Source organism: Tachysurus fulvidraco, chromosome 8, assembly GCF_022655615.1.
Source record: "Tachysurus fulvidraco isolate hzauxx_2018 chromosome 8, HZAU_PFXX_2.0, whole genome shotgun sequence".
NCBI classification, from domain to species: domain Eukaryota; kingdom Metazoa; phylum Chordata; class Actinopteri; order Siluriformes; family Bagridae; genus Tachysurus; species Tachysurus fulvidraco.
The window spans coordinates 5315177-5387265 of NC_062525.1; the positions used below are offsets into that span (position 1 = coordinate 5315177).

The 72089-nt window shown below is 39.0% G+C and overlaps 1 protein-coding gene across 4 annotated transcripts; it reads left to right on the forward strand.

The window, feature by feature from the left end:
• The first annotated feature begins 3984 nt into the window (after window positions 1–3984).
• map2k6 (mitogen-activated protein kinase kinase 6) lies at window positions 3985–38663 on the forward strand. Of its 4 annotated transcripts, none has more exons than XM_027160441.2 (12): window positions 3985–4526; window positions 21375–21441; window positions 21705–21753; window positions 24104–24217; window positions 24828–24947; window positions 26087–26203; window positions 29282–29333; window positions 31715–31842; window positions 33010–33087; window positions 34265–34404; window positions 36733–36778; window positions 36978–38663. In XM_027160441.2, the coding sequence occupies exons 1-12, from the start codon at window positions 4433–4435 to the stop codon at window positions 37053–37055; spliced, it is 1083 nt and encodes a 360-aa protein (XP_027016242.1). In that variant the 5' UTR covers window positions 3985–4432; the 3' UTR covers window positions 37056–38663. The 4 variants fall into 4 exon arrangements, with proteins under 4 accessions (XP_027016242.1, XP_027016243.1, XP_047673010.1 ...); XM_027160442.2 differs by lacking the exon at window positions 3985–4526 and adding an exon at window positions 4617–4725; XM_047817054.1 differs by lacking the exon at window positions 3985–4526 and adding an exon at window positions 8302–8377.
• The last annotated feature ends 33426 nt before the right edge of the window (window positions 38664–72089 follow it).

A 72089-nucleotide genomic window follows, 5' to 3' on the forward strand; every position in this document is an offset into this window, starting at 1 on the left:
TAAGCTAGTTGTCATGCATAGTCCTACAATGATTTTGATTTGTATTGTTTTCTATGACAAAACAAAGACTTCATGATTTCTTGTCCAGAGAGAACTGCCAAAAAAAACTGAATGATGAAACCGCACATCTACTGAAATCCCAAACATTATGTCACATTAATATTATAATGTGATGAATTAATAAAGGAATTATTTGGGGAGAACTAGAGGGATGGATAGATGGATGAAGGACACAATAGATGTTTAATAGTCGAATAGTTGGATAGACAGACAGACAGACAGAAAGATAGATAGATAGATAGATAGATAGATAGATAGATAGATAGATAGATAGATAGATAGATAGATAGATAGATAGATAGATAGATGATTGGGTTTTAACTGGTTGCTTCACAGATATTGTACACTCTGTCGTCATGTATTCCTCTTGTGAAGGTAGTGGTTATTTACCACATAAATTGATGGATGATCATTTGATGTCTAAAAGTACACAAACATACTCTGATTGATGGATTGATATGGATGGTTGAAATACTAGATGGTTTGATGAAAGGATGTACAAATGCATGGCTGAATAAATCAGTGAGTGGATGGATGGATGGATGGATGGAGGGATGGATGGATAAATGAATGGATGATTAGGTGGCCCATCATTTGATGATTTACCAACAGATTATATATTGTACACTTTCGGGTCATGGACTCTTCTCATGAAAGTTATGGTTCTTTACTACATGTGTAGATGGATGGATGGTCGCTGATCATTTGTCTGAAAGTATATTTTGTACACATATATGTTCTGTCTGATCACGTGAAAGTGAAAAAGTGACGTGACATACGGCTAAGTACGGTGACCCATACTCAGAATTCGTTCTCTGCATTTAACCCATCCAAAGTGCACACACACAGCAGTGAACACACACACTGTGAACACACACCCGGAGCAGTGGGCAGCCATTTATGCTGCGGCGCCAGGGGAGCAGTTGGGGGGTTTGGTGCCTTGCTCAAGGGCACCTCAGTTGTGGTCGGCCCGAGACTACCACCCACAACCTTAGGATTATGAGTCAGACTCTCTAACCATTAGACCATGACTTGCCCCCATCATGGCCTCTTCTTTAGAAAATAGGTGGTTTTTGACCACATTTATGTGGTAAAAAATGTCAACTTTTGGATTGATGGATTGATATGGTTGGAAGAAACACTGGATTGCTAGATGAAAGGATAGACAAATGGATGGATGAATAACACACTGAGTAGATGGATGGATGGATGGATGGATGATTAGGTGGCTCATCCTTAAATGCTTCACCTACAGATTGACTGAAACTATACCTTGAACAGTTGGGCTCTCTGGTCATGGCCACGTCTTGTGAAAGTAATCCATCCATCTGTCCTTCTGTCCATTTTTGTTAGGGACATTGTATAAGATGGTCTCAGGTAACTGATTCTGATAGGCTTTCATCCCAGCCCCATTGACGTTTCTGCAAGCACTGGAAACTATCTGTAAGGGCACCCCACATGGCCCCACACCATTTAACTTGAAGTGGAAAAAAACACAGACACATATCCATATTTGTCGTGAAACAGGAATCTGTTTAGTCAGTGGTATAGTATTAACAAGCCAATATGTTTATATGCTGGCTGATCTAAAGCAATTACTTAAACATCATTCATTTTCAAGTAAAAAAGCTGTTTACTCCTTATGCTATGAGCAGCCATGTTGAATCGATGTAACAGAGGAACTTGCACTTGAGAAGAACTACTTGAGAAGTTGAGTAGGAATTTTGTTTTAAATTTTCTTTTCCTGGTTGGACGTTGGGAATTACATGTTATGACCTCTAGTCAAAAGCATTGTATATACAGGATATTGCTTTGAATTTTTACACAACTCTTGACGCTGCCATTTCCTCTGCTGGTCTGCTTGAACTTTTCAATTCAATCACATTGAGCATTAGGAAATTGCCAAAGTTGTGGAGTTTTGGAGCTTTTTGCCTGGCATAATGTCAGTGTCTGTTCAGCTTTGAGCTGCAATTTGGAAAGTGCTGTAAACGGATGGAGTAACAATGGAATTCTTTGGCTACAATCACCAATGTAAGTGTATGTTTGGAGAAAATAAAAAGGAACAGCATTTGATTAAAAGAACACTGTGCCAAGAGTTAAGCATGGGAGTGGATCTGTTATGTTTGGGGTTATGTGACAGCTAGTAGCCACAGGAAACATGCAGTATAACAGTATATATCAATACTTTGTATATATATCGACACAATGGGACACTGGCACAGTGCAATGATCCAAAACATATACCCGAAAATCCATCTTGTACTACTTCAAGAAATGGAAACAGAGGCTTTAAATGGCACTCAAAGTCCCCTGACTTGAGCTTTCTTGATCTTAAACATGTTGTGCATGCAAAATGTCCCAAGAATATCTCACAATACAGTAGATAGACTCCATGTTTGATTTAAAGAGCATTTGCAAGGTGTACCGAAGTGGTTGTTAGTAAGTCCTGAATGTGCGGCATCCAAACTTTTGTACATTTTTGTACCATGTGTGGTTTATGTTCACTATATGGCCATAAGGATGTGGACACCTGAGCATCACAGCATCACTGGTGTTTGTTAAACTTCACTCTGGAAAGGCTTTTCACTAGATGTTGGAGCATGACTGTTGGGATTTGTGATCCTTCAGCTCCAAAAGCATTAGTGAGATCAGGCACTGATGTCAGCTGTGGAGGTCTGGTGTGCAGTTGTTGTTTCAGTTCATCTCAATGGTGTTCAATGTGTTTGAGTCAGAATCGAGGGCTCTGTGCAGGACACCCTAGGTCTTCTACTGCATACTTGGCAAGAAAAATGTTTTCATGGAGCTTGGAGAATTATCCTGCTGGAACAGGTTTGGATATTGAAAAGGCGAGTGAAGAGAAATTTTAACAGTATGGCATTTTAAGACATTCTTTGTGGCAATAGGGGAAGAAGAACTTATACTGTAGGTGGGTGGGATGGTCGGGTGTCCACATATATGTAATGTGGTCAGGGGTGGCAAAACTTTTGTAGGTAACATGGTAAAATGCACAGTTAATTTTGATGTGGAAAGAAAGAAAGAAAGAAAGAAAGAAAGAAAGAAAGAAAGAAAGAAAGAAAGAAGGAAAGAAAGAAAGAAGCACAGAGACAGACACAACGAAAGAAGAAAGACAGACAGAAAGAAGCACAGACAGACAGAAAGAAGCACAGCCAGATAGAAAGACATACAGACAGAAAAAAGCACAGACAGACAGAAAGAAGCACAGACAGACAGACAGAAAGAAGCACAGACAGACAGACTGACAGACAGAAAGAAGCAGACAGACAGAAAGAAGCACAGCCAGATAGAAAGACAGACAGACAGAAAAAAGCACAGACAGACAGACAGAAAGAAGCACAGACAGACAGACAGACAGACAGAAAGAAGCACAGACAGACAGACAGACAGACAGAAGCACAGCCAGATAGAAAGACATACAGACAGAAAAAAAGCACAGACAGACAGAAAGAAGCACAGACAAACAGACAGAAAGAAGCACAGACAGACAGACAGAAAGAAGCAGACAGACAGAAAGAAGCACAGCCAGATAGAAAGACAGACAGACAGAAAAAAAGCACAGACAGACAGACAGACAGACAGAAAGAAGCACAGACAGACAGACAGACACACAGACAGACAGAAGACCATATATATATTCTGCAGTATTTGTAAGCTATAGAAAGGGTTTAGTTAAGCTAACCCGACTGTCACATTAAGCACACTACAGAAGTTCTATATGAGGAGATTACACAGGTATTTGGAGCTCAGCCATTAAGGGCGTGGTCATTTTTCAACGGCCATATGGCTTTAACTACAACTCCCATGACACCTTGCGTGATTTTACCGGAAAAAGAGTTCGCCTTGTTCGGCGTTACATGAATAAAACTACTGTTCCCGTGAAGCCTTGCGTCGTTTTAAAACCGGAAGAACGCGTTCTCACAAGTGGGGGCTCACACTAGATCCAAGTTAGGAGCTGTGAGCTCAGCTGCTGCTAGCTAGCTTTAGGCCCATCATGTAGCCCAGCGCTGCCGAGCCCATAACCCCCCTTTTTTTCTGCAAAACGGTTAGAGAAATTCACCGGTGCCGCTGAGAACTGCAGCTCGTGCACTGAGCCTCGCGCTCGCGGGACTGACACGAGCCGACTTCAGGCCGAAAGCGCATGAGTGCATGAGGATCAAGGCTTATATTGCTGCACCTTTTATTGCAAAGAAAAGAGAGAGAGAGAGAGAGAGAGAGAGAGAGTAAGTAAGTCCTCCAGACCGCCGAAGAAGAAGCACGAGCGCGGGGGGGGAGAGAGAGAGAGAGAGAGAGAAAGAGAGAGAGACACACACACAGAGAAGGGAGAGGGAGAGAGATAGAGAGCAGAGAGAGAGAGATGGAGGGAGGGAGCGAGAACGAACGCAAAGTCTTTTGTGCTTCCCCTCCCCCCCACCGGAGCAAAGGGGAAATGTCCGTGTCCAAAGGAGGAGGTGAGTGGCTTTAAAAAGCGAACCGTGCAAACAAGAAAAGCATAAAAAACCTCGCGATTGCACTCACTTTTGCATGTTTTGCGCCGTGCACGCTTTGTGTTCCTGATGCATTGCAAACTTGGGAGTGTTTTTTTTAAAAAAGGGTCAGTTGCGTTTCCTGTTTTAAGATCTGCCTTTTTTTTGTCTGCAGAGTTTCCTGGTAAGACAAAAAACGCTCTCCTGGGTTCAGTAACCTGCCTGTGCGTTGTTTTTGTTCCACGGTTCATTTTCTGCTTTGCACTGCAGTGACGCCGCGAGTTACTTATGCGTGTGTGTATGTGTGTGTGTATATGTGCATCTATATATCTGTAAACATGTTCCGTCTGCAGTAGCTGCGTGCAGGAGGACGTGCACGACGAAATGCGTAAGATTGCGTGCAAAGTGCATGAAATAAAACGTAAATAAACTTCTATTTCTTCCTGCAAAACACGCACAGGGTGGAGGGGGTAGATGGGTGGGATGAGGAGGTGGGGGGCCACCCAGACTGTAATATCTGTGTAAAATAGTTGAATGGCACAACCGGGTAAGGTAAAGCAAGCAGAGGTGGAAAAAAAAAAAAAAATGACGCACGCAGGAGTTTAGACGATTTTATGAGTTGCCAGTTTGTTGTGACTGTGCGTAATGGAAAATGATTGGGACGCCCTGAGCTTTGGCCCAGTAGCAGGCTGTTGCATAGGCAGACCTTGCACAAAAAAGAATCCTAAATATAGTTTTGTTACTGAGAACCTATTGAAAAAGAAATGCAAACAAAAGTGTTGAGCTTTTTTCCAAGGAACAAGTTCTTAAATCTCTGTTGCCCAATTTCTACAACCGGATCGTGACCCGAAGGCTCGCTCTTTGCACCTCGATTCTCTTTTTGCATGCTCTATTCTCCTCTTAATCTAAAAAAGCTCGTACGGATCTTAATCACGGCCTCCGACATACGTCTGATCCTGCAGCAGCAAGGCTTAAAAGATTGCAGCCCCAGACCAGGAGGCAGTGTTCACATAGTAGAAGGCGTTGTGCAAGAATGTGGGGCCCTGCCATGATGTTTTCCATGTCGGAAGAGGGGTGGATGTGTTAATGCGTAACTGGGACACACCTGGCTCCACGGTTTTAAGATTCGGTTTGAGTCGTGGCCCCGGCAACACGCACGCAAACATGGACGACTCCTACCTGCGTAGGGACAGTTTGGGAGTGTCCAGGAAATGGATTGTGAGAAGGCAGGGCTGTAATGCTTCGTTCAAGTGTTCCTTAGAAGCTTCTGTTTGCCAGTTGCTGTGTCATCGTCATTGTATAAGCACTTTCAGAAACCACGGTCGGTAATCGTCAGGTTACGTATGTGTGATTCGTGAGCGGAAACAATGTGTATATACATGTATACGTGTGTATGTGTGTGTATAATATATATTACACACAACCTGGTGACACACAATGCAGATCCATTTAGTAACCAGGTTAAAAAAAAAAAAAAGTCAAGCATGGTTGCCATTTTGGTGCACACCTGAAGGTTGTGCGATTTTATTTATTTGTTTGTTTGTTTATGTATGTGTTTATTTATTTATAAAGATGTTTGTTTTTTCATGGTTAAAACCCATAAACTAACTAAGTGTTACTACATACTGACAATCCTGCAAGCATTTCTGAGAAACCTGCATTCACACAGAATTTCTAACCATTGTTCAATGAGTAAAGTTTCCTCGTCGGAAAATCCCATCTGCAATCAGTCAGAGCCGACATGGTGCGAGGAGCGGCCGATTACCTTGCAACGCAGGATTTTTGTTCAGAAACTGGAGCCAGCTTGAATATTTATAGGTGTGACTCTTAAAGCAAAGTGGATTTTTTATTATTATTATTATTATTATTATTATTATTATAATTTTTTTTTTTTTTACGAAACAAAAAAAAAAATCCAACTGATGCAATTTTCAACCTAAAGCATGTGGTGCATTTCAGCTTAATTGGTTAACATCGAGTTTTTAGATTTAACCTTGTACTTAGTGGAGATCACATGTTTTTTTTTTTTTTAAAGCCACATAGACGTTTGAGTGTCATTTATTTATTTATTTAATTTTTTTTCTTTGCTGTTTTTTTTTTGACCCTAAACATTTAACACAAAGTTCTTTCCAGTTTCAGTTTCATGTGTTTCAAATCCCTCTCCAAGAGCCACTCGGTGACGTTTTGTTCTGCGTTACGGTGTGTGATGTTCGGACATGTTTTGTCTCAAGTGGCAGGAAGTTACGCAAACGTGAAGAAAATCTCTTCCAAGATGGATTGTGTCATATGCAGAGAAACGTACGCTATTTAAAATGCATGCATTTTAATCTGAGAATCCGAGAGCGACTTAAAAAAGGCGTTTTGAATATCGTCGATATGCACGTAGCTGGAGAGAAATGAGCCGATTTGCATCGCAGTCTTGTGTCCGGGTTTTAGGTGACTGCCTGTGTGTGTAAAGTTGCTTGTCTTTGCAAGAGCATTGATTTAAAGGACTTATTTGTGCAAATCTTTGTGTTGACTGTTGTGTTTTTCATCATGTGTCACCATGTCTTGTTCTTCTGGCCACTGCTTTTACATGCAGTTGCAACATTGCATCAGCCTGTCTGTCCACAATGGTGCACCGTGCTGTAGCCCCAGCAACCCCGCCGTGTCTCGCCCCTGCAGCCGGCCTTAACGTGTCGGCGCACAATTGTTAGATTTGTCATGCAAATGGATCCTGTGGGTTTTAGCTGCCGAACTACTAAATCTGCCATTTTTTTTTTTTTTTTTTTTTTTTGGACAGGCTGATTTTCAGAAAGCTGCAATGACCCTGCTGTGTTTTATGCAACAGGAACAATCGTATCGTGTTCCTGCATTGTGCAGCCGTGACATTAAGCACTACGCCTTTTGACCGCGGCCTCGGACAGGGCGAAACGTCCAGCTGCAAATCCGCAAACGTCTGGCGTACGCGCAGGGCTTTCGGCAAATCGATCGTCGATCCAGGATCTCGTTACTCACAAACGTCACTGATCGTGCAGCGCACACGCATGCAAAGGGGTGGCATGCTGAAAATAAGACCAGCATAAATAGTGTCTCCCTGGTGTTGAATCTCTTGGGAGTAGTCAGCTTGTTCGGTATGCAGGCGCTCTGACTGAGAGGCCCTGCCTAGAGGGGGCAAAGCATACACTCTATCTCCTCTCTGTTCTTCCTTTCTCACTCTCTCTTACTCACTCCGTGAAGGATGTGAGCTATGCACAGTTGCGCAAGCTGTGTTCTGACATTGATCTGTCTTTTTTTCTCTCTCTTTTTTTTCTACTTTTTTTTTTTGCAGACTTCTGAATAATTGACTTAAGGAAAAAATATGTCCCCTCTCCTCTCTCCGTACTAGTCTAGTGTCTCTTTACGATCGTACTCGCATCCAATCACATAGACTATTACCAAGCCGCAAGGGTCTGTTTTTAATCTGCACCACTAATGCGGTTAAATAAGAAGAAACTAGGCCCCGCTATGTTCCTGAAATCGTACGAAAAGTCCGACGGGCGCGTCGTGCCATTTGACCTTCTTGTCAGCTGTTTTGGAGGCAACAAATATCCTCTCGTCGTCATCGAGCGGCGGCGCAATCTGGTTGATATTAAAGTGGCACAGAGAGTTATCTTCTCCGTGCAAAACAAGACACCAATTCATTTTGCTTACAGGGAGCTCTTGTGTAATTCAGGTTAAACATAACGACTATGAAGACTTCACGTCACGTCAAGAAAACTCAAAACGTTGCTATTTATTTAAAGGATGATGCCGGATGTCGAGTCGCGAGATGGTACGATTAGGCAAGCTTCGAGGTGAAACGATCGGAGCAAGAGGTGAATGTCTAATCAGCACTAAGTGAAAGTTCTGTCTTGTCGCACGGTCTTTACGGGTTGTCGCGTACGGTAAGTCTACTTATCGTCACGGCATGGGCTTAAAAGAGAAGCGTGAGCGGGCAGTTCTGATATACGATCCTGTGATCCACTTATTTGTTTTTTTCACCACCGTTCCCTCACACAACCTTTTTAAGTTTCCTGTCGAAGACGGCTAACTGTGGATCTTTGGCAACGCCGCTAGCCTTGTAAGCAGTCGGTTCTTTACACATGCGAGAACTTTCTGGCATGTGTAAATCTTAAGCCTGACTCGGGGGGAAAAAAACAAGGATTGGTTTTGTGGGAAGATGTTATGCAGGATAATGGTAGAGGCGTTGGCCTGGACATGAGGGTTCTGTAGAAAGACCTGCAGAGGAAGCAGGCAGACAGGAGCCAGTGACGACACACAAACTACTGGCCCCGGCGGCTCGTAAGCTACATGGTCTGCCATCTTTGGAAGTGTGTTCTGTCTTACAGACTGCCAGAGCGGTCTGGGGGGGGGGCAAACAGCCGGCAGCTTAAGAGAGGTTATTTTCATCTCTCTCTCTCTGTCTCTCTCTCACACACAGACTTGGGGAAATTGCCCACAGAGAATGGTTTGTCCATTCCCTCTCTCTTGCTCTCTCTTCCTCTTGCTCTGTGATTCATCTTTCCTCCTCCGGGTCCTTGAAATTCCACAGCCAAACTCATGGGATTGTTGGAATTCCGGGCAGAGTGCGTTAGCGGGATTGTGAGGGTTGACAACAAGTTGCCTCGTCCTCACTCAGGAACTCGAGGCATGCCGAGGCCACGCTAGTCGCCGTTCAGCAGCTCCCAAACCACACAAGTTAAACCAGCAACGGCCGTTCAGAAACGTACCAAATAACAGTAGGAACAAACTTACGTGTCGCATTTCTTTATTATACTCCGTCCGCTAGTTAGAGACTACTACTGGGAAGATTTAATTAGAGGTCATTCGAACGTAAATGTCATGTACAGTCGGAGCTTGGCTTTCGCGACCCCAGCCGACCTACTGTGTCTTGGCAACGTTTGCTTCGGATTGTACGGACTTTCGGCGCATATCCAGAGACTCTTCGGAGTACAGGGAGTTCAACGGTTGACACATGAATGAGCCAGCACAAAGCGCTCAACATGGTTGCCCTTCGATTAAAAAACAAACAAACAGAAAAAAAACGCCACTTGCCTTGTTGGTAAAAGGAATATTGGGGGTCCATGAGCTTGTATGGAGTTTTGCAGGAAGTGTGTGAAACCCTCCCAACAGACTCACCATGCATTAGTTTTCTATTTATACCAAAAGCAGCAGGCAAACTGCTAAATGACAAACCGCAATATTTAGATCCTTCACATGAGAACCTGAAAAATCAGCACTCTGTGAATAAGACCTTGTGTTCAGACTTATGGTGTGTAAAAGTGAATAAATTAACCCGAGCCACATGCTTTATCCTTCTTATGTGCATTTTTTACCTCAGAGACTTTGTCTGACACGTTATGGAGAACCGCACAGTTGTAGAACAGCGTATCGATGACGATATTGTGATGCTTACATTACATTTACGGTGCAGGTTTTTATCAGATGCCGTTCTCCAGAATGCCTTACATTTTTATTTTTCAATTTATTTAACTGGGGGTCACAAGGTCGGGGGTTCGATTCCCGCCTCCGCCTTTGTGTGTGTGTGTGGAGTTTGCATGTTCTCCCCGTGCCTCTCCGGTTTCCTCCCCCGGTCCAAAGACATGCATGGTAGGTTGATTGGCATCTCTGGAAAATTGTCCGTAGTGTGTGTGTGTGTGAGTGAATGAGAGTGTGTGTGTGCCCTGCGATGGGTTGGCATTCCGTCCAGGGTGTATCCTGCCTCGATGCCCGATGACGCCTGAGATGACCCGAGAACTTCGGGTTAAGCGGTAGAAAATGAAGGAATGAATGAATTTATATAACTGAGCAATTGAGGGTTAATGGCCTTGCACAGGGGCCCAACAATGGCATTCGAACTTATAACCTTCCTATCAAAACGTGCAACACATTGACCATTGAACTACCAGGGATGTGGTAGTCTAGTGGGTAAGGTGTTGGGCTACCAATCGGAAGGTTGTGAGTTCGATTCCTACGTCCACCAGGTTCCCGCTGCTGGGCCCCTGAGCAAGGCCCTTAACCCTCAATTGCTCAGTTGTATAAAAATGTAAGTGGATAAGTGCGTCTGCTAAATGCTGTAAACTACCACATCCCAACTTCCAACCATGCTTAATGTCTATAACGGAAAAATGAATCCGACATCTTAACTGACACAACGAGCGTATATGAAGACTTTTCAGTTCTCTTAAGACTTTTTTTTTTTTTTTTTTAAATGGTTGATCTACGGTTGTATGCCATTTATAAGACCTTTACGTTATCACGACCCAAACATGATTCTGAACAAAACAAACTGTAACTGGTTGCTTTACTGTACACGTCAGTCAAACACTCTCGGTAGACCTTCTATGGAGTCCAGGTTTTCTGCTGTCAGTCTAAAGGTCTGGCTATGTGAGACGTAGAAATGTGGACCGAGTGCTTTGTGAGGTGTTTCGAAAGTTTAGTATAACCATTCATAACAACACTTATTCTCATTTTCCTTTTGTTCAATACACGCTAGCCATTGATTCTTTACCAAGTGTACATCATCATAATCCATCGTCCATATGTCTTTCATGGCCCGTATATGTAGACAAGTCCTGAGAGCATATGACCGAGGTGGTCTTGCTGTGATTCAGAGTTATATACTTTATATGATTGCGGTAAGACAGCAAATTCATACAGATGCAAGAAGCCAAGAAGACGGCGTGTATTTTAGGTGCTGGTTTGCGAACAGCCCAGGCTATGTTTTAGGAACTTTTTTTTTTTTAAAGCGTATGTCAACAAACGACAATCACCACTAGGTGAAGGCTGAGTGCCGTTGGCTTGTTCTTGGTTCACCATGACCTGATTAGGTGGAGTGTTACGTTGAAGGCAACTTGGCATGAATGCCAGTCTAGCTGTGCGTGGGTACTGCCTTGAATGCAAGGTGTGGCTGTACAGCATGGTGAGTCGCTGCTTCCTGAATCACTCAAAAGACTGCATTGTAGTAATTGCAGCATTTCTGTGCCTTTGGATAGATCCAAGATCCAGTTCATAACTTTCTGTAATAAGAAGCATGTAAGATGACCTTCCTTTACGCCACCCGTGCCAGTCCCATGCTGAAACCGTATTGGCGGTAAAGTGACTTTGTACAAGTTTCGATCGGTAGATTATTCATAGGTGTGATGAAGGTCCATTTGTTTTTTTTTAAAGGACAAGTCGTGTCCTGTATCTGTGTACAAGACCTGTCTTGTTGGTCATTATAATAAGTTTGTGACCTCAAATACGTCGGTGTCAAAAACGATATTGCTGACTCAAATCTGTGTAACAATAGCAGCATTGTATCTCGGACGTTAATTGAGTAGCTTAATATTCTGCACAATACTTAACAATCGTCCCTTCTTCAGTCTTCCCAGAGTTAGTTTTTCAAATCTTGGCTCTGGAAGTGGTTGCATAAATGAAATCAGGATGGAACTGTGAGTCTCTTTTCATCGCTTTAAGTAGCATCTGTGCAACCAGGTTGGGTTCCTTCCCATGTTTAGATGGAGCTGTTGAGTTTCTGCAGATCACAGAGCGTCTGTGCGAGTCTTGTGTGTTTCTGATTTGTGTTTGCGAACCCGTGGGTGGGTGAATCGGTAATTTGCATGGCTGGCTGGGGGCAGATGAAAGCTGTCCTCTACTCTGTAGAGCGTGTCGCTGCCTGTCCCAGCGTCTCATCTCTCCATCTCTCTGTCTGGCTGAGAAGAGGAGAGCATGGAAAACCGGACGCGTAGCCAGAACACGGCGACAGCTGAGTAGCGTTTGACACGGCACAACACCGCCTGTTATATCTGGAGGCTTTGGACTGGCTTCGCTAATGCTTACGTAACCGTTTTTTCAGCTCGCTACTAGTAGCAGAATGCCTGAATATACTGAATATACTTACTGGATGATGTACTCACTTTTTCTCTCTCCTTCTTCTGTGATTACAGTTTGCAGCAGCTTATTAGGCGTCAAATCGTGACGGGTTATAATTGTGAGGATTAAGGACTTGCCTGTAGTTTGAGTAGATAACTAGGTGGTCATGTTGTCATGTTTTTACCTTCTGGCGTAAAGAAACATGGCGTAAAGTAGAAAAGCGCACGTCACTTCGACGGACAGAGCGAATTTCACCCTTGCCTCGTGTCGGCGTATTGGGTGTTTCACATGTGCAGGGTTTAGTCTGGTTAATTTAGGGCTCTGGTTTGTTTCCCACTCGGTGTAGTTCTTTTAGGCCAGCAGACCAAAGTTAACAAGTACGAGCGCATGTGACTGAGGTATTCTTGCTGTTTATGAGTGAATTCATACAGCTGTAAGAAGACAAAAAGATTGCGTGTATTTGTTTTTTTTTCTTTCTCTTGCACTTGCAAGCTGCCAAACTGAACCGTTAGATTTAACCCGAGCTAGGGCTGGGCGATAATACGATAACGATATGTATTGCGATAGACACGTGATTGATATCAATAAAAAGTGTGTCTGATTAAAACGTTCGAAGAAAACTGAGGTTGCGAAGCGAGTTTTGTTGCATTCACAAAGGCACTCACTCTCTTTATTTTATTCCACTTTATTAAGCATTTCTTACATTTTCTTTCATTTTGCACCTTAAATGTTAAGAGATAATTAAGTGTTCATTGTGACTTTAGACTTATGTTTACATTTCAATTATTTGTGTTTTCCTGGTTCTTGACATTTCTGTCTGGATTATGATCAGAGGAAGGTTAAGTTTAAAATAAAAATATTTTAAATGTAATATCCTGGTCCTTATTTTAAATGGGTCATAAATATCAATAATTATCGATATCGACCGATATGAAACACTGATATCGTGATACAGTTTTCAGCCATATCGCCCAGCCCTAACTCGAGCCAAAGAATAGACTATAGCTCTGTATCAATAAATGCCATGTGCCATGCCACTGATTGGAGGAAGAGAAAATAAATCCTGGATGTGATGCAGAAAATCTTTCTTCATATAATTAGCAAATCATTTATTTAGCACTGGCTTCCTTACAAAGATTTCTTTACCCTTGTTATGTTTGCTGTTTTGCTGTCAGTTAATCACAGATTTAACTTAGATAAGTTATTCAACTTGGTCAACCTGTTTCTTCTCGTTCTGCATTTGTTTAATATTGTACAAGGTGATACAAAAGTCCAAAAGTATTAATGTTACTTTAATTCAGACTAAAAAACAGACCAGTTTTTTAGCTACGTGGTTTTTATTTGTTTGTTTGTTTGTTTGTTTGTTTGTTTACTCACTTACTTACTTACTTATTTAAAATAATGTCCTCAAGGTAATATTACATCCAAAAGGGACAGATTGGACCTCATTTTGATTGGTGTATCCATAGGAAATGGTAAAACAAAAACTAAAAGAAAAAAACTCACTAAGACCAATACAGTGTTGAGGGTGGGGGTGGGGGTTTAAACAGAAAAGCATCGAAGTAATTAACATTAAAGTAGTTTTAGCCGGAGTCGTCGGCTCTCGGTGCCGGTGCACCTGCGTGTCTATCTCGGGGCGTTTTTGTGTATGGTGATGGTTGTGAGGGTAGTTCAGTGTCAGTTTTCTGCCATTATTGTTGTGTGTAAATGTGGGTGGGAGGAGATCCCTCTGCAACAAAGCTGCACTGAAAATAAGAGGAGCACAACCATGAGCGGGGGTGTGAGGTGGAGGTGGGAATGAAAGGGCAGGAACACACTGCACCGGATGGGCAAAAACACACTCTTCCTGATGTCCTGTGCCTACACTTCCTTCATGTTAAGTCAAAGAGTGATATGGTCTCAGCCACATGCAAATGAGCTACTATGGACACGTATATAAGGAACATACGCTGTATAAAATGTTTGTAAATCTGGCAGATAAGTTTAGTTTTGGGTTGAGCAAACAATTACGTCTCATTTTACTTGCTGGTCGAATTATAGTTCAGCGGCAGAAGTTTTCAGTTAAACTTGTTTTGAATTAATTATCGACGCCATGTCTGTTAATACGCTAACAGCTGGAAATGCTAATGCTATTTTTTTTCCATCTCTTTTCTCATATATATATATATATATATATATATATATATATATATATATATATATATATATATATATATATATATATATATATATATATATATATATATGTTCATAGTATGTATGTATGACATTTTTGCTATTTAAGTAGTTTGCAGCAGTCCTGGCTAACATGCTGAATGTACATGATTTACACAGCACTTTATTAGGAACACTAAAGGCCTTACTTTTCAAAACAACAATTCTTCATGCCATGGATTTCCCAATATGTTGGAAACATTGCTTTGAGATTCTAAACTCATTTCAATGTCCTTGTGACCGATTTGAGGCAACGTTTGTTGGCTCGTGCTGGATGTCATTAGAAGATGAAAATTGTTGCCATGAAGTGGGATGCACACGCTCCGCCACAATGCTTAAATACATTGTACATTGTCATTTAAGCCATGATTGATTAGTATTAACAGGCTTAACGTGTGCCAAGATAACACCATTTTAAACACCACCTCTACCAACCTGGACTGTTGACACAAGGCAGGTTGGGTCGATGGATTCGTGCTGCCAAATTCTTAACCTAACTTCTGTGTGACTCAGTGGAAAATCGAGATTATGTTTTTCCAGTCTACATCTGTCCAGCTTTGGAGGGTTTGTGTCCTCTGCAGCTTCAGCTTTCTGTTTTTGGCTGACAAGTGGAACACGATATGGTTTGTTGTTGTGGTGATGTGCGTTCTGAGACGCTTTTCTGTTGGCCGCAGTTCTACAAAGCGGTTATCCGAGTTACCGTTGCCTTTTTCAGACCAAACCAGTTTGGACATTCTCTTTGAACAAGAAGCTATTTCTGCTTGCTGAACTGGCGGTTTTTTTTTTTTTTATTGCATCATTCGTAGTAAAATCTGTGCATGAAAATCTTAAGAATCTTAAATTCTTAATCCAGCCCATCTGACACTAACAATCATGCCATGAAATGATCAAAACACCACCCCACCCCCTTCTGACGGTGCGCCGATCGGCATGACTGTATGCATTACACTGCTGTTACCAAATTGCCTGATTAGATAGTCGCATGAGTAAGCAGGATTAAATGTGTTCCTAATAAAGGGCTCGGCAAGCTGGTTTGATTTTTATATACAGTTCAAGTAACGCAAGATTGGGGACATGTTGCTATTATGAAGAGCTGAATTCAATGTTTAGAGAATGCCAAAAACAAATGGCTCCCAACATGACAGTTGTATTAACTCATCCCGTATTTTGGCACCGTTAGATCGTGGCAGGCACTAAATTCCAGGGGTTTCGTTACCACGAGGTAAAGTGGGCATATTTCCGGAGGTCTTGGAAAAACGCCTTCTTAAAAAAACAAAAAACCCCCCAAAAAAACAGCATACTATGAAGGACAAAAACAGTCATACAGGTTGATTTATTTTAGAAAACAAATAAACAAATACTACGGTTAGGGTTAGATGATCAAATAGGCTACGCCTACCTGATGACGCAATATCTGTTACACTGTACTGAAATCCCTGGAAATAAGTGCCTGCCGTTAGATCATACGAATCCCGTAGCAATCAAAAGTCAATTACAGCAAAGATCATATCTGGTTATATTCCAGATTTTCTTACATAGCTACTTCAACGCATATAACAGCATTAAAAACAAAAACCCAGAGGTCGTTGTCGGTCATTGAAAGACGGAATGCGAAAAGAGACAAACCTGGTACGTTTTAAGTCCGTATTAGTGTAGATGCCGCCAAAGGTGGAGGCTGTTTTTCACTCGTTTCGAATGCAGGACTAATTAAGTAACGGAAGGAATAAAACACAATGGGGCATGCCCTAATAGAAATATAATCAATTCCAAGGGTCGTGTGATTGGAATTAAATTTTTTTTAAGAACAGCTCGTCCTGAAAGATGTTATCAAAGGGTTCTCTCGTGAATGAGACGAAGGAAACGCAGCTATTCGTGATGCCAAGAAATCGTAAAGCGCAAACCCCTGATGGCTTTTCTGTGATGATGGTGGCACAAAATTCAGACACCAAGGAACAACATCGCCATACTTAAAGCTTCAACAGATCAAAGATTACTCAGTTGTGTCTGGTAAAAGGCACGTTTTAATAATATCTGTTTATCGTTAGGTTTAGAGTATGTCTAGAGTCGCAGTTTTTAGTATAGAAACACCATATTGACACACACACACGTGATTTGTCTTGTCAGAATTATTGATTCTGTTGACTTCACAGTATTTAATCAATCTGACAGATTGAGGAATTCATCTGTGCTGAGGTATAAAAAGATCACAATCATTGTTTTAGTCATAACTTTGAGCTACCCAAATCATTTTCCTTGAACGCCGCTAATATTTTCTACAGAACATCTAAAAAGACGAGTCGAACAGGAAGTGTTTGTCTTTTTAGCCGAAACTGTCTTGTTTGTTGTTACGGATCATGTTCCACTCCAGTCATCTCACAGTGCGATAATGTACTGTATGAATCCTTTACTCTAGATTCATCAACGTGCAGAGTCGAGTTCCCAGCACTCCTGGCGCTGATATCTGGATCAGGCTTGTTGGATTAGGATTTGAGTAGATCAGGAACTGCGACTGAAAGGATGTTCATATTTCCTGCATAAGCTGTTGCTAAGCTCCCTCCTGTGGTACATGGGTGTTTTAATAGAACTCCATGATGTGGTCATGTGCCTTGTTTAAGATATACTCCAGCTTTTGGCGTTCGTTGCATAGGTATTCTTATTATAGGTAACTTATTGATGGATCAGAAGGTATTGATTATTTTACTATAACTGCAGCTTGGACAGTAATGCGGCTCCAGTTCACAGGTTTATATCATTGTTTGCATCATAATTCGATCATTTCTACAGTAACCTGGACCAGGACTAGTGTAGCAGTGTTTTTTGGAGTCCCCATTGTTAGCGTTTTGCCATGTTTTCTACCAGTTTTGGTTGTTTTCTTGGTAACGTGAACGGCTAGTCTTTTTTCAACTTGCAAAAAGAGGACGGTTAAGGAATGAAATTATAGCTGATATAACAAGCGATACTCCGATAGACGTTTGTCAACCTGGTCACTTGGTGCATTTTCTGTGATCAGATATCTATCCAATGGTAAAAAGGCCAGGTCTAAATGCCCGCCAACGTTTTCCAGACGGATATAAATCCGATGGTTCAAAACCCTTCAGGAGGTGGTCTGGGACGCATTTCAGATGAAACTGGACAGGTGTAAATGAATGTGGTTGTTCAAGCCCCATACGTCAGCGCTATACTCCTCCCAAACGGAAGTACGTCACTCGCAGGTGATCTTTCACCCAGGTGTCTCGTCGGGTCTTAAAATGCACCGCTGCCGCCAGCGAAAACGCAGCAAACAGTAAATGCTGTTTTTTGTAGCATAACCGTCGTAATGAGTTTTTTTTAGTCTTCTTTTTGATCGCATTCTGAAAACCACATACACCAAAGCGTGTTCCATTTCAATTACCCCGGAAATGAGGTAAAATATATTAGCATTTTGGACGGGAGTAGAAAGATCGGATCGATATCCGATCGCCAAGACGCATTTATGTTGCCTAATGTAAATGGTACAGTTTTAACAAACCAGATAGCTATCGGATCAGAGAAAACACGCGAAGTCACCAGGTGTACGTAAGTTCTGTAAGAGAGAGAACTAAAATATCTGCAAAACATCGAGGAGTAAACGTGAATAAATCGTACTGTATTATCTAGATATGCTCTGTTATTGGAAAATAATCTGCTTTGTCATAGTAATAGCATCATCGTTCGTCCCAAGCCACAGTATGCCGCCTTGATATGCTGAGGAGACTCTCAAGCCTTCTTTGAACTACCGTTGCGTCACTCGGCTTTACGGACGGTTCTTCATGAACGATCACTTAAAGACTTCTGCAGGAAGGAATTATTGTTGGTCTGTGGTGAACTCGGAAATCACACCGACCCGCTAGTTCCTCAGGAGCTCTCGGGTGCTCAATTCCTCTTAGATACAAAATGGTAGAAAGGACATTATTTACATTGACATTTATTTTCCTGTCCAGTGGCACCGAAATGAGGATGAGGTTCACTTCTGAGTCTGGTTCCTCTCAAGGTTCCTTCATCATATCTCAGGAAGTTAGGGATAGCTTGCACGGTAGGGATAAATGGCAGAGATAAATTTTAAAAATTAAGGTTTTATTCTGTTTCTATTCTTCTGTAAAGCTGCTTTGAGACTGTGAAGTGTTGAAAGTGCTATACGAACAAATTGGATTGAAATTGCTATTTATTTTGATTCCTTGCGCAATCGATATTTATGCAACACATTTTTATTCAACACCTTGGATTCTTCAGCCGAAGATGGTTTAAATCTGAGACAGCGGTGAGAATCTGTGACCCTGCGTCAGCTCAGTTTCAACCCCTCAGGAAAGATTTCTGCCTTTCTGCACAAATTTCACCTCAAAACATCTAGAAACATTTCCAGTAAATATGCAAAGTTCTATTTACTGTATTAATTCAGCACTGGAGCGCTGGGTTCTAACATTCGGTGGTTTGTGTAATAGATGTTGTTTTATAAGGATTAGCATGTTCGGGTTTAAACTTTAGGCTTTTGGTAAATACTTTAATATTCGTCCTCTAAATACTAGATGAGACGTTTGCTCTCTTTCAAATGTTATTTCTTGATATTTAATCTCGATAAAAGGCATCATTGCTGACTGAGATGCATATTCTTACTGATGGTGAAAAAGCTAATGTAGCTCTCTATAATCAAGGCTTTATTTTTGCTTAACACTGATGGAGGGAAAAGATGAGCAAAACAATAGTCTGCTTTGTTTATTTATTGTTTTGTTTTTAAATCTAAAATGTCAATGAGGGAGGTGTGGCCTGCGTGTCTGCTGATCTCAGTGAGGGAGGCGTGGCCTGGTTGTCTGCTTATCTCACTGAGGGAGGCGTGGCCTGGGTGTCTGCTTATCTCACTGAGGGAGGCGTGGCCTGGGTGTCTGCTTATCTCACTGAGGGAGGCGTGGCCTGGGTGTCTGCTTATCTCACTGAGGGAGGCGTGGCCTGGGTGTCTGCTTATCTCACTGAGGGAGGCGTGGCCTGGTTGTCTGCTTATCTCACTGAGGGAGGCGTGGCCTGGGTGTCTGCTTATCTCACTGAGGGAGGCGTGGCTTGGTTGTATGTTGATCTCAGTGAGGGAGGCGTGGCCTGGGTGTCTGCTGATCTCAGAGAGGGAGGCGTGGCTTGTGTGTATTTTTCTCACTTAGGGAGGCGTGGCCTGGGTGTCTGCTGATCTCACTGAGGGAGGTGTGGCCTGGTTGTCTGTTGATCTCAGTGAGGGAGGCGTGGCCTGGGTGTCTGTTGATCTCAGTGAGGGAGGCGTGGCTTGTGTGTATTTTTCTCACTGAGGGAGGTGTGGTCTGGGTGTCTGCTGATCTCACTGAGGGAGGCGTGGCCTGGGTGTCTGCTGATCTCAGTGAGGGAGGCATGGCTTGTGTGTATTTAGATCTCACTGAGGGAGGTGTGGCCTGGGTGTCTGCTGATCTCAGTGAAGGAGGTGTGGCTTGGTTGTATGTTGATCTCAGTGAGGGAGGTGTGGCCTGGGTGTCTGCTGATCTCACTGAGGGAGGCATGGCTTGTGTGTATTTTGATCTCACTGAGGGAGGCGTGCCCTGCGTGTCTGCTGATCTCACTGAGGGAGGCGTGGCCTGCGTGTCTGCTGATCTCACTGAGGGAGGTGTGGCCTGTGTGTCTTTTGATCTAAGTGAGGGAGGTGTGGCCTGTGTGTCTTTTGATCTCAGTAAGCTTGATCTGATTGAGATCAGGGGAATTAGGAGCCCAAGTGCTCTAAGCATTCTTGAACAGTTGGAATGGCAGAAGCAAGAAGCACTTACGGTTGGACGGCGCCCGTGGCTGCAGATCCTGGCAGAGTAGTAGGATGGCACAGTAAAAGTGGCTCACATGCTTACGCTTTTGCATTTTTCCTGCTTCCATCACACACATCAACTTCAGGAAGTGAATGTTCACTTACTACAGCGGCACATGTCAGGCAGTGGGATGTATTATACAGTAAGATAATCAGTGTTACTCATGTCGTGTGTGTGTGTGTGTGTGTGTGTCTGTGTGTGTGTGTGTGTGTGTGTGTGTGTGTGTGTGTGTGTGTGTGTGTGTGAACGGAAATTTTTGGTATTAAAATTCCAGAAGTGTCATTCATTCATTTACTCATTCTTAAAAAATGTGACGTTTGAGAATACATAGTTAACTCTGATATTAAAGACCCTTTATGTTGTTCACACCCTTTCTCTGTCTCTTTTTCTGTCTCCCCCCCCCCCCCAAAAAAAATAAAAAAAATAAAAAATACACTCTCACATTTGGTTTCGGCCCAAATTGTTGCTGTTTATTGGAGTAGAAAGGTGAATTTGACACGAGTCTATATAATGCATGTTGCTCTATTGGCCCGGCCACCTGTCAATCACACCACAAGCCCTGCCTATGGCTGTAAGTGCTCGAGAGAGCCAGCGTAGCACCGTATATGAGAGAATGCATCCATCGCAGTTAGCTCGTCTCCCCACTTTGCTCCTGTACAACACTCGCGCTGACTCTGTGCTCTCGCGTGCACTTGCACTCTCACTCCCTCCCTCGCTTTTGCTCAGCCAGGATCTGGAGCCACGGGCGCCGTCCAACCGTAAGTGCTTCTTGCTTCTGCCGTTCCAAAGCCGGATGATGTAGCAGAGCATTTACCTGGAGAGCAGCCTTTTTTTTTTTTCGGTGCAGCTCGATTCTAACTGTTTTAAATACCAGCGTCATTGTTTGCATTGCTTTTCAGTGTCGATGCCATTATTGTAAAAATTTTTTTCCTCCTCCATGCAGCTAAGAAGAAGCCGCCTGTGCCCAGGCTCCCTAAGGAGGCGTTTGAGCAGCAACCTACACCTCCTGCGTAAGCAGCGCTCTCGTTTCTTCTCTCCAGTCTTGTTTAAATTTGACCCAAACATATCTTAGTTTAGTGAACTTTCCTGTAGTTAAATAAAAAAAAGATATATGCTGAAGTCGCTTCATTTTTTATTTTTATTTTTAAAGAGTGAGCTTTTGTATGTGATTTTTAAGAATTACACACCTCATGAAATCGGATAAAACGTTTTATTTTTAATTTAATTTTATTTTTTTTATATATAAAATATATTTTTTTATTTGTTTCTTCAGACCCCCAAGAGACCTGGACTCAAAAGCCTGTGTTACCATTGGTGAAAAGGTAGGACATCTCTCTTCCCTTCTCTGTTCAGTTATTCCCTCTTTCCCTCTCTTTTATATTCCTTTTCTTTTTCTATTCTCGTTCTTCTTTATTTGTTTATTTATTTATTTACTTACCTACTAACTTTTTTTTTGTGAATAAATTCGAGCCGATCGTGATAACTAGTCATGATGAACTTTTTCCACTTTTTTTCCGTGCTTACCAATATAACATCAAATTAGTAACTGAAAGTAGAATAAAATGTTATAACTAAATGATAATAATAAAATTAAAATGCAGAAATAGAAAGAATTCCGGCATAACGGAACAAAAATACATCTCGGGTCGAATAATTAATAGGACGTTATAATGAAATAAAACTAGATTAATTAAAATAAAATATTAAAATATAGATTAAGTCTTCAAAAGCATACTGACATGGAATGAAATAAAATATATTTTTGGAAGAAAGAAAAGAATAAAAATGCTCAGATCATATTAATAAATGATTAAATAAACATGCTGTAGTCAGATCTTTTTAAATAATAATGAAAAAGAAAATCACGCCGTATTCGATGCAGCGGCTAATAAAATATTCAAAGCCAGTTCAAAAGCGTATGTGGTGGTGATGATTAAAACAGTGATTACAGAGATGAAGTTTTTGTGAATGAACCCCGTCATGGTCGCTGAGTCTTTACTAACTACATTAATTTACACGGAAACGTAACGTCATCGCGATCAGCTCCAATATTTGATCGGATGATGAAACCTCATCCGAGCTGGACCATGTGATAGCTAAGGAGAAATAAATAAATAAATAAATAAAGGAAGGAGAAAGAAATCTACAATGTGAAATGTTTGGATGTGATTTTAAAATGTTTAATTTGTCTGAAATACCCTTTCTTTCTTTCTTTCTTTCTTTCTTTCTTTCTTTCTTTCTTTCTTTCTCTCTTTCTTTCTTTCTTTCTTTCTTTCTTTCTTTCTTTCTTTCTTTCTTTCTTTCTTTCTCTCTTTCTCTTTCTTTCTTTCTTTCTTTCTTTCTCTCTTTCTTTCTTTCTTTCTTTCTTCAGTGCTTTCTTTTTCTTTCCTTCTTGTGCTTTCTTTTTCTTTCCTTCTTTCTTCAGTGCTTTCTTTTTCTTTCCTTCTTGTGCTTTCTTTCTTTCTTTCTTTCTTTCTTCAGTGCTTTCTTTTTCTTTCCTTCTTGTGCTTTCTTTTTCTTTCCTTCTTGTGCTTTCTTTCTTTCTTTCTTTCTTTCTTTCTTTCTTTCTTTCTTTCTTTCTTTCTTTCTTTCTTTCTTTCTTTCTTTCTTTCTTTCTTTCTTTCTTTCTTTCTTTGCCCTAAGAGCTACCAAAAGTCTTGTATTTAAATTCAGTATTGTTTGATTTGAGACATCACTCATGTAAATGAATTTATTTAATTATTTCTTGTTTTATCACTTTACATCACGTGGTATTGTCTATAAAAAAAAAAGATGTAGTCTGTTTTAATGATGTTTTTATATTTTGTGCAGTGCTTTGAGGTACTTAAAAAAAAACTACAGTTATTTTATTATTTATTGTTCTTTTTAAATTATTTATTTCATTTTTTATGATGTCATTGTGCTTCTTGCTCATGTACACTGTGTTTTGGACAAGGTTAAATCTCAGGACGTGTTAGAACGCATTTCGTATCTCTTCGTATCATTCCATGCCTTCGGTGATGTAAGGTTCTGCCGGACCACTTATAAAAGCTTAGCTCAATGAATGGCCCCCCAGAGCCCTGAAGAACGGCCAAGCGCACTTTATAGCTCAATTGAATCCTTCTGATTGCAGGCAGTCAGGAATGTGCTTTACTGCCTCCTGAGCTGTAAAAATATTTATTTAAACCCCGTCAAGTAAATGGAATTTTCCATTGGCAGAGGCGGTGACTTTTGTGTGTGTGTGTGTGTGTGTGTGTGAGATGACAACTTAACACACAGTCGCTTTAATGGTGGTTGTCTGATAAAGGCAGGTTGGATTTTATGAGGGGGACTGAAAGGGTCTCAGATTACCGAAGGCTGTGTTTTGTGGCCGTCAGGTCTGAAGCTCTTTCTGGTGTTAACCAGTTAGAGCAAGTAGCAGCAGGTAGGAACAAGCATGAGCTCTTTCTCCACCTATCACTGCTGAAGCCACTGCTGGGGACACTGCTGGAACAATCACAATTTTTAGCTTAAATCCAGAATATCCTTTGTCTATTTTCTGTCTACAGTATGATCGTCTTTAGGTGTATTTTTTTTTTTTTATGTGCATCCTGGATTTATTGAGTCACTGTGATAAAATGAATCACTTGGTGCTGAAGTGCCACTTTAATTGTGTGTGTGTGTGTGTGTGTGTGTGTGTGTGTGTGTGTGTAGAATTTTGAGGTGAAGGCAGATGATCTGGAGCCGATCGGAGAGCTGGGCAGGGGGGCGTATGGAGTGGTGGACAAGATGAAGCATGTGCCCAGTGGCATAATCATGGCTGTAAAGGTTAGAAATGCACAAATGTCAAATTTGTAAGCTTTTAAATGATCAAATGGCAACACATTAGCAGCATACGTTGGTGTGTGTGTGTGTGTGTGTGTGTGTGTATATGAATATATATATATATATATATATATATATATATAAAATACACTCAAGGATCACTCATATATTACTGTATGTGTGTACATACAGTACATATACACACACACACACACACACACACACACACTCGTATCACTCATATTACTGTGTATTAATATATATATATATATATATACACACACACACACAATATTTATACATTGAAGATATCACTATGAAAATTTAACTTTTTACTTTGAGTTTGCGAAAAACATTTATCAAATGAAACTATTTACATGTTCAAAATAAAATGTTCTAGATCGTGCAACTATATTATAATGTAGACTATATATAATATATTTATATACATATAATAAAAAATATAATTGAAATATTTTTGACGCATGATATATTTTTGACGTTTGATATATTGACGTTTTTTCATGATTTTGAAACTGTGAAAATATTCTTAGCTTTAATTCGTCATTTAATTTCAATGTCTTTTTTTTTTTTGTCATTTTTATTTATAAAGAGAATCCGGGCGACGGTGAACAGCCAGGAACAGAAGCGGCTGCTGATGGATTTGGATATTTCGATGAGGACCGTGGACTGCTTCTTCACAGTCACTTTCTACGGAGCGCTGTTCAGAGAGGTAGCTACAGCCGTTCCGAGTTAAACACAAACCCTAAATATCACAAAGACGACCTTTTGAACTTTAATGCCTTTCGGAGAGAAGAACATTTTCACACTCGAGATGGTGGTTTTCACAGAAATGGTACATTTACGAATAGTAAATAGTTCGGGCATGAACGGTGTGGTACAAGATGACTGGGAAACTGTTTGACGAGGCTCTGCAGGTTTCAGTTCTGATATGTGTAATAGTTTTTTTTGTTTTTTTTTTTAAACGCTTCTGAACTGGAAAGCTGCTTTTAAGCAAATCTAACTGATCTAGTAAAGACCTTTTTACACATAACTGAAGCTTATGTTTTATAGCTGTTATCCACCTGAGAAATAAAACTAGAGTAATGTATTTTTATTATTATTATTATTATTGCTACTATTATTATTGTTATATTTCACTAATTGCACTATGTATTAATTCCTGAAACAATATAACATTTAAAAGAATAATTCTTTGCCATTTTTTTTTGTTAAATAAAAGCATAAATCATTTTGGAGAATTAGACAACTATTTTTATTTTAATAAAGATTTTTATTTATTTATTTATGAAATTTTATAAGTGAACCTGGTTAAAAAAAAAAAGTTGCTCAAATAATGTCCTATTTACCTGATTATATGATCGGAAAACAACAACTAAAAAAAAAATAACCAGAAAGTGTAGTTTAATGTAGTAATTATATAACGAGAGATATTTTGGCCATTTTTAATTCTTTTATTTTTTGAAGAAGAATTTGAAATATTGCATAAGTGAACAATAAATACAGGAGTAATATAATAATAGAAAAACCCCAAGCATAAAATTTGTTTTAAATTTCATGACATTTGCCATGTAGGACAGTTTTATTTATTTATTTGTTTATTTGTTTGTTTGTTCATTCATTCATTCATTTATTTATTTTCCCCTTAGTTAAATCGTATAAAAACCAGGGAAAATAATTACAGAATGTTGTGAAACAGTTAAAAAAAAACGCATCCACGTTAAATGCATCAACTTTGAGAGCATAAAGTCCATTTAAAATGTGGATATCTTGCTGGACTCTCACATTACAGTGGGCTCGTCTCAGTATATTTGCCTCCCTCTTCTGATTGGATGAATTCCATGTTGCCAGGGCGATGTGTGGATCTGCATGGAGCTAATGGACACCTCACTGGATAAGTTTTACAAGCAGGTTCAGGAGAAGGGTTTGACCATCCCGGAGGACATCCTGGGCAAGACGGCCGTTTCGGTGAGTTGTGTCGCTGTATTATACACCGTTCCTGACTCTTTAGACATTAGACATTTCATTTCAGACAAAAAGCTCCCGCATTTGCTGAAGGGTTTAAAGGTAAGTAGGTAAATAAATAAAACTTTATTGTTGATGACTGATTTTTTTATATGTAACTTAAAAGGTAGTTAGAAAGTTGTTACGTTATCTTGCGTTACGTTATGTTGCATCACGTTGTGTCGCGTGGTGCGGCGTCGCGTGGCGTCGTGTGGCATCGCGTGGCGTCGTGTGGCGTCGCGTGGTGTTGCAGAAATTTACGCATTTTGTTACGCTACCTTACGTTCAGTTATATTAGCCAGCCCTATGCTCTTTTTCTGTTTTTTTTTCTGACTTCCCCTTGTGACTCAAGTGGGCACTTGTTGAGTTTCATGATTAAAAGCAGGTTTTTTTTTTTTTCAGTAGTAAGCGTAAACATTTCTGATGAAACTCGTTTGCTACATGTGGCTTTTAGTGGCTCAGTGGTTGAGGCTCCTGATCAGTAGATTGTGAGCTTGAATCTCGATATTACTGAGCAAAACATTTTGGGGGAAGTCCCTGAAACTACAAACAAATGATTTATAGTATTCGAATTCAAACAAAATATTAGCAATACTTTATTTGTGTAAACAAGAATTGTTAGTTGGCATTTTTTTCCTAATGAGGAAATAAAATACTGCCTGGTTTTTAATCTACGAATATGAATTGACTAAAATTTTCCCAATTTCTTTTTTTTTTCTTTTTCTTTCTTTTTTTCTGGTTTGTACATAAACAACTTTGTTGTTTCTCATAATACAAAATGCAAAAGCCCTAATGGCCCTTATACAGGGCACTAGTGCAATTTAGGTTCTGTTTATAAACTGCTCACTAGTGTATTTTCAGGAGCTCTGTCTGCAGTTCAAGGAGTTCTACAGCCGCTTTATTAGATATGAGACTCGATATCAAGTTGCGTTGCGGTTTATTTAGGCTTCGTCTGTCCAAAGGGTGACTGCGTAGTCATAACATTTTAACACAACTACCATAACATGATCATGTTGAGTATCATTGGCACAGCCTTAAGGGCAGCTTTAATCGTAAAGCTACATTCACAAGCAAAATATTTTCTGCAGGGGAAAAAAAAATTAGAAATGCATTTAACAAACAAATTGTTGGCATGAAAAAAAAGAAAAAACTCCCATCTGCTCGTATCTTAAACTGCTATATATATATATATATACGTATATATATATATGTATATATATAATAAAAAAAAACATCTTTATATATTTTATATAAAATATATTTTTAACTTGTTTTTTTTATAATGTATAAAAAACAAATAATAAAAAATTATATAAATATAATTTCTGTCATTAAACCTTAATCATGAATGAAACTTTCCATTTTCAAGTTATAATATTATTTAAACAAATGTATTTTATACATTTTTTCTTTTTTCCTTTAAATAATTTTCCATCACAGGTCTACATTTTTGTTGAGTAGCAGCATGAACGTTCATGTACAGACATCAAGCCTCTTGTACATGAATCTTTTAGAGAAAATAAACGTAGGACCTCAGGCCATCCTTAAAAATAGTCTTGTTTGTCGTAACCCGACCGACCCTGTCAATTTAGGACTGACTCAATTTTTTATTTTTTGCTTTAAGTCCGACCGACTTGCCGGTGGTAAATTTGCGTTAAGACCGACCAATTTTTTTTTTTTACTCTTCAAACAACCAATACAAAAGCAATAAAATATTAATTATATTTTAGTAAGTATTGTAAATATATAAATTGCCTAGGACTACATACATACAAACAAAGACTACGTTCTTTCTTTTAAATAAAAACGTCATCTACGTTTACACTATTGGTTACCGGATGTCTCACTACGGCCTGTGCGTTCGCTTCGTCTCATTCTCTTATTCACTGTCAGTCAACGGTTCACGCTTGTAATGATGGCTGCGGCTGCAGTAAACAAAATGGTCGCGGGCACTGTTCAGTCATACGGGTTCGGGCACCGTAATACATCTAAAAAATTCATTAAAACAGTTTGACACTGCTTTAACTTCTGTAAAAACTGTCCAGCATCAAAATAAGGTTTGCGATGATGCGCCCGAAGGCACTGGTTGAAGACCCAGTCAGTGACGTCACGATATGCTAATTTGTTTAAAGACATACATACGTAATCACCATAATTGTTTTTTTTTTTTTTACATTGAAACTTGAAAAAAAAAATATAGACCTACCTACCGACCATTTATTTATTTATTTATTTATTTATTTAAACTGCTACTGCAAACCATATTTTTAAAGATGGCCTAACTTACACTTTCATTCATCGCTTCAGCTTGAAATCGGATCTTTTTGTTTAAATAAGCCTCGCCGTAAGTGTTCGCTATGAAGCATTGCATAACCTTATGTATCAGTAAGAGAGAATAAAAGCGGCTTGTCTGTATCGCTCGGATGACTGAACGGACACTGAGGCTGTGTCGGGTAATAAGAGAAGACTGTAGCAGAGACGGACAGGAAGACCGTTTGGACGCGTCCCAAATTGCCGTTGCAGATTTTCCAGATCTTTCTGTACATCTAGGGATTAGGGGTGGAATAGGATCATAATATAATATTAGTGTGTTATATTATAATATTCTAAACAAGATCATACGTGATGCGTATGTTCTGAGATATGGCGGGTATCATGGTGATTTTCTACAGTAATTTAATTACAGACTAATCGGATCGATCAGAGGGTGGTGACGAAACGAATATTTATTTCGTTTGTTAATGTTTAAAATTATTTTCTCATCATAGATCTCATTAGAGATCAATCCAGGAGCGTGTATGAATGCGTGTGCATGCGTATTCACGTCCATGTAATATTTGTGTATGGAAGTACATGTTTTGGGCATAGATGAGCCTGTAGAAATGGGATATTTCCTGCTTTCTTATTCACACGACAAATGGACTTCCTCCGTTTCCACATTCCTCAGTCCTGCACGCAGCCGAGCCCATTAGCCACGATTGCTGCGCTCCGCACTCAGGAAATGAACGTATCTGATGCACTGATTCTTGTTTCCTCTTGCAGATCGTGAAAGCTCTGGAACACCTGCACAGCAAACTGTCCGTGATCCACAGAGGTGAGAGACGGCACAAACTTTTTCGTTAATCTCTCCAACCCAACCCTACCCCCCCACCCCCCGCTCTGACGTGCGGTTTTGATGTAACTAGTTTCCTACTTCCTGTCTTGTCTGTAATCTCCATCAGGTGTGACGCAGCGTTTAAAATTATTCTTACGCAACAGGTTCTGGTATTACACATAGTTTAAGGTAACAATTTCTGTAGTTTCCTCACATATTCTGTATAATAACTGATTAAGTTTAAACCATATCTATAGTTTTATCTAAAAGTTCATGGTCCTAGTTAATGCATTGATGGACTCTGTGTAACTATTTTTAATATTTAATATCGAATATTTCCTAAAATGTAAACTTAAGGATGCTGTTTTAAAATACAAACTGATGCACGTGTGTGTGCGCATTGATCTTCACATACTAGTATAAATAAATATGTTCAGACTGTGAATCGGGAATGATTGACAGGTTGCGTAGGTGTTTTTGAAATCCGATATTTATTAGCTGGAGCTCCCTTAATAAACAACACCACATACACCCACCCCAAACGTGCGCACACACAGACACACACACACACACACACACACACACGCTTAGATTTGAACTTGTATCGTTCGGCTCGTCTTAGACCGAGGTGTCCGATTTTATTCGACGTAGGTGAAGGTTTTTTATTCCAACCAAGCAGAAGACACACCTGAGTCCAGGGAAAGCCAAGAGCAGTAGATTTATTAGATGGAATCAGGTGTGGTTGATTGTCCTGTTTGATTGGAGTGAAACCACACACATACACATACACACACACGCGCACGGCTCTTTGCGGATAACATCGAACACCTCTGCTTTGAATTTGAAATGAAGTAATCAAGATGTGTTTATAAAAAGTCTACAGCGTTAATTCAAGGAGTTTATGTAATCTATTGCATTAACCGTTTAGGAAACACAGGGAATGACTTTCATGGCCCCTCCATCCACAGGCTCAAAAGTAATCAGCCACACGAACCATATTATAAATCTAGGGATTATCTTCATTACTTGAATGCTGCTTCCTTCATTTGCTGCTTGTTAGTTTTTTCTTTCTTTAGCTCTCTTTTGTCTTACAAGTTGGGTTAATGCAGTATTTATTTATTTATTTATTGATTGCTGAACCCTTTTTAAATTAAAGTTAAAAGTCTACATTGTCGTAGTGTACAGTGGAGTGGATGTACAAAATGTCAATGTCACTGTCCTGGTAATTAGAAACGTATTAATATCAGTTTATTCTATTTATATAGGACACTTCAGAAACATTTTCTCCAGAATCCCTACTTACACAATGGTGTGTGTGTGTCTGTGTGCGTGCGTGTGTGTGCACGTGTGTGTGGTTAACAGTAGCCACTAGGCAAGCAGTAGTTTCCCTTCTGAAGCTGTTACCAATAATATATTCTATACCTTCACTACAGTTCCTACCTCAGACAAGTGATTTATAAAAAGGTTTACAACCACCTCCAAATTTACACTGCTACACGATGGGGTTACATTACACTGGGGTTACATTACACTGGGGTTACATTACACTGCTACATGATGGGGTTACATTACACTGCTACATGATGGGGTTACATTACACTGGGGTTACATTACACTGCTACATGATGGGGTTACATTACACTGCTACACGATGGGGTTACATTACACTGGGGTTACATTACACTGCTACACGATGGGGTTACATTACACTGGGGTTACATTCCACTGCTACATGATGGGGTTACATTACACTGCTACACGATGGGGTTACATTACACTGCTACATGATGGGGTTACATTACACTGGGGTTACATTCCACTGCTACATGATGGGGTTACATTACACTGGGGTTACATTACACTGCTACATGATGGGGTTAATGTCATGCATTATAACAGCGTCACACTAAAAGGATCGTCCTGTCACCTGAGCAGTTATGTGGTGTCGGTCACTGCAGACATTTTGTCTCCCTTTCACTTAATGAATGTCTATTGAAGTGTTTTATTATCGCTGCTCTTGGCCTGATGACTGGATCTTTCCTGTCTATACAAACACAAGAAGAAATGAAGCATGTTGTTTTATCTGCAGGTTTTTGTTTATGGGCCACAAGCAGGTTGGATTTTGTAGAAACTTCAATAGAGCTTCATTTAATTGCAGCTTTTAACTCCAGGTGGTTCTTGTGCTACACATCAGCACCTGACTCATCTGTGTACGTCTGCTGCCATAGGGAGATGTACTCAGGGGTGTATTCTGATGGCTCATTCCTGCATCAATTTGTCAATTTCTCTTACGCTCCCTCCCTCTCTGTCTCTGTCTCTGTCTCTCTCTCTCTCTCTCTCTCTCTCTCTCTCTCTTTGTCTCTCTCTCTCTGTGTGTTTAGACGTGAAACCCTCCAACGTGCTGATAAACATGCAGGGTCAGGTGAAGATGTGTGATTTTGGGATCAGTGGCTACCTGGTGGACTCGGTGGCCAAAACCATGGACGCTGGCTGCAAACCCTACATGGCAGTAAGTTTGGGAATTTCCTGTTTAAGAAGCACTTTGTAATGTTTGTGTTGCCAAATTATGGCAAAACATCCCCAGGTATGATGGCGTTGTGGCTGAAAAAACTGTCGTGGCTGTTTTTTTGGGCATCATGTCGTGCATCTTCATGGCAAAGAAATAGTCATTTGGATCAGAAATGTTTTTATTGTTACTTTAGTGTAATTTCCTCCTTTTTTGTACTTTATTTCTTTCTTCTTCTTCTTCTTCTTCTTCTTCTTCTTCTTCTTAATATTATCTTTATTTTTTTGTTTGTAAATTTTGAATATAAATGTGCTTTTTTTAAAATTATAATTATTTAAATAAATTTTGAATATTAAATTTCTTTTATTTTTTAAAAATTATATTTTTCTCAAATTTTCTGTGAATAATTCACCCTTTTTTTGTAAATTTTGAAATGTTCTCATTTTATTTTTAAAACATTTCTTCCTTTAGTTTTTTTTTCTACATTTTGAATATAATTTTTCTCTTTTTTATTGATTATTTATTTTATTAACAAACCGTAACGGAACCTACTCGTCATGATCTGATGATCCGTATCTAATTAATAAACTGAGTACTGAGCTATAACTTGCTCCTATTTAGACTGATGATGAATTTTTATTCAGTGAATCTGGCTCATTTCTGTTTGGGTCTGTTGACACGTTTCTGGCCCAGAAATGTGCTTTCTGGCTCTTTCTCTCCCTCCTTAAAGGCAGTTTTCTAGTTGGGAAAGAGAGCTTAGTTTCAGGGAAATGGTGAAAAATCTTGTGAATGTTTTCAGTGTTTAACGTGACAGACGACAGGATTCTATAAATGACAAAATGCTCCTTTAATGAGTTGACGGTAAAAGTCTGCCTACATGAAGTAGCACTGAATAGAAGCTTCATACAGGAGTGTGTATATGTGTGTGTGTGTGTGTGTGTGTGTGTGTGTGTGTGTGTGTGTGTGTGTGTGTGTGTGTGTGTGTGTGTGTTTGACAGCTTTGTGAATGAAAAGGGAAGCTCTTTGTAGTCTGAGGAAGAGATTTGTTCATGCTGAAGTGACATCATCTACTTCCCCTCTCTCTCTCTCTCTCTCTCTCTCTCTCTCTCTCTCTCTCTCTCTCTCTCTTAACCCCCTCTCTGTCTGTATCTCTCTCTATCTCTCCAACAGCCGGAGCGGATAAACCCGGAGACTAATCAGAAGGGCTACAACGTCAAGTCTGATATCTGGAGTTTAGGAATCACCATGGTGGGTCTGATCTTCTAGATTACTTATTTGTTTATATATTTATGCATAAATTTGAAATTTGGTTGCATGGGGAAAAAAAAAGCAACATCCATCCCATGTGTAGACACGCAGCTGTGCTCTGTGGACACGGACAAATCCCACACGTTCTAAAACTGCTCTGCTTATTCAGAGCGCTCTCTTTATTTGCATAAAGAAACGCCCCCACATGACCATATATGGTAAACTTCCTTTTCAGAATTCCAGTAGCCTTCTTTATAGCATTACATGCTGTAGGTAATGCGATGCATGCCACAAGAAACCGATTACATGGTTTATAATCTCAGGGGCTTTTTACACCTGGTCACTTCATGTGTTTTCTGTGATCCGATAGCTATCCGATGGTAAAAAGACCAGGTCTAAATGCCCTCCGAAACGGTTTGGAGACGGATATAAATCCGATGGTACAAACCCCTTCAGGAGGTGGTCTGGGACGCGTTTCAGATGAAACTGGACAGGTGTAAATGCATGTGGTTGTTCAAGCCACATAAGTCAGCGCTATACTCCTCCCAAACGGAAGTACGTCACTCGCAAGTGACTCTTTAGTCGTGCATCGCGCCAGAAACAAATATGTTTTCCCACCAGCGCTGGCTCCGATCTTTCACCCAGGCGTCTCGTTGGGTCTTAAAATGCGCTGCTGCTGCCAGCGAAAATGCAGCAAACAGTAAATGCTGTTTTTTGTAGCAACAGCGTACACCAAAGCGTGAGCCAATTCAATTACCCCGGAAATGAGGTGAAATATATTTGCATTTTGGGCGGGAGTAGAAAGATCGGATCGATATCCGATTCGCACATGTAAAAAGGCCCTTAGTGTAGACAAGTGCATGTGGAAGCTTTTTACACAATAATAAATTAGATCCCAGTGCTGAAATATATTGTTTATTATTTGTACTTATTACAATACTGAGCACTCGAACTGCCCAGGTTTTATGGTGCACGGAGTGCATTCGTGCCTCATGAACCGGGATCTCCATTACATATGTGAAACCTCCCTCGACCTGGGATTAAGAGCAGGGTTTAGAACGACGATAAGCCTGAGCCATGGTGTGGTGTGTAATAAGCTCCAGTCTGTAATTAATTATAAATATAAATGTGTAAGAGGAAGTGGTGTGTAGTGAGTCAGTTGTGGTGGTGTGTTCAGATCGAGCTGGCCATCCTACGTTTCCCGTACGACTCATGGGGAACGCCGTTCCAGCAGCTGAAGCAGGTGGTGGAGGAACCGTCCCCTCAGCTCCCAGCTGACCGATTCTCCCCGGAGTTTGTGGATTTCACGACGCAGTGGTGAGTGTTACGTGCACAGGCGCTTGCACACACACACACACACACACACACAAATCAATAAAACCTCTTTTAAATATGAAGAAACAGAACTTCTCTGCTCGGTGCAGTCAATTTTATTCATTTATTTGTGTTTTATCACGCGCTCAGTGGTGGTTCTAGGATTTTTCTGTGACAGGGGCCGTTAATGGGCCACATGTTACATTCAGGGGCCAAGTACAGGGTACATTCAAGCACACAAAATAATTTATTCAGTACGGTGTAAATACATCTTGGCAGTCGTTCCTTTTTTAAACGCCCGAGTGCCGCCGATTGTTCGGGGTGGAATTGCATCTGCGATCGTTGTGAAAAATTCTCCGGTTGCTCTTCTCGTCGACGATTGATGGAACAGGGGCCAATCAGATTTCAGCAGGGGCCAGGACCCCTGTGACCCCGCCTCTAGAACCGCCCCTGCACACGCTTGTATAACGTAACCTACTACGCCTAACAATAAGCTAATATTAATCATCTAAGGAAAACCCCTGATCGTTAATCCGATCAACTTTTTTTTTTCTGTATCTTTTCTTACTCTTTATGGAAGGAGTCTCCAGTTTCAGCAGTCTGTCAGACACGGCATACGCTTCATGGCAGACTCTTATTAAAAAATAATTACTCCCTTTAACAGCACATCCTCCATGTTCCGTACCTTCATTAATAAACCAGAAGTAAAGTAATTAACATGCGTGTGTTAAGTGACATTTCTGACCCATTAACCATCATTATGAATCCTTCATTAAAAAATAACACTGAAGTTATTCATGCAGTTGTTTACATATCACTTTAGATTTGCGTATGTTTTTTTTTTAATCGTTCGAGCCTAAAGCTGTAAATCCGGCCAGTTAATGAAACCTTAGATAAAACAAATACACAATTATTCTTGTACATGTTTCACATTATTTATTGATTTCTTTTAAATGAACCTGTAGTGTGTTTGGTTTACATGGGTGAGAATTTCAACACATTTTTCTGCACTACGGACAAATAAAAATACTCAAATTATTTTTTTTACATTTTTTGATTATTATTATTATCAGGTCTCTAATCGTATCTAGTTGTTACGACCCTGTAATGCTTTCAGTTTATAATTTATATTATACTCTAATGAATGTAACATTAATTAAAAACTGAAAGCATTACAGGGTCGTAACAACTAGATACTATTAGAGATATGACGGCATAATACTTATCTAACGATACAGTTATACAATTTGCTTTGTAGTGTATTTAATTAGGGAAAAGAAGAAGAAAATTCCCCCAAAAATTTAAATCAAAAATCAGACTGTTTAAATTGTAAAATGCAAAATTAGGCCATCCTTAAAAATAGTCTTGTTTGCCGTAACCCCACCGACCCTGTCAATTTAGGGCCGACTAAATTTTTGTATTTTTTTTTTTTTTGCTTTAAGTCCGACCGACTTGCCGGTTGTAAATTTGCGTTAAGGCCGACCTTTTTTTTTTTTTTTTTACTCTTCAAACAACTAATACAAAAGCAATAAAAAAAAATATTGACGGGTTCGGGCATCATAATACATCTAAAAAAAATTCATTAAAACGGCTCGACACCGCTTTAACTTGGCACGAAGTTCTGGATAAACTGTGTCCAGCATCAAAATAAGGTTTGCGATGACGCTTGAAGACCCAGTCAGTGACGTCACGATATGCCAATTTGTTTAAGGTCATACCTACGTAATCACCATCTTACCTTTTTTTTTTTATACATTAAAACTGAAAAGAAAAAAAAACTAATATATATATTCTGTTTTAATGTAAAAAAAATCAAAAAGTATTTTATATTTATATATATATATATATATATATATATATATATATATATTATATATATATAATATATAAAATACTTTTTATTTTTTTTACATTAAAACAGAATATATACATATGTGCAGCAGTATCGAAGTGGATCTAAGAAAAACATTTTTAAGGATGGCCTAAGTTATTTATTTATATATTTTATTAATAAAATGTGACATGATGTTTTTCTTAGATCCACTTCGATACTGCTGCACAATGATTAAACACAAGATTTTAAATAGTTAAGATGTATTTTGGCTGTAAAATTAGGCTTATTTGCATAATGGAGTTTTTCATGTTTATTGTTGTTTATATTAATTGTCATTCATGAACATGTTTGAATAAAAAGTTTGTTCATCTGTATTTATTGAAGTCTCGTCTAGCCTCATAAGAGATACATTTTTTCAGCACAAAGCGTATCTGTAGGCAGATCACGAGGAAACGAAGCCGTTTTAATTCGCTTCCGTTTCCTTTCGTTTGTTTCAGCTTAAAGAAGAATTCCAAAGAGCGGCCAAACTACACAGAACTCATGGTGAGTATTAACGCATGCACTTTCTCAGCGTGACCACTAGATGGCAGGCTCGTATCATTTTAACATCAGTCAATTCATCAATCATCAGACACCGGAGACGACGGTACAACAGAGAGGGGGAGAAAAGTGTGCTCCAGTTTATTTCTGGTGTCACTTAGTGATGTATATTTTTTTTCTTTTTATCACTTTCTCTGTGCAGCAACACCCCTTTTTCACCTGCCACGACTCCAAAGAGACGGACGTGGCCAGCTTCGTCAAGATCATCCTGGGCGACTGAGTGCCTCTTCTTGGAGACGGCGAGGCAAAGCGGGACTAATTCCACAGAAAAAAAAAGAAAAAAGAAAAAAAAAACACCTAATTGCAAGACTGACACCTGTAAGCCACGCCCATCGCAGGCAGCAGTGCAGGGGGGGTGGGCCAGAGAGAGGGCCAGGGGAGGGGAGGAGACTGGTTCTAAGTGGTCGGGGCATTTCCTAGGAAAGACACGGATGATAGGCAGGGGATGGGGTTCTGTGTGCGTGCACGTGTGTGTATGTGCGTGTGAGTGTGTGTGTGCGTATGTTAATTAAAGGAGGGTGTTCGAGTCCCGATCCAGTTAGTTTTTTTTTTTTTTTTTTCTTTCTCCCGTATAAAAACATTTGCGATGCCAGTTTACTTTATTGCATTATAACTTCAACACATGAATAAAGCAGCGTGATTTAGATATATTTATACGTTATATAAATGTATTCTGTTAAAAGGTGTAATAAATATATTGTGGGATTCAAAATCAGTTGTTTGAGAGCTTTAAGAGCTGACCTCGGGTCAGTTTTTAAACCTTCCGTGAATATGCAAGGTCAATAGTTAATCCCACAAAAACTGATTCTGAGTCAGCGTTGGATGATTTTTTAGAAGACACCCTTTTTTAGTGAGTTATTAAAAAAAAAAAAAGTCATCCTAATAATCCTAATCTGGTCAATTTATCCTACGTTTTTGCTCTCTCCCATTTCCTAACACACCTGCAACAGGTGATCGGGTGAAATCTCATCGAATCGGGATCTGGGACGGAGCAAAATGTATCGCATCTTTGAGGGAAAAGCTTTGCTTAAATGATCTGGCTCAGTGAGAAATTCAGCAGGACCCCACATGTGTGTGTGCGTGTGTGTGTGTGTGTGTGTGTGTGTGTGTGTTAAGGTTATCTGGGAAATTTATCTTTTTGGTCTGTTGCTTCATCTAGTCCTCTGTTCTGAGCCAATCAAGAGAGTTCTCGCTCTGTGTTCAACTGCAATTCAACTGGAAATTATTACTATTATTGTCATGATGATTTATTATTATTATTCCGATATCCCCACGTTATGAGAACATGCGTATTAACCTGTCTTGAGGGTGTTTTGCAGTTTCTGTATTTATTGTAACTGCTGTTTTTGTTTTTTTTTTCTCATTGAAAACTTGACATTTGCTTTCTTTTTAATTTTAAGGTGTGTTTGTGTGTGTGTGTGTGAATGTGAGCTTTTGTGAGCATGTGGGAAAGTGTGTGTGTGTGTGTGTCTGTGTGAATATTGTATTACAGTTTGGACACACGTAGCTGACACTTCTCTGAAAGTCTCACCGTGACTCAGAAGCCTGATTTTGTGCCTCTTTATAGAAAATAAAATCTACAATACATTAAACAAAACAAAACAAAAAAAAAATGACAAAACCCCATGCTGCTTTGTGTGATGCATGCTTTGCTGCGAGATTTAAAATGGAATTCTTTTACGCTTTGTTTTATCCATACACAATTTTTTTTTTCTGATCAGTTCTTTTCTTCCCATCACACAGTTCTATCACTTTTGGATCTCGTTGCGGTTTTTTTTTATCCTACATTAACGATGCTTTTACTCAGATTAAACCGAACTCTGGTGTGTTTTCCTTCTTGATGTGATTCATTTGTCTTGTTCAGAACACTGATCTGATCCCTGTGATCTCGGTTCGGTCGACCTCTAGTCCGGTTTGACTTCGGCGATTCGTGAGTCGACTCACGAGAATGAACTCGTCTCTGAATCGACTCGCTCGCAGGAATCGACTCATACATGCCATTTAATTTAGGTGCCGCTTTTTTTTATTCCTGTAGATGTAAGCCGCTCAAATGAGCCGTCATGCTAAAGAAATGCCAGGTGTTCTGGATATTTGGACCACTGAACAAAAAAGGAAATAAACAATGTTTTAAACTAGTTATTTATATAATTACCTAATCACTTATTAAGCGCCAGCTCTCTGTTCTCCATGCTCGGGTGATTTTTGTGATTGCTACATGCACCTGCAAAAGATTTCTTTTCCTGTCTGCCTCTTTCTGACTAGTGAATGAGTTTACGAGTATGTTTTTCGCCCTACACGACCCTCGGGCTACGAGCTTGGTTCTTTTTTCTTTCTTTTTTTTTTTTTTGCTTTTTGGTTTGTTTGGGTTTTTTTTTTTTTTTTTTAATGTGCAGCATGAAACTAAACCGAAGAGCAAACGACCAGAAAGCATCAGTTTCTCTCTGATTCGTAATAGAGGTGTAAATTTAAGTTAGTTTGTATAGCAATCTAAAGAAACAGGACTCCATCCATTGTATTTGACCCAAGTTAATGCTTTAATAAATCTGGCATAACAAATGTATTTATTTTATTTTATTGGATTGTGGAGATAAAATAATTCTAAAAAATAGTTATAGTTGAAGTAGATCTAATTTTAACAAACTTTAACTCTATCACACTGAGGTGAAGAATTTATAATAAAAGCTTTAAGTTTATTTGGACTTTTCCTAAAGGGGAAAAAAAATCTTACACTCTTTACTTTGAGTTGCAATCGGGGCAACTGTACGTGTTCAAGACGATTTAAAATGAGCTTAAAATAAGTTACGTGTAATTTATTCATACACTGCGAAAGCAAGAATGTATAGCACCGAATCGCCCAGCTTACACGATCGTGACGACGTTCGGTTCATATTTATTCGTAATTAATAATCGGTAGCTTTACAGAGCTGTACGACATCAGGCTTTAAATATTTACTTTATAAATTTGTCCCTAATGACAACGTCAGCACTAACGGTTGAGGGAAAATTCTGAGATACGGTGAAGTAACCGAAAGGACTCGTAATGGATCCTCGGGCTCATCCGGGTGACCCCAGTGTGTGTGATTTATAAGCCATTTCCCTTCTAAAACTGTGAAGTAGATGATTAAATACGGTCAATTATGTTAACAGGAAATTCATTGTGATCGACTGTTCACTGATGGAGACTCGAGTGTTCAGAGCAAGCTAAAAATATACAGACTTGACACATCAATGGAAAAACAAACAAATCAGTAAGTTAATTCTAAACGTCTATAGAACTATATCGGAGTGATGAAGAACCATAATGGACGTTAATAGTGGAGAACGATTTCTAAGACCGAGATCTGATATTAAGATTGGACAGGATTAGGAACGAGTACATCAGAGGGACAGCCCATGTTGGACGTTTGGGGGACAAAGTCAGGGAGGACAGATTAAGATGGTTTGGACATGTTCAGAGGAGGGAGAGAGAGTATATTGGTAGGAGAATATTGGACATGGAGCTGCCAGGCAGGAGGCAAAGATGGATGTAATTAATGAGGATATGAAGCTAGTGGGAGCAAGTGTTGAGGATGCAGAAGATAGGGATCGGTGGAGAGAGATGATTCGCTGTGGCGACCCCTGAAGGGAAAAGCCTGAAAGAAGATGATGATTATCTAATTTTAAGAGGTTTGTGACCTAATGAGCGTGAACTTAATTTACGTCATTTCCGTCGTCATCAAACTTTTCAGCACACCAACAGTTTGTTTCCGTCCTGCATGTTTTAGCGGACAAAAACAAACTCGGGGCTGGGAACCGCCGCTCTACAGTACATGTTTGCAGAACATAATGCTTCGCTGGTGGTTTCTTGCTCTCTGAAAGCCTCGTCTCTGCAGCAGATGCCGGTCAGAATACTGCTATATTTGGGGGGAGGAATTCCCAGACCGGGTCCTAACATTCAGCTGCTCCAACACAGCTGATTCCACTCAGACGTTCGGTAATAAGGCCTTCGGTGTTTGAAAGATTGTTGGAAAGCAGAGAAACGGCTACGCTGAGAAAGTTTGTTTAGCAGAAAACATTGCAGGATATGCTCATTCTGTGCTCTCCGTCTGAAGTACTCATGCATTACAGATCTGTTATATAATATAGTAACGCAGTTATATAATAAGCACTCGCACAACCGACGCACAATAATATCTATTTAAATATCCAGAAATGCACAGTACACAAGTTTATGGATTAATTGTGTCAGAAGTTATTAAATATAGAAAATGTATTAAGTGGTTATCATATATGAATAAAAAAGCAAGTAAATAAATAGTGTTTAGGGGGTTTATAGTGTTTTAAATAGATAGTATTTTTTCCATTTTATTTTAATTGAATATGCAATATTATATACGGTAATATTTCGAATAATTCTTGACAATAGTATTAACATTTAGAAAATATTTTAATAATTATTAATAATTTGAGTAATTTATTTTTTAAACAAATAATTGTTTTTTTTTTCTAACACTACAATAATTACTGCTAATAAGAATATCAATAAGAAATGGACATAATAGAGAGCATCTTTTATAGCATTTGTTGATGATATTAATCTTTACGTGACATGCTGTTGGATGGAAATCTTCTGAAAGATCTAAGCAATGCTTATGAAGGTATTATGAAGGCCTCTCACTGAATATTTTGGTGAAAATAAATAGCCCTGGTTACAAAGTGTGTGTGTGTGTGTGTGTGTGTGTGTGTGTGTGTGTGTGTGTGTGTGTTGGCCTGGTCACAGTGGAAAAAGTACCTTGTTGCCATCCAGCATCAAAATCCCCAGTGTCGCTGCCTATTTAAGAAGCTCTACAGGAACCGAATGCACTCGTCGTGTCAGAGTCATCATCATCTTACTGGAACTCCAAACTTAGGATGTATTTAATCCATTTTCATCCAGTTGTTGCTATGGGGCTAAATGTCGGAGATCTACTGAATTAAAGGAAATATGAAACAGTCTTCCTGGAAGTGTTTTATCAACATCCTTTATCGCAACCTTACTCCTCCAGGTTGTCTGGTTTCCTCACCTCTTCCAAAAACATGCAGATGGACCGATAAATCACCTGCTAGTGTGAATGTGTTTGGTGCCCTGAGATGAACCGGTGTCCCATTAAAGGGAGACTCATAGTGTCAGAGTCATAGTCATAGTGTTCCAGGGATCGGCTCCAGAAGATGGATAGCCCGCTAAACTAAAGCGCGACTGGCGTTAAAAGCATTTGGAATGAAATATTCCGATATAATATTTGGTTCTGTCGTTCATCTGGAGATTACGCGTGCCTGTGCTACAAATCGCTGACACTGGAGACTCCTTCCAAAAATCTGCAAAAAAGAAACACAGAACTTCGGACCAATAAGATTCAAGCTTTCGATACGCGTAATAAAGTTTAATTCCTTTTTTTTTTTTTTTTTACCTCAGACCAAAAAAAAAACTATACATAATAGTAATTAAATAAGGATAAATCTTATAAAAAAATTTTTAATAAGAACTTTGTCCAGAGCATAATGAACACATTCTGTGTACAATAAATGCGATTGATCAGCCAAAAATTTTGCACGATGTAAATGGTTGTTATTAAGCCTCCATTGCTTGGTCACTATATCTGATTTACATTGAAAATGAAGAATTATTGCTAAATAATACAGAAATTTCTATCTTATCTGTATGAATACTGTAAGTCATGCAGAATAAGTCTGAGAAAGACTTTAACAAGGGACACCTTGAGCTTCAACCGAGCGCTACTTTTATATTTATTTTTTTTCGAGGACTTCTTCAGCGGTCACGTACTGTAGCATCTCCTTTACTTTTAGGGTGAGCGAACCTGTTGAACTGATGAGGAAATTACACGTATTAAAGAGCGGAAGTCCTTGGATTTTTCCACAGAACCTCAAACAGGACAGTCCAGTAAAGCGAGCAGAAATAAAATCATGTCTGTCAAAACAAGCTTTGCTTTGGCTTCGCGGGAAGCGCCTAAATACGATTTGGCCTTGAACTCGAGGCTCGCTGAGAGACTCTTCAGGTTCTACCCCACGACCACCTGCTCTAGACGTGACGTGACGATGACTGTTTTGACTCATATCCTCTTCTTCTGAACTCAACCTTAGCTTTGGCCTTGTTGATTATGAAGTTAATTATAGAAACACCGACCTTAAAACTTCCAGGATTCAGAGAATATAAAGGATGTCGAAACTCACGTGCACACACACACACACACACACACTTCTTTTTTTTAAGATCTCGGTCTCAGACTAATGGATCAGTGTAGAAAATGCATGTCACAGCTGTTCATCCATGACCATCGATCTTTCTGTAGCAGTTATCCTACACGGGCTTGTGGCCTCAGGGGACTCTCAGGGGACTCCAGATGCAATCGCACACACCTTCTTAACATACTATAGATAATTTAGAGATGCCAATCGGTCTACAACGCTAGTCTTTGGACCGGGAAGGATTAACATTATATGTGAAACAACATTGATATGATATATATATATATATATATATATATATATATATATATATATATATATATATATATATATATATATTTTTTATGATGAGATGCCAATAAAAAAAAGCTATTTCTACAAATTCATATCTCAATTCACAAAAAAGGTTTTAATAATAAGCATTTCATGAATCCTTTATACAGCACTTATTCCTCAGAAGAAGCTTTTAGTATTAAGACACGTTACATTACAGCACAGTCAAATTCTTTTCTTCACAGCTTTTTAGGAAGTTGGGATCAGGCTTGGTGCTTCGCCTCTGGAGCAGAGATGGTGAAGGGCTTTGCTCAAGGCAGTGCCCAGCAGTGGCAGCTTGGTGATGCTGGGTCTTAAACCAACATCACCAACCAAGAGCCTTAACCACTTGAGCCCTTCTACACTATTGTAGAGTATTTCAACCATTAAAAAAGGCTGTGACCAACATTCATTCATTCATTTTCTACTGCTTATCCGAACTACTCGGGTCACGGGGAGCCTGTGCCTATCTCAGGTGTCATCGGGCATCGAGGCAGGATACACCCTGGATGGAGTGCCAACCCATCGCAGGGCACACACACACTCTCATTCACTCACACACTCACACAATATGGACAATTTTCCAGAGATGCCAATCAACCTACCATGCATGTCTTTGGACTGGGGGAGAAAACCGGAGTACCCGGAGGAAACCCCCGAGGCACGGGGAGAACATGCAAACTCCACACACACAAGGCGGAGGCGGGAATCAACCCCCCAACCCTGGAGGTGTGAGGCAAACGTGCTAACCCCTAAGCCACCGTGCCCCCCACTGTGACCAACAGTTCTTCGGTAAATAAATCTTAGAATGTAGGTCCATTTCTCTACTACAGGCCATCACTTCTGGTCAGTGTTTTAAGTTCATTTCCAGTAATAATATTTTTTCCCCTTTATTTACCTTGCCATTGGAAAATTCCTCTTCCTGATCTTCACGTGCAGCCGAGTGACAGATAAATGTAGCAGATTAGAAAATATAACTGGTGAGATAATGGATGGCTATTTAAAAGCTTTTCCTGGCTCAGTGAGGACGTAAAATCAGAGCTCTTACTCTCCAGAACTTTTCTACATATCTGTCTGGCATCATTCATGCACACATGCACATGTGGATGTTCCTGGTTTGTGATGATCTGAGACGAGCTTTGCTAAATCTCTCCTAATGTTGAGGGATTTAAATAAAGGGAACCGATCCATTGGATTCAGATCCATACTCTTTAGTGTATGTGTGTGAACCTTCCTGTTGCGTGACCAGCTGGTTGCCTTTTTTTTTTCCATGCCCTGGTTTGAGTTTCGCAATCTAAGCTACTGGCTTCTCTTACTGACAGCTGATGATGTCATGGAAACTGTTATGAGTGTGCTTTTTAAAAAATTGGGAGAGTGAGTTGTAATGAAACGCAGCCCCCACACCCTCTGTCGTCCGGAGGTCGTCTCCCATCGGCCTTTATTAAGTCCGTCTACCTGAGCTGAAGTCTCAACTTCTGAGCATTTTTAGATCTTTACGTAACCCTTAACAGCCACTTCAGTGAATCTGGAACATACAAAACAAGTTTTTTGTGCATTTATTGAGCCCCTGGAAACTGAAAGGCTTTAATGCATAGGTTTATGTTCTCTGCTTTTCAACATGTGCACAGCAGAGCGACAGGAGGACAAAAGAGCTTCTGAACCGTGATGCACAATCCCCGAATTCTCACGCCACACCGGCTAAACATAAAATAAGCATTCAGGGGCATCACGGAAATGGAGGTTTCTCATACCCTCCCCAAACAAAATAGGACTGCATTATGAATATTTTATAGACTATAGAAGAGAGAACATTAAGTTCAAGAAGTACTACAGTGTAAGTGTAACAGTTACAGTGGTGTGTACATAAGCATAGATGCTTCCTGTAAAAGTAGCAGATGACACGCGAGTGATGTATTTAAGACAGAAAAGATAACAAAAATTCATAAAAAAAGTGGGAGTGAGAGTTTAAAGTGTCCAAACTTGGCTGTACTGTGCGTGTATAATAATAATGACAAATATTATTATAGGGTTTTAAATTAGTAATACTAAACAGAAACGTGTTGTGGTGTGTAGTGCTGTGTCTAACAACCAGAAGTGATTTGATTGGAATTTTACAACAAGGAAGAAAGTGAATGATTTACTCAAATTTAACAAGAATCGAATTATAGAGTCCACTCTAAACAGAGTCATGTTTAAAAAGAATCAAATTATAAAGAGTCAACTTTGAAAAGAGTCAAATTTAACAAGATTCACATTATAAAGAGTGAACTTTAAAAAGAATCAAATTAAACAGGAATCAAATTAAACAAAAATCAAATTTAACAAGAATCAAATTATAAAGTCCACTCTAAAAAGAGTCATGTTAAAAAAGAGTCAAATTACAAAGAGTCAACTTTGAAAAGAGTCAAATTTAACAAGAATCACATTATAAAGAGTGAACTTTGAAAAGAATCAAAATAAACAAGAATCAAATTTAACAATAATCAAATTAAAAAAGAGTAAACTTTAAAAAGAATCACATTATAAAGAATCAACTTTGAAAAGAGTCAAATTTAACAACAATCACATTATAAAGAGTGAACTTTAAAAAGAATCAAATTAAACAGGAATCAAATTAAACAAGAATCAAATTTAACAAGAATCAAATTATAAAGTCCACTCTAAAAAGAGTCATGTTAAAAAAGAGTCAAATTACAAAGAGTCAACTTTGAAAAGAGTCAAATTTAACAAGATTCACATTATAAAGAGTGAACTTTAAAAAGAATCAAATTAAACAGGAATCAAATTAAACAAAAATCAAATTTAACAAGAATCAAATTATAAAGTCCACTCTAAAAAGAGTCATGTTAAAAAAGAGTCAAATTACAAAGAGTCAACTTTGAAAAGAGTCAAATTTAACAAGAATCACATTATAAAGAGTGAACTTTGAAAAGAATCAAAATAAACAAGAATCAAATTTAACAATAATCAAATTAAAAAAGAGTAAACTTTAAAAAGAATCACATTATAAAGAATCAACTTTGAAAAGAGTCAAATTTAACAACAATCACATTATAAAGAGTGAACTTTAAAAAGAATCAGATTAAACAAGAATCAAATTTAACAAGAATCAAATTATAAAGTCCACTCTAAAAAGAGTCATGTTAAAAAAGAGTCAAATTACAAAGAGTCAACTTTGAAAAGAGTCAAATTTAACAAGATTCACATTATAAAGAGTGAACTTTAAAAAGAATCAAATTAAACAGGAATCAAATTAAACAAAAATCAAATTTAACAAGAATCAAATTATAAAGTCCACTCTAAAAAGAGTCATGTTAAAAAAGAGTCAAATTACAAAGAGTCAACTTTGAAAAGAGTCAAATTTAACAAGAATCACATTATAAAGAGTGAACTTTGAAAAGAATCAAAATAAACAAGAATCAAATTTAACAATAATCAAATTAAAAAAGAGTAAACTTTAAAAAGAATCACATTATAAAGAATCAACTTTGAAAAGAGTCAAATTTAACAACAATCACATTATAAAGAGTGAACTTTAAAAAGAATCAGATTAAACAAGAATCAAATTTAACAAGAATCAAATTATAAAGTCCACTCTAAAAAGAGTCATGTTAAAAAAGAGTCAAATTACAAAGAGTCAACTTTGAAAAGAGTCAAATTTAACAAGAATCACATTATAAAGAGTAAACTTTAAAAATAATCAAATTATAAAGAGTCAACTTTGAAAAGAGTCAAATTTAACAAGAATCACATTATAAAGAGTAAACTTTAAAAAGAATCAAATTATAAAGAGCCAATCAAATTATAAAGAGTCAACTTTGAAAAGAGTCAAATTTAACAAGAATCACATTATAAAGAGTAAACTTTAAAAAGAATCAAATTATAAAGAGTCAACTTTGAAAAGAGTCAAATTTAACAAGAATCACATTATAAAGAGTAAACTTTAAAAAGAATCAAATTATAAAGAGCCAACTTTGAAAAGAGTCAAATTTAACAAGAATCACATTATAAAGAGTGAATTTTAAAAAGAATCAAGCCTCCAAAAATGATAGTTGTAGTGTAGCAATGAAATTGAGTAAGAATATGTGACTATGATATGAACAGTATATAATAATAGATATGAATATGAATGTGAATAAAAACAATACGATTGTAATAATATAAAGATTTCATTCTTGTTCCTTGCCGTTTAATAACAGTAAATTAAATAAAAGGAAATTACATTTATGACAGCTTTGTATCTGCCAGTGCAATGCTGACAGGCTACCTGATGCACAGTGAGTTTTCAGTTTAGTCACAAAATGACTTGTAAATGAATTTAAATAAAATAAATTGCTGAGTAAGTATAAAGTCCTGAGTAAGATTTATTAAAAAATATATCTAACTGATGTAACATGCTTCAATATTCAGCAGTGTGGACTAAGAATAGATGCCATTGTTTGAGCATGGTGTGTGTGTGTGTGTGTGTGTGTGTGTGTGTGTGTGTGTGTGTGTGTGTGTGTGTGTGTGTGTGTGTGTGTGTGTGTGTGTGAGACGGTAAGAGTTGCAGCTCCCACAGAAGAGAAGAGATGAGTTGCACTGCTGGAAAAAGCGGAGGGGGAAGTTGTCTCTGTGCACCTGCACCCGTGCTGCTTATTGGTAAAAGGGAAGAAAACAGGATCTGGATCTCGAACAACATCCTGTTGCGCATTCCCCTCACTGTTTGTATATGTGTGCGGCTATTCCTGCCTTCTGGGTAGAAAGTTGGAAAGCGATGAATCAGGGTGTGACGAGTTCCTGCACTCCAGCTTCGCTTATCTTCACATTCTTCCGCTTTCTTTCCCCTTCGTGCTTAAGACTGAGGGACTCTCCTGTATGTGTTCATTTGGTACAAAAACAATGTTAGTGATGACTTAGAGAAAGATGCAGTGAATAGTGCTGAGTTGTATATGTCACATCTACGTAAATGCCAGTAGGGTCTATTTACCTATTTACCGCTCATCCTTTTAGCGAAAACCAGCTGTGATTAACTCCTGCTGGATGTAAGATAACCTCACTGCATCATTTCCTCTCAGTGCATTTATTCCAGCCAAAGGTGCACATGTCGGTGATTTTTTCCTACTCGACGTGCATAAGAAATGGGCGACAGATGATAAAGCTGTTGCATCATCAGATTCTTTCGCTAAAGATTGTTCTATCCAATTGTTTCTCTTACAGGATGTTAAATGACGGTGCTACGGTTATGTGAATTAATAAAGAGTATCACCAAGGCCGGCTGCTATACATTAAGCTGCATTTAAAATGTCCTTGGAGGAGAAACTAGACAAAGTAGATAGACTAAGCATGATACTGTCCAAAGAGTAAATGTTCTTTTTATGATCTTGAATGATTAACAGGGGATGAATCATCTGGACTGCATCCTAGGTGATTCATCCCCTAGGTCAGGATCTTGCAATCTCCCCTGTGGCTGCTGCTCGCAACCTTGATGTTACCATGGATAAGCAAGTGTTTTTTGCCTCGCATGTTGCTGATTTGACACACTCATGACACACCGGCTTCTTTTTTACCACGTTAAAAGGATTCGGCTGCTTTTATCCACACAGGTCGCTTGGGTCTTGTGTAATTTTGAGACTAGACTACTACAACTCTCGCCTGGCAGGTCTACCTCTGAACGCAATTCGACCCCGGGATATAACCCAAAATGCAGCTGCTCGGCTTGTTAGCGACCTTCTTAACTTCTCCCACACCACTCCATTGCTGTGCTGCCTCGACTGGCTTCTAAATAAAACTCTGATGCTTGCCCGGACCAGCACACTTTTACCTCAAAGCTCATTCGCTCTTTGCACGACACCACACTCCCGTAGATCTTGTAGCACTGCTCGACTAGTCTCACCATCTCTCAGGGTATGAGGTAAGTATTCATCATTCTCTGTTCTGCCATCTACAGTAGGTGGTGGAAAGAAAAAGAATTGTTTACATGCTATATTTCCTCCCCTCAGAGTTTTAGACTAATGATATCCTTAGTCTGTGACCTAGTGAACCAGTATTGGTGTAGAGACTTCAAAGCAGTTTTGTACACTGCTCTGGATAAAGGCTGCTCTGTCAAATGCCCTAAATGTAAAAGGAAACTCAGTAGTGCATTACAGCAGTAATCCCCAACCCCCGGGCCACGGACCTGTACCGGTCCGTGAACCAAATGTTACCGGGCCGCCCAAGGAACATTAAATTATTTCCATTTTATTTACTGTGGTGTATTTCTCTTGGGTTTGTGTGACTTTCCATAGACGAGAGGTTAACCGCGAGCTGAGAGACGTCACCTAAAGCCGCACCAATACCGCGCTTGCACAAAATATCATGATACCGGGCCGGGTTTAGGTGACGTCTGGAGCTGAGCGGCTGCAAGCGGTGTTGTAGCTTTGGTGGAGAGAAGGTGTGTATCTCTCTTCTCTCTGTTCACCGGTACTTTGTCATGTTTAACAGTGCTTGGTGTACGTGTATATTGTGTTTGCTCAAATTTAACCCACAAATTAGCAAAAATGAGCACGAAACAGACGTCATTAGAAAGTTAGAAACTCTGCCGGTGTTCTGGATTAAAGTCATGACAGAATACCCTGAGATTGTCACCACAGCACTTAAATCCCTGTCGCCATTTCCGACATGCTATCTGTGTGAAGCGGGGATTTCTGCAGTGACGGCAACCAAAACAAAACAATGGAATAAACTGGACATAAGCGACACACTTCGGGTGTCATTGTCTCCTATTACCCCAGATGGAACCGTCTCGTTGCAAAGAAACAAGCTCAGGGTTCTCATTGATTTAGCATTGTAGTGAGTTAAAAAGGCATGATTAAATACAATTAAATAAAAATTATTCATTTTAATTTAATTGTATAGCCCCCACCCCCAGCGGGCTGCGGTAAAATTATCAAACATTGACCGGTCCACGGCCCCAAAAAAGTGTTGGGGCCCACTACATTAAAGAACCTCAGGGGTTGGGATATAACTCCCAAGTGTGCATGTTCTTTCCATGCTTTGGGGGGGTTCCTCGGGGTACTCTGGTTTTCTCCTCCTGTTTAAAGACTTGCACTATAGGCTGTTTGGCATCTCTAAGTTGAGTAGTGTAAGACTGTGTGTGTGTGTGTGTGTGTGTGTGTGTGTGTGTGTGTGTGTGTGTGTGTGTGTCTGCACCCCATCCAGAGTGTGTCCCACCTTTCTGATCCAACTTTTGCCCCTGGGACATAAAAAGTAGTAAAGAAAATGTATGGACAAAAAGTGCATGACAAGATTTGTTCTCATATTTAAAAACCTTTATAATATCAGTTCTTAAGCTTGCAAATGATTTCTTAAAATTTAAAAATAAATAAATAAATATTTTCTTTGTTTTTATAACCTCCAGTCTGCAGTCTCTTTCCAGTCCTCTGAAAAGCTTTTGGATCCTGTCAGTGTATAATTTCTGTTGAAATGGTTCCAGATATATCAGTTATACACCACCTTCTTCTAATCATGTCAGCAGACTGAAAGGCTGCGAGGAAAACTGTTTTTTCCTGTTTAAGGGGACTCCAACATTTCATTTTAACATAGCATTTCATTGCTTTATTTTTCCCCAACCAGAATCAAGAGTAATACAAAATGTTGACTTGACTGTATAAGGTTTTTTCTGCCTATATACACTTTCAGGCTCATTAGGTACTAGAGTTTATGAGAATTACTACTAGAGAATTTCATCATATTTTAGCATTCATATTTTAACACCCCCTCCCATTTATTTATTTATTTATTTGTTTGTTTGTTTGTTTGTTTGTTTGTTTGTTTGTTTGTTTGTTTATTTACATATATAATTTGTTTTATAAATAAATGAATGAATAAATAAATAAAATAATAAATGAATAAATAAAAATCCCTAGGAGTCTCGTTGAGCACAAATTAAAAATGAGCATATAAGATACAGGCTTTTGTACTTCTACTTCCTAAAGATTCATTTGTATTGAAAGAGGATTGATTCCTGTTAAAGAGGAAAGATGCAGATGTGGATGTGACTGTGGTCATGCACACACATACATACACACACACGCACACACACACACAGGCACACACAGACACACACACTCAGTACAATGCATGTCTGGGCTTGCCCGATCATGCTATAAATAACTCATGGCTGATTTATGAGCTTGACAACACATCCATAGTAAAAGTGCACAGTCATGGATAAAGTTAAGTAATCCTTCTATTTTAGATCTAGATTTTTTTCCTTCCTCCTCACTCATCCCTGCTGTTTCATTATCGCAGATATAAACAATGTCAACTGGACAGTGTCTCCCAAAACTGGATTTTGTACTTAAGACAGATCTTTGGTTTAAGATCTGCAGTTCTACTTAAGAAAGATCTCCATGTTTTTCTTAGCTGAATAGTTAAATCTTAGCTGAATTTTATAATGGGGTTAGTTATTTATTGCCAGACACAGAAATGAGCTGCTGGACAGGATAAAGAATGACTGAATTTTGTCGACTCCTAACTCTAAAAATACTTGACTAGAATTTGTTTAAGGACATCCTGCCCAACCAAAATCGGTGGTTACAATCCGTGACATGTATAATCATGTGTGAATGGGATGCTGTTGTATCCTCTTCCTGTTCCACACACAATTCTAGCGTATCATACAACTGAACTGAAAAACGACCAGAGACCATATGAATGTACTAAGAGCTGGTGACTTCCAGCAACATCATCAGTAACAGGCATTGGTGACCAGTGTTGGGCAGTAACGCGTTACTAGTAACTAGTACTAGTAACTAGTGTCTTTTGCTAGTAGCGTGTTACTGTAACGCAGTTCATTTTGACAATAACTAATACTCTAACGCATTACTTTTTAAATAAAGTAACTCCGTTACCATATGGTGCGTTTGTCCGTTACTTTTTTAAATGAATTCATTTAGGATGAAGTTTAGCCTACACGCTAACCTGTTTACAGCAGCGACGCGTTGTAGGATCGGTGGATGCCAACCTGTAAACACGAAGACTCAGCTCTGTGGGCGTGTTTCCGCTTATTCAAGTATGTGTGGCAGTAACGGCGAGTCGAGGCGAGAGCAAGACGAGTTTCTCAAAGTGGAAATATGCTGATTATTTCACTTTAGTTGAGCATAAAGACAAAAACCTTTTAGTCAATCATGCCTCGATGAAGCTAGAAGCTAGACCCGGTGTCGGTGGACACACTCGAAGTGAGTCAAGCCTCTCCAGCCAAACAACAGTGACTAGATTTTAACCGGACTGTTAGTCAGGGACAGATAACAGTTTCGTGTTTGTACAGACCGTAACGCATAATAGGGCATTAATGAGAAAATTAAAGAACGTTCTTTAAAAAAGTAACTAAAAAGTGACGTGACATACGGCTAAGTACGGTGACCCATACTCAGAATTCATTCTCTGCATTTAACCCATCGAAATTACACACTCACAGCAGTGAACACACACACACACACACACACACACACACACTGTGGACATACACGCACCGTGGGCAGCCATTTATGCTGCGGCGCCCAGGGAGTAGTTGGGGGTGTTAGGTGCCTTGCTCAAGGGCACCTCAGTTGTGGCCGGCCCGAGACTCAAACCCACCTCCTTAGGGTTAGGAGTCAAACTCTCTAACCATTAGGCCACGATCTGCCCCACTTTTAACAGTAACACATTACTTTTTGGTGAAAGTAATCAACAAAGTAATTGAGTTACTTTTTGAATGAAGTAACTAGTAACTGTTGCTAGTTACATTTTCTTAGTAACTAGCACAACACTGTTGGTGACTAGACATGGGGAAGCCTTTATTTTGGCACATAGACGTTACAGCACAGTAAAATTATTTCTTCACATATCCCAACTTTGGAAGCTGGGATCAGAGCACACGGTAAGCAATGATACAGCACCCCTGGAGCGGTGAGGGTTAAGAGCCTTGCTCAAGGGCCCCACATTTACAGCTTGGCAGTGCCAGGGCTTGGACCCTGATCCTCTCGATTAATAACCCAGAGCCTTAACCACTTGAGCCAACATGGAACATCTCAGTTTAGCGGCTACCATTGGAAGCGAGAATAGTACAGCGCATATGATCCATAGCAAAGCACATACACTGCTTCTCCTTTATCTTCTCTCATCATCATCATAATAAGGTGCATTTCCACACTTCTGATTTTTATATACAATCATCAAGAATACTTCATTACTATTACGTAGTGTTTATATTCCTCCTAAAAATACAAAGATCCTGTACCGCTAGAAAAAGAATGGGTTCTTCTAAAGTTTTTAAGGGTTTAATAGAGAAATAATGGTTCTAATTCAGGTAACAGATTACATTTAACACTTCTGCATAAAACCTAGAAGAGTTTTAAATAGTCTAGGAGTATTGTTACCAAATAACATGCTTTTAATCTAAATAACTGAATAAAAGACCGAGGGATTGAAGGGTTAATAGTTAAAGTAGATTCAATCCCACAACTTTCCTCTCTCTGTGTCTTTCTATGAGGAGAGGAAGGAGAGTTAATGGTTGTGGGATGCCAAAGTGTCAAAGTTATTAGGCGAGAGGGATTTCTGTGTATGGAGCTTCCTGTGGACAACGACTGCTTCCTGCCCCCATTTCCACATACTGTATGACAAACAAAAGAGAAAGAGAAGCACCGTAGCTGTAAGGTCAATGAGGGAGAAAATTCGTAGTACTCACTAGCATCTTCAGCATCTCTTAAAATACTCTGGAATTAATGCATGATATCCTGCTATTACAAACTTTTACTAAAATATGCATTCAGAAAATGGATCGTAATCCCATTTTAAACCCAAGTGGTCATGAATGAACTAGTCTATGATTCTTTATACATTTGTATTGTTGCCACAATAAACAAATAATAATTATTCTTTCTCTTTAAAATGCTTTCTCAGTTGTACTCGAAGAAACAGAAATAAATCGCTTACTGTCTGGACATCTCAAAACAATGGCTGGTCTATTACAACCCAAAGAAACATCTGCTGGCATTATGAGATTAACTAAACTGTATGATGTAATCAAGACCAATAAGCAATGATCTCCCTGCTCATGTGGCTCAGTGATTCATAATTATGGTAATTAAGGCGATAGAGGCAAAGGCCCGCTCAGGTCCCAGTGTGTCCTCAGTTTTCCAACGCCATGTCCTCTATTGATTCTCATGCCCTTTGTTCAGAATGTTTTAGCCGCTGGAACTGGTTTACCAGAGGATGGCAGGTTTCCATGCGTCCTCTTTTAGTCCTGCTCTCACGGGGAAAGTCTTAGGATGACCAGGGTGTGGGCCAAGATACCATCTGTCTGCTCCTGTGCCAGCCGGCCATCACATACAATGCCTCTCCAGTGCAGCAGGTGTCCATGCCAGTCTTTTCACACACACACACACACACACACACCTCTCAACGGACCAACTGAAGTGGCCACACACACATTCACAGAGAATACTTGGACAGTCTACTGTAACACACACACACACACACACACACACACACACACACACACACACACACACACACACACACACACACACACACACACACTCAACTTCACTTGACTATATACAGTTCCAGACAATATACATAAAAAGATCATGAGTTATAGACACACTCTCTCATGTCTCCCAGATGAGGATGGGTTCCCTTTTGAGTCTGTTTTTTCCTCAAGGTTTCCACTTCATATCGTCTCAGGACGTTTTTCCCTTGTGATCGCTGCTTCTTTCTTCCTTGTTAGAAATAAATAGAAATTAAAATTTTTAAATACTACGGACAATTTTCCAGAGATGCCAATCAACCTACCATGCATGTCTTTGGACCAGGGGAGGAAACCAGAGCACCCGGAGGAAACCACCAAGGTACAGGGAGAACTCCACACACACACGGAGTCGGGAATCAAACTCCGACCCTGGAGGTGTGAGGCGAACGTGCTAACCACTAAGCCACTGTGTCCCCCTGAAATGAACAGTAATAAAATAATAATTCACGCTTCCACTCAAATTATATGATGATATGATGATTTTTCTTCGTGCCAATGAATAAAAAACAAGATAAACATGACTAATAATAACTTTCTTTTCACTCTAATATTTATCCCTTTTCCACATTCTGTTATGCTACAACCAATAACTGAGATCATATCTTGGAAAACACCCCATAATATTAAAATAAGGAAATTCAATATAATTTGTTAACTAATTTACAAAGAATTTAATAAATGGTTATTAAAGTGTAGAAATGCCTTCATGTTTAACTTAAATTAATTCTTAAAGATCTCTGGAGCAGCGAACATCTACAGTCTCATAATTAGTTGAATGAGATTAACCCGTGTGCAATTAATGTGTGTTGTGATCTCAGCATATATACAGTACACCTGCTAATTAAAGAGCCAAGAATTAGTTAGCTAATTAGTTTGTTAGAGAACATGGCTGAACAGCATCATCAAAAAGAAGGAGGCAGTCAAGAGCGTCATTAAACTCATGATTACAAATGGACAGAATATGGCACAAGCACAACTCTACTTGGAAGTCGTCCACCAAACGTTAGAGACAAGGGAAGGATGGCAAGAATCATAGCGGCATAGAGGCTAAGACTCGCAAAATTACGGGCTATTATTTGTAAATTCCGGATATAATAATCCCAGTTAAATGCGTTTTAATTGCTCGATTCAAGAAGGGGTGAATACTCATGCAAGCCGTCGTTTACAACTGATTTAAATGTGCTGACACTTGACCAGAGGCTCCAACATTGCTAGATAATCTCTGGACCTGTTTTATCTTACTTGCAAACATGCTAATATAATATACAGTAATATACAGTAGGTTTGTGGTCGGAGATAATGCTAGCAAACGTTTTTTTAATATAGTTACATATTATATTCTGATTATTTGCATTACTCATCAGACTACTAGAGATAACATCATATCCTCTTGATAGCACTCACATGTTTAAGTTCTTAGTTTTTTTTTCTTTGTTGTTCTTAAGCTTCTGTTGTTATATACTGCATATACTGTATGTACTGTACATGGAAAACAAGACTCAATTAATTTTCATCGACCCAAAAAAGGTTTGTAGGTTTTTCCATCAATTAACTCTAAAAAAATAGCAAAACCCAAATGAAGTACATTTGATTGTACAGTAAATTTAAACATTTTGTTGATTTAAGGTCATTTTTGTTTACTGCAAATCCATGATCTAGATTTTTTCACATTTTAGGTATTCAAATAAAAATTTGTGAAGGTGCAGCTACATAACATTTCAGACAAGTATGAATGATTAGTGACAACATTCATTCATTCATTCATTCATTTTCTACCGCTTATCCGAACTTCTCGGGTCACGGGGAGCCCTGGACGGAGTGCCAACCCATCACAGGGCACACACACACACTCTCATTCACTCACACACTCACACACTACGGACCATTTTCCAGAGATGCCAATCAACCTACCATGCATGTCTTTGGACCGGGGGAGGAAACCGGAGTACCCGGAGGAAACCCCCGAGGCACGGGAAGAACATGCAAACCACACACACACAAGGCGGAGGTGGGAATCGAACCCCCAACTCTGGAGTGTGAGGCGAACGTGCTAACCACTAACCACTAATTAACTGTTAGTGATAAGTTCTTTAAATAAGAATAGAAACCTTTATACATTATAGCACAGGGAAATTATTTCTTTACATATCCCACCTATGGAGGTTGGGTGTCAGAGATGATACAGCACCCATGGAGCAGAGAGAATATTTGCTCAAAGGCCCAACAGTGTCAGCTTTTCGGTGCTGAGGCTTGAACCCCGATCCGCTAATCACCGACTCAGTGCCTTAAACACTTGAGACACCACTGCATTCACTGAGTATACGTTTTGTTCTACATTGTGCTTCACAGATAAAAAATGTACACCAGTTTCTTGTGGATACTCTATGATTCTGTTCGTCATTAAACACGCTGTTGTTCAAGCCAGGTATAAGTCACTTATCTAGTCAGACCAGAGAGGACAAATGAATGAAAAATCTATGAATATCTGTTCAGAGTATGTTCTCTGGACTGTTGTGCTGCCTTGGGCTAAATGAATGGGATTGAATAAGCAGCAACAGCAGATCTGCTACAAAAGCCGAAATGGATCAAGTTCTGAACTCTTTTTTTTTGCACTTTTTTGCACTGCTTTGTCGTTGTATTTTTTTTAGTTCAGCCCAATAGTAGTAGTAGCGTTTATTGCCATTGGTCACAGGTACCAGCGAAATTACAGTAGCCATCAACCTGTCCATACAAGACAGGAAGACAGCGGATTAATAAAATACTTTGTTAGGTTTGAATCTGACCTGCCAGATGATGAACCCTGATCTATACATACATTGTTTGTAGTGAAGAAGAATAAAGTTATGCCCAGGCTGGGGATTAGATATAAATTAGTCTCGGTGTGATGAGAGCTAACAGACTAATGAAGAAATAGAAAACCTAGCTGTGACTTATTTACACCCTTTCATCACTGTCCTATATCACTCACTAATCACTCTTCTGCTGTGTATGTGTGTGTGTGTGTGTGTGTGTGTGTGTGTGTGTGTGTGTGTGTGTGTGTGTGTGTGTGTGTGTGTGTGTGTGTGAGTAATTAAGGATACTTGAGTAACGTTTTTAAATAATTTATTTGCGTACAAACATGCCTTCCTTCCCTTATGTGGGATCTGCCCCTGCACCCTAGCAACCTAAACCAGACTGCCCTAAATGTCTGGGCAACTTGTATTGCACATCTGCATATGTATGTGTGTGTGTGTGTGTGTGTGTGTGTGTGAGACATCATGCTTGTGTGATACGTGCACAACATGTGCCTTCAGTGTGTTTATTTATCGCCTGGTGATGGCAGTCGTCCTGAAACATTACCTCAGTGTCTTCTCGTGCAATGTGAAGACCGCAGAATCTGTCTCGATCTGTATTTACAGCCGCTGTAATATCGGTCTTAATCTGTGACCTCAGAACGAACGGATCGTTATTGCAGAAACGTGTGCACGCATGTCAGCAGTTAAAAGTTTGTAATTCGGTACAGAAGGGATGTGGAAAATGTTTTGTCCCTTCCCAGAAGTGGTCAGGTGGGAGCATATCTTGTTAAATTATTCAACCACTAACATTTAACTCTGCTGTTCTGTGAATCCATACTTTTTCTGCATGGGATAAGATGTTCTTCATCAGTTAAGAGTTTATGTTGAATTGGATGAGATGGATGAGAAAGCATGGAAGTAGACCTCTGATGTCATTTGATTGTCAGATGTTGAAGCATTTGAAGTATTAAATCATATTGAAAATCTCTATAAAAGACATTAACATTAACACCCCTGACTCTTAGATGAATAATGTTCTATAATCATTTAAATCATTTTTTTTCCAATATTGCTTTTTTACAGCTATAAATCTTCTCATTCTGCTGATTATGCATTAATTTCTCTTTACAGTAGCTGATATTCCAAGTAATTCCAAAATTCCATTTCTGTCATACACATCTACAGTATATACTGTATCTATACGGTGGCTTAGTGGTTAGCACGTTAGCCTCACACCTCCAGGGTTGGGGGTTCGATTCCCGCCTCCGCCTTGTGTGTGTGGAGTTTGCATGTTCTCCCCGTGCCTCGGGGGTTTCCTCCGGGTACTCCGGTTTCCTCCCCCAGTCCAAAGACATGCATGGTAGGTTGACTCTCCGTAGTGTGTGAGTGTGTGAGAGAGTGTGTGCCCTGTGATGGGTTGGCACTCCGTCCAGGGTTTATCCTGCCTTGATGCCCGATGACGCCTGAGATAGGCACAGGCTCCCCGTGACCCGAGGTAGTTCGGATAAATGAATGTATGAATGAATGATTTTTATTACATTTGTCAGGGTATTTGTCCAATTATGGTGGCTAATCCACTATATTGTGGCTTTAGCATGTTTGCTGTGCAGGTTGATGGGTTGAGGGTTCAATCGTTGTGTCCATCCTGTGTGCATGGGGTTTGTGTGTTCTCCTTGTTCACTGGGTGTAGAATAAGCACAAAATTATTTTTGGTAACAGATCAAAGATACATTTCTTTCACATTATTTTTGTCAGTAAAATGACAATTGGATGAAAATTTTGCAATTTTTAAATGTAATTATTTAATTATTAATTTATTAATTTATTTATTTTTCACCTCGTCAGTAACAGAGCCCCTCAAAAACTAGATGGAAATATGGCTTCGGTTTGTGCCTTACCTGACCCAAGCCTGGTTTTGACATTGATCTTGAACATTTTTTGGATTTGTCTGCCTTTGCTTACATTAACAATATAACTCCCAATTTTACCCCCTAAGCTAATCCCAGGGCTGCCACTGCTTGGCCCTTGATCAAGACACTTAACCCTCACTTGCTCAGTTATATATGAGATAAATGTAAGTCCCTCTGTATATACTGTAGCTGATTGGGGCAGGTGGTTAATTCGCTGGACTACTGATAAGAAGGTTGTAAGTTTGAATCCCAGGGCCACCAAACTGTCATTCCTGGGCCCCTGAACAAGGCCCTTAACTGTATAAATGAGATAAATATAAGTCACTCTGGATAAGAGCGTCTGCTAAATGCTGTCCTGTGATTGTGCCTTTTATTCATTTTTATAAGTTTCATAAACCATAAAAACAAAAAATAACCATAACCAAATAAACCCGTTTATTTGTGAAGACACGTGACTGGCAAGAAAAATCATAGGACCATAATGTGCTTGTCCTAATGTGTTAATCAACACACTCCTGTGTGTTGCACTCACAATCGTCAGTGGATGTAGGACAGGGGTCTTGACACGTCCACAGCAGCAGAAGTAAACAAGAAAGAACTGCATGGACATGTCCAGCTGCCAACTTTGTTTTTGGAACCAGAAAAGATGAATGCGATCAGAGGGAAAGGTTTCTGTTTCATAACAAGGAGAGAGTGAATGAGAGGGACGTGAGGATTACAGAGGTGAAATGGGAGAAAGGGCACAAGGAAGGGCAGAAGTTCAGTGTCTCAGAGTGGACATGATAGGAATAAAGACATTTTTCTCACCCTGTCTCTTCATAACTAATAGACGTTGTCGCAAAATGGCTTTTTATTAAAACTGGCCGTATTTCTGTCGCTTTTTTCTGTGAATCTTTGAGCATGTGAATATTGCAGTTGGTTCATCTTTTTTCATCACAGTGAGACAATATTGTTATTATATAATAACAGCCACTGACATGACATGGTTTGTGATTGTGGATAAATCCGCTTATTCTCAGTAAGTACAGTACTTTATCCTGATCAGGGTTCAGGCGACTCCAGAGCTTTTGTAAGGTGTTACAGTTTCTTTACATGTGAGTCATGACCTGGTTTCTTCCATCCTAATAGATATTAGGGTCAAGATTCAAAGGCTTATGTGTCCCAAACAATGGGTGTAGGGTGCAAGGGGACATCAAGCCCAAACAAGAGTATAAGAAAATACTAACATCAAGTACGTACGTGCCCCGCAATGGGTTGGCACTCCGTCCAGGGTGTATCCTGCCTCGATTCCCGATGACGCCTGAGATAGGCACAGGCTCCCCGTGACCCGAGAAGTTCGGATAAGCGGTAGTAAATGAATGAATGAATGAATGAATGAATGAAGTACGTATGTCTGCATGTATCTGCATATATAGAGTGTGTATATGTGCCAGGTGTGTTTTAGTGTCCTGTCTAGGTATTGTGGATCGTCTTGAATCGTGTCATGTGTATTTACTCAGGTCATAGTGTCTTGTCTCGGTTCCCACATATAACAGTTATACAGAGGAACGGTAACTAATGGAGCCAACATATTACTGTTTTTTCATTTTCATGATCTATCTATCTATCTATCTATCTATCTATCTATCTATCTATCTATCTATCTATCTATCTATCTATCTATCTATCTATCTATCTATCTATCTATCTATCTATCGAAGCTTTTGCTGTCATTTTTAGTAACTGTATAGAGCTCTAAATAACTGGTCCAAATACTAAAAGTGGGCTACACTGGCAGTTTTCTTTTAAATTAAACATGAACTCTATGACTATGCCCTAGAAACTCTGGGAAAAAAGAAAAAAGACATTATTAATTTACAAAATATGAGTATGGGGGGGAATGGGGGGGAGAGGGAGTCGTGGCCTAATAGTTAGAGAGTCTGACTCCTAACCCTAAGGTAGTGGGTTCAAGTCTCGGGCCTGCAAAACCACGACTGAGGTGCCCTTGAGCAAGGCACCGAACCCCCCAACTGCTCCCTGGGCGCCGCAGCATAAATGGCTGCCTACTGCTCCGGGTGTGTGTTCACGGTGTATGTGTGTGTGTGTTCACTGCTGTGTGTGTGCACTTTGGATGGGTTAAATGCAGAGAACAAATTCTGAGTATGGGTCACCGTACTTAGCCGTATGTCATGTCACTAAATAAAACAACAAATTTCCAAAACAAAACTCACTGAATGCCACAACCACATTTCTACCAAACAATATTTTAGCAGCTTTACAATACATAAGTCGTGTTCGTTACATTCCAGAAAGATCAGAAATGTTCACTAGATACACTAATAGCGTCTTCTTCTGGGTGAAGTGTTATGTATGTAATAATGAAGAAGAACGATGAAAACGTGTCCAACTTCTATACAAGTTAATATTTATTGATTTAATTAGTCTAAATTAATTTAGAGTTGTGCTTCGAGATGGATCCAGTCCGTGGGAGGGGTTATATGGAGCGGCGGCTCTGCTGGGAAGTGACAGGAGGACGTTTTAAAAAAGAAGCTGGAAAACTGGAGCTCAGCATGGCAGGTCAGGAAACTAAAGCAAACCTCTGATGACAGACCGAAAAAATAAATAAATTAACAGTGCGCCTCCGATTCGTTTCTGTATTTCCAGACACTCAAACCACACATGAATGAACAGATCAGATATAAAAGACATTGTTTCCATCGAAGCATTTTGATTAAATTACACTGTGGATGAACTACATCGTGAACATTTTAAGGAAAAAAAAAAACAGATAAAATATCTCCTATATGTGAGTCAACATTTACCTAAAAGTGTCACGGTCTGGTTTCTTCCATTTAATAGATTCAAGGTTCAAGATTAAATACACTTTTAATTGTGTGTGTGTGTGTGTGTGTGTGTGTGTGTGTTAGTGAGAGAAAAGATGGAGAGAAAGGAACTGACATTTATTTACTGACTTGGAGTGTCGTATGGAGGAAGGAGAGGAGGAATTTCCCATGCGGTTTGCGGTGCATTTAGGAAGTAAAGAGAGCATTTATAAAAAGCCCGGGCGGAAACTGGGAAAGAAGGGAAGGCTGAGCAGCAGGCCAGGATCTGGTGTGAAGTTATTCCTGCCCTGAGAATTCCTCACACACAAAACCGGATAAGAACACTGTGAAGAAAAGGCCTGTCAGTAGTGCATCGCTCCTCCTCTCCTCCGCACTACTCGTTTTTGTATCAAATGACCTCAGCTCACAGTCTTTTCACCAGCTCCATCTTCCATGTCACTCGATACGAGCTGCTGAACCTGAGCTAACTACAAAACAGTTAAGCGAACGGCCAGAGGAGAGGCTTGGATCCGAGCGGACCTTAATGAATGCGAGAGACGCTCTCGTGGGATCGCGTTATTATTTTCCGTATGTTTTTCAGGGCGCCTGCTTTTTCCATTTTTCCAAGGCTGAGGTGGTTACGGTGCCTGATTGCAATCCATTTCTTGTTTGTTAAAATGAAACAGTCGAGGTCTGGTTATGGACTGATATCTTTGCGGTCTCGTATGACCTTTGACCTGAAGTTGCAGAGCATTTCAAGGACTCTTCCAAGAAAACCGATGTCACAGTTTTGAAACTGAGAAAAACAAAGAACTTGTAGAACTTCCTTTGATTCCCTTTGTTGGACAAATTTACCAGAAAATGCACTACACCTATACGAAGCTCAATGAATGATTACTACCAGTAATTAATTAAAGTTCGTTCATTAATTATCAATTCATTACTAACTCATGCTGAATTTGTTTAATTCATGGGATAATAATACAAAAAGAACACCAGATTGCAAAAGGAACTCACATTCAACGCAAACAAACAAGGACAGTGTGATTCGATTCATTTCTATTTAACGCTAATTACAACCATGAGACTGTTGTTTCAGATAAACACTCCTCCAAACCCTGAGCACATTTATCTGTTGAGACTGTATGTTACACATATATGTAACACCTTGATTCCCGCCTCCGCCTTGTGTGTGTGGAGTTTGCATGTTCTCCCCGTGCCTCGAGGGTTTCCTCCAGGGAACTCCGGTTTCCTCCCCCGGTCCAAAGGCATGCATGGTAGGTTGATTGGTATCTATGGAAAATTGTAGTGTGTGATTTATTGAATGAGTGTGTGTGTGTGTGTGTGCCCTGCGATGGGTTGGCACTCCGTCCAGGGTGTATCCTTCTTCGATGCCCAATGACGCCTGAGATAGGCACAGACTCCCCGTGACCCGAGAAGTTCGGATAAGAGGTAGAAAATGAATGAATGAATGAATGCATCTCAAAAACAAGGTGTGTAGTGACAGTCTGCACAGTCAATTTTAATTTAATGAAATCACAGAGGTTTGGTTCATACAAGCATGACAGCATGGATGCCTTAGTATACAGTTACCTACTGTAGATATTGTATCAATTTACAAAAACAGTATTTGAAACGATTAAAAATTGTGAAAACTGTTTTTAGATAATTAAAAGCTTCGGGATGGTGCCATTTTTAGACAATTTCAAGAAACGGCAAAAAAAAAAAAAAACTGTTGCCATGAATGTGGTCTACATTAGGGTTAGGGTTAGGATTGCCATGAACTAACTGGAAAAGGGTATGTTAACCAATTTAACTGCATCAACACCATGCAATTAAACAGACAACTTAAGCACTTTCATGTCAGACCACATCAGACTATCCGAGCATCGAATATTATACGTCTTATCCTATAACAAAAAGTATGCATTAAAGAGTTTTATTACTGGTACAGTAACATTAAAATAAATAAATAAATAAATAAATAAATAAATAAATAAATAAATAAATAAATAAATAAATAACACCTTCCTCCAGCATACACATATCTCTATACTATTACCTATTTTTAAACTATTTTTTTTTCTTACTTCCTGGGAACAGATTGAGAAACCTGAGAAGTCGAAACGTTCAGTTTCGAAGCCAAAGGTCATTCACGACCACCAAAGCAAGCGCCAGGTAAAGATGTCAGTCTGTAACCAGATCCTGAGTGTTTCCTACTGACAGATTCAGAGAGCAGGGAAAAATATGATCCCATGATAAATGCTGTTTCCATTAATAAACCCTGACAGACCCATTCTGTCACAAACGGCAAAGCAAAAGAGACAGAGATGCAGATTTTTCCCATTAAGACATGCCATTTAGCCCTCCGTGAAGAAGATGGACCACCAGTGAAGGAAATTTGATCATTTCAGAATCCAGTTTATTTCTACATGAGCCAAGGTTTAATTTTGGGGATCATTAGGTTCAGAAGACTGAAGAGAGACACAGGAACACTGTAACACTTACATTTACAATCCCCTTAGTTACAGGAAATTACCATAGATGTTAATTACCACTTTATTCCTCTCTGCTTCCTCAGGACTCAGAGAAAGCCTGGGTTGGCTCTCATCCTTCATCATCAAGATTATTAACGCTCTTTTACCAGTATTCCATTATACCAACAGAACAGAAATCAATTTAGTAGACATTTTCAATCAGTATAAAGAAGTGAACTATTTTAAGTCTGATATAAATTGATTATTCAGGACTCTGTTGACTTTCACTGAGACACATGTTTGTGTTCCTCTGTTGACAACCTCACACAGAATTTTATAGGTTGAAGATCAGAATTCCGTGTAACATACTGGAAGAAAGTCCTCCAGAAGTCCCGAATGTGTCTCCTTTCATATGAGCTTCATATTAACCTCCAATATGGATCGTGACATAAGAAAGATGTTGAACATGGACACAACCAAAGGCAGAAAACAGAAACATAATAAATCTATACGCTTTAATCTGATAACAGTCTTTGTGTCCACGTACTCTGAAATGTACTGCAGTGGCATTCTGTTTCTTCAGGTCTGGATTCATTACAATACTATGTAGTGTGTTAAGAAAAAGAAATGAACAAATGCAACATACATGGACATTTAATCCTATAGATATATTTCTAGACAAAGCATCGTTGAGAACTGTAGTATTTTATGTAACTGGTGTTCAAATTTCAGAAAGGTTTTTAGAAAAACATCTTATTAGTTTTACTTCGAAATAACTAAACCCGGCTATCGCTATGAATAATCAATGAAAGACATCCAAAAAATGAATGAGGTATTCAGAGAAGTGCCCAACACATCCCTACATAAGAAGACGTCATCGGCATTGACCAGGACAGTAGCACATGCCGAGATGTTTACAATGATCCAAAGCGTCTGCTTAACATTGCCTCCTCGTTACAGCCCGTGTGTGTGCTGTCACATACTGTACTCTTTACTATTTGTCTTTGTATGTGTCGTTGCTATGGAAAGCAGATTGCTGGTACGGTTGTGTTTGGACGTTGTGTGAATCGAGGTGGACGTACTGAGGCTGAGCAGTGTGTGAATGAAGACTCTTTCAGGCCGTGTCACCCCAGGAGAGATGTCACACGGCAGGTTGTGACGTTCTCCCCTCCTGTCTAGAACAATAGAAGGAACCAGCTGTGGCAGAAGGCTATGTGACAGCAGAGGTGCTGTTTACACACAACACACCTCCCTGCCAAGATTACACATGATGAGACACAAGCAGACGTCAAGCATTTGCTTTCAAATAAACTCACACTTCCACCTCACTTTCATATTCAAACATCCACCGGCACCTTCATCCCAAAATGTATTCATCCGTACAAAACCTTTTGGAAAGCCACCAATTTACAATTTCTACACTCTTCCGAATATAGATCTGGTTGAAATTCTTTCTGATGCACCTTTCTGAAACGCTCTGTTTAATTGTTCCCACAGAAAGCCGGCAGGAGATCTGGTTAACTCAAATGTCCACACAGAGTCACACAAGAACATGCATTTTCTATGGAGCTGCAATTGCAGCAACAAATAACATGTTAATTAGAAATGATGCAATAAATAAAAAAATAAAAAAAAATTCGAAAGAATTATTGAAATATTTAAAATTTATGGTGTAAATCATCAAACCTACTTATCGACAATTAATTGCTGGTCCTGCTACACACACAAAGGAGGAAAAAATGCATCTCTTGTTGCTTGCTGATATGAATGCAGGGCTTTCCTGGTTAAAAATGATGTAACTCTGTAGAATGAATTTTTCTCTGTTGAGGCAACCCTGTCATTCTGCATACTAGTTATATAAAAGTTATTGGACCTTCACTGAGATGAAGCAACCGTTTGAGGATCCTGAGGAATCTAGTGATGTACCAGCTTCAGCTGGATTCTGCTTCATGAAGTATTCAGACATTCTAAGAGGAGATGCTAACTCCATCTCAACAACCTCCTCATCAGTACACAATTGTAGGACTGTATATTTACAATCACACCCTCTAGTGTCACCCAAATGAGGATAAGGTTCACAATACAAATAAAAATGAAATGAAATTGAATTGAATTGAAAAAGTTTTGCAGTTTCATTGCAATACATGAGTATGTACTGTACATCTAATGACTTTCTTTCTACGCTTAATTAAATTGTTTGGAGAAAAATTAAATGGCTAAACAGTGTCCAATCTTATCCGGAAAGGGCCGGTGTTGGTGCAGGTTTTCAATCCAACCAAGCAGAAGCCACACCATCTACTAAAAGCCAAGGACAACTGATTAAACAGGTGGAATCAGGTGTGGCTTCTGCTTGGTTGGAATGAAAACCTGCACCCACACCGGCCCTTTCCGGATAAGATTGGACGCTGCTGGGGCTGACTTATTTAATATGAATTATTCATTCATTCATTCATTCATTTTCTAACGCTTTATCCGAACTTCTCGGGTCACGGGGAGCCTGTGCCTATCTCAGGTGTCATTGGGCATCAAGGCAGGATACACCCTGGACGGAGTGCCAACCCATTACAAGAAAACAATTTTCCAGAGATGCCAATCAACCTACCATGCATGTCTTTGGAGCAGTGTGTGAAGGAAACCGGAGTACTCGGAGGAAACCCCCGAGGTACAGGGAAAACACAGTTCAAACTGTATATAATATGTACTATAAAGTATATAATATACTTTAATTAAAGCTTAAGTAATTAACAATGTCTAAGCATTATAATATAATTTACTTAGTAATTAATTAAATAATTAATTAGTAATTAATTAATGCTTAATTAATCATCAATTTATGAAGCTTAATTTTTATTGCATTTATAACATAGTATAGTATACATATATATTTACAAATATATATATTTATATATATATATATATATATATATATATATATATATATTTTCTATCCAAAATTTTTTATATTTTAATATATGTATATATTTAAAAAAAAAAAAAAAAGCAACACATTTTATTGATTGCTTATTTCGAATCCTTTATAATAACTGTTTACTTTTTTACAAATACATTTAATTCAGATATAAAATTATATATATATATATATATATATATATATATATATATATATATATATATATATATATATATATATATAATATTTAGATATTTACTTATAAATATGTATATTTGTTAAGAATATTTGGGGAAAGATTAGGGAAGGAAAATTTTACTATCAGACCTTAAACTATTAACCTCCTTTATAAATACTGGATATAAGAGAAAGTTAAAAGTCTAGGACATGTTATGTATGGTTATTTATGTTAATCTTATGAAACTGGTGTCTAAAGTATTAACAGCATGTGAACATTCGGTAGGAAGGAAATTTTGTAAATTATATAATTATTTTGCAATGCAGAAAACATATACAGTAGTAACAGTGGGACCTATTTAGTGTGTACTTTCTTGTCTTTCTCACGCCACACACACACACACACACACACACACACACACACACACACACACACACACACACACACACACACACACACACACACACACACACACACACACACACACACACACACACGTGCACACCCACCCACACACTCTCCAGCTCTTTCCTGAAGGTAGGCCATGGCCCTTTATATTTAGATCACAGCTGTCCTGCATGGAAACATTCGAGGCCTTGAGCAGCCACGCCGACTGGAATGAGATTTTCACCACAGACCCCCAGACACACCACATCCACTACACAAACAAAAGTGTCCATGACTTGAAGACAGACAAGTCAGCAGACTGACTAAAATAATATGTACAGACAAAATACTTGGACAAAATCATAGATATTTATGCTGTTTCATATACAATGCATAAAACATGATAACAGTGTGTGAAACAAAGTGCAGGTGTGTTTTGACCTGAAAGGGCAGTTTAAATGCCTGCGTAGTTAACAGGAAATATGTTACTGGAAAGCTGATGTTCATTCACATAGTCAGATGACTGTACACACCCACATAAATGGCTGTAACTAAGTGAAGTGAAAGTGGGAAAGCGGAAACTGAGACATAGTGGAAAGTGTTTATTCATGTGGAACTAAACTTCTGTTATACACTAGAGAGGAGTTTGTTTCCTATTCTGATGCAGCCCACCATAAGCAGTTATGTTACATAGAAAACTGCAAATAAATAAACTCATCTTCTAAATTGTACACAAATATCTTCCCTATGTGTTTGTTTGTTAGCGCTGGGCATCGGTACACTGCACCATATGTTCATTTATTGCTCTCTAATTCCTGCCACCACCCTAAATTGTCTGTGGTGTATGAATAGGTGTGCAAATGTGTGTGAGTGTGTCCAGGGTGTGCCTTGTGTCCCAAGGGGTAGACTCCAGGTTCCTAACAATTCAGTGTAGTATAAGGGGCATGTGGCAACCTAGTGGTTAAGGTGTTGAGCTTCCAATCAGGAGGTTGTGAGTTCTATCCCTGGTCCACTAAGCTGCCACTGCCGGGCCCCTGAGTAAGGCCCTTAACCCTGTTGAGTTATGAATGCCAGTGATGATGTTTTACAATATGAGTATGTCGTCATGTCTCTGGAAATGGAGTCATCACTGTTCCGTGTGGTGAGCCACAGTCTTTACCAGTGCCCAAGGGGTAGACTCCAGGTTCCTAACGATTCTGTGTAGTATAAGGGGCATGTGGCAACCTAGTGGTTAAGGTGTTGAGCTACCAATCAGAAGGTTGTGAGTTCTATCCCAGGTCCACTAAGCTGCCACTGCTGGGCCCCTGAGTAAGGCCCTTAACCCTCAATTGCTCAATTGCATAAACATGAAATAATGCATTATAATCATTTAGGGTCATTATAGCACAGTTACTTCACATAAATGTAATAGAATGTGATATGAGATTTTTGTGCTGTAATTTTGTACATAACTAATTTCAATTTGGCTTTTTTTTTCTTCTCATTACCGCATGAGACCACCGAGCTGCGACTGCTGGGCCCTTGAGAAAGGCCCTTAACCCTCCATTTGCTCAGTTATATAAATGAGATAAATGTAAGCTGCTCTGGATAAGGACACTTACCAAATGCTATAAATGCAAATTAATGTTTGAAATTGGAAATTTGTGAATTTAATAAAGGCAAACTGATGATTTATATATATTTACTCTTCTTTTTCTTCTGCATATAAGGTTATTCTAACATGCATATACAGTATCTATCTATCTATCTATCTATCTATCTATCTATCTATCTATCTATCTATCTATCTATCTATCTATCTATCTATCTATCTATCTATCTATCTATCTATCTCAATATATATTAACATATCATTAATTAAGCCTATTAGTTTCCTTTCTAGAGGAAATTATTCTTTCACTAAATAATACAGTAATACCGTTCAACAGAATTAAAAAAAAAGAATTAGAATTAGGTAATGGTATAGTGCTGTGTTTTTATTTCCCCAAAGAATCATATAATGAACATAAATAAATAAATCTGAGATATTTTTAATACCCAAGATGATGTTGTTGCAAGTATTTGCAAAATGCTAATGATTTGGTAAATTTTGTGATTTTCTATATTTTACTGCCACCAATGCAAAAATATAATTTTAAATGTAAATAAAATTCAATTAAATTTTGCAGATTAAACCCATGCACACTGGGTGAGTATGAAGAGTTTTAAGTTTACATTTACATTTACTTGTACAGCATTTGGCAGACGCCCTTATCCAGAGCGACGTACATAAGTGCTTAAATCTCTAACATTGAATACATTAATGCTGGTTCACTAGGTTACATACTTAAGATACCATGAGTTTAAAACATTTGTTCAAAGTTACAATGAAAAAGTGTCAAAGGTTTTTATTTTTTTTTATTTTATTTTTTTTTAAATGCAAAAGATAAGGAAAGAAGTGCTAGTTGAAGTGTTTCCCGAATAAGTAGGTCTTCAACCGCCGCTTGAAAATAGTTTAAGAGACGGTCTTTCTTCCAATCACAAAATCCTTCCAGTGTACTGGAACATTTGCGACCTAAAAATCCCTCAATGCACTGCAAGGGCACATCGTTGCTCACTTTCAGCTCCCTTTACTGAAAATGACGTCATATTTTTTAAAAAGCGTTTCAGATTAAAAAAAATAAAAAATAGACGGACTTTTAGCAAAGTGACATTGCCGTAGCTCTCAAATAGTACTGATATACGTTAGCATAACTTTATTTATCCTTGGTATTTTAACATTTTATATCCGGTTTGTTTGAGTCTGCTTGAAGTACCATGACAGAAATGTGTGTCATTACCAAATCTACCACATGAATATGACATGAAAGTTATGTTTTTTATTTACACTGATTACCGAGTAAAGTTATCCATAAACAACCACATTTCACTTCAAGCTTGTTTGCATCTGGTAAGAGTGCCGCGGTAGCCTGTTGTTGATGAATGCTAGTGATGACGTTTTACAATGCGAGTATGTTGTCATGTCTCCGGAAATGGAGTCATCACTGGTCCAACATGTGGTGTGCCACAGTCTTTACCAGTGCCCCAACTCGTGCACACCATGAACTGATTTACGCCCTAGGGGGCCAGGGAGCCGATTGAGACGTACCGTTTAAATGCCACATCAGGGCCATGTGATTAGAAAGCATTTTCCCAGAATCCACAGTCAAACATTAAACCACAAACCAAGTCACATGATCCACTCTATTGTTCTAGTTCTCCAGATTTCTAATCACAACAATCTGTTCCCAATTAGCACACTTCCTATAAATAACTCAGACTTGGTAGAGGTCTTGCTCCTAGCATTCACCCGGTGATGTTATTGAACCTCTGCAGTTGTGCATGTAGTTTTCTGCTATTGACTCTGTTTTGTTTTGTTTATTAAGTTATAGATTTGTCACATATGCCTTCTGATCATTTGATATTTGGCTATCGATTTTTGAGTTTGTCTGCTTTTAAAAAAAAAAAAAAAAAAAAAAAGCATGCACTTGCATCCAAACCTTGTCTATGTACATCATGTGCTTTTTTTTTTTGGAAGAAGTCAGCTTCCTGAAAGCAAAAAAATACAAAATGTTCTTAATTAATAATATAATAAGTGCAATTTAAATTAGGTTTGTTATATCCATTCAGGCTCATCGTCCCTTTGTTTCTGTCAACTTTCAGACTTATCAGCAACGAGTGTGTGATGTATAATTCAATTCAATTCAATTCAAGTTTATTTGTATAGCGCTTTT

Coding starts and splice junctions, on each gene's coding strand:
- map2k6 (XM_027160439.2), top strand. CDS start 20,946: ATGTTGCTCTATTGGCCCGGCCACCTGTCAATCACACCACAAGCCCTG. Junction 24,218..24,827: donor GCATAATCATGGCTGTAAAG/GTTAGAAATGCA, acceptor TTATTTATAAAG/AGAATCCGGGCGACGGTGAA. Junction 36,779..36,977: donor CAAACTACACAGAACTCATG/GTGAGTATTAAC, acceptor TTCTCTGTGCAG/CAACACCCCTTTTTCACCTG.